Source organism: Silene latifolia, chromosome Y, assembly GCF_048544455.1.
Source record: "Silene latifolia isolate original U9 population chromosome Y, ASM4854445v1, whole genome shotgun sequence".
Lineage (NCBI taxonomy): Eukaryota > Viridiplantae > Streptophyta > Magnoliopsida > Caryophyllales > Caryophyllaceae > Silene > Silene latifolia.
In genome coordinates this window covers 205719328-205791416 of record NC_133538.1, presented here as the reverse complement: position 1 = coordinate 205791416, position 72089 = coordinate 205719328, and the positions used below count along the sequence as shown (strand labels likewise).

The 72089-nt window shown below is 37.6% G+C and overlaps 8 protein-coding genes across 8 annotated transcripts; 4 read left to right on the top strand and 4 right to left on the bottom strand.

The window, feature by feature from the left end:
* Positions 1-14704: 14704 nt before the first annotated feature.
* Positions 14705-16000, bottom strand: LOC141629940 (F-box/LRR-repeat protein At1g06630-like). Its single transcript, XM_074442851.1, has one exon. It carries the CDS (start codon positions 15998-16000, stop codon positions 14705-14707), a length of 1296 nt encoding a protein of 431 aa, XP_074298952.1.
* A 725-nt stretch (positions 16001-16725) lies between these two features.
* Positions 16726-18117, top strand: LOC141629939 (F-box/FBD/LRR-repeat protein At5g22700-like). The gene has a single exon (XM_074442850.1). It carries the CDS (start codon positions 16726-16728, stop codon positions 18115-18117), a length of 1392 nt encoding a protein of 463 aa, XP_074298951.1.
* Positions 18118-24122: 6005 nt separating this feature from the next.
* Positions 24123-25007, top strand: LOC141629938 (F-box/FBD/LRR-repeat protein At2g04230-like). Its single transcript, XM_074442849.1, has one exon. It carries the CDS (start codon positions 24123-24125, stop codon positions 25005-25007), a length of 885 nt encoding a protein of 294 aa, XP_074298950.1.
* A 7629-nt stretch (positions 25008-32636) lies between these two features.
* LOC141629936 (uncharacterized) lies at positions 32637-36631 on the bottom strand. Its single transcript, XM_074442848.1, has 3 exons — positions 34493-36631; positions 34223-34393; positions 32637-33809 (listed from the first exon to the last, which is right to left on the bottom strand). The coding sequence occupies exons 1-3, from the start codon at positions 36629-36631 to the stop codon at positions 32637-32639; spliced, it is 3483 nt and encodes a 1160-aa protein (XP_074298949.1).
* A 7536-nt stretch (positions 36632-44167) lies between these two features.
* LOC141629935 (putative F-box/FBD/LRR-repeat protein At1g78760) lies at positions 44168-45205 on the bottom strand. Its single transcript, XM_074442846.1, has one exon. The coding sequence runs from the start codon at positions 45203-45205 to the stop codon at positions 44168-44170; it is 1038 nt and encodes a 345-aa protein (XP_074298947.1).
* Positions 45206-50245: 5040 nt separating this feature from the next.
* Positions 50246-51672, top strand: LOC141629934 (F-box/FBD/LRR-repeat protein At5g22700-like). The gene is made up of 2 exons (XM_074442845.1): positions 50246-50573; positions 50660-51672. Exons 1-2 carry the CDS (start codon positions 50246-50248, stop codon positions 51670-51672), a joined length of 1341 nt encoding a protein of 446 aa, XP_074298946.1.
* Positions 51673-66805: 15133 nt separating this feature from the next.
* Positions 66806-67666, bottom strand: LOC141629932 (putative F-box/FBD/LRR-repeat protein At1g78760). The gene has a single exon (XM_074442844.1). The coding sequence runs from the start codon at positions 67664-67666 to the stop codon at positions 66806-66808; it is 861 nt and encodes a 286-aa protein (XP_074298945.1).
* A 547-nt stretch (positions 67667-68213) lies between these two features.
* On the top strand, positions 68214-68771 carry LOC141629931 (uncharacterized). The gene has a single exon (XM_074442843.1). It carries the CDS (start codon positions 68214-68216, stop codon positions 68769-68771), a length of 558 nt encoding a protein of 185 aa, XP_074298944.1.
* The last annotated feature ends 3318 nt before the right edge of the window (positions 68772-72089 follow it).

Here is a 72089-nt window from a genome sequence, read left to right as displayed (position 1 = left end):
CTAATATGGTACTATATCCAATTTCCGCAAGAGAAATGTCAAATGATGCGCATACAAGAGACAATCGGGTTGTAATGGGGCTTGGGTTAGGTGAAAAGGGATCGGTGCAAACACCGTTTTATGACATGTGAGGCTATCGGATTGAGTAGTCGACACATCTAACCGATTCACTAAACTCTACCCATACAAATGAATTCTTCAACAAAATATGGCAAGATTGCCACTTCCAAAAATCATCTTTAGCGCCTGACAGTACGACGACACATTAGGATAATTATCCATATGGATATTGGAAAATTGTTGTTCCAACATCACAGCACGAGTATTTTTATTGTCATTAAAAATATCCGTGAGACGGTCCCAAGCCCCTTGAGCCGTTGCACCCGGTTCCAAAATCGTGTGGAGAAGATCGATGGATATTGTGCTATAAATCCATTGTTTGACAATGGCATCGAGACGATTCCATTGTGCGTCCTTGTTGATCACGGCATCTTTGGATGGTGCGATGTGATCGATTACATCAAAAGCTCGGGCAGTATTTAGAAAGAGTTCGGCCCATGTCGCATAATGGACGTTTTCAGTTTCGAGTGTGATTTGCACATAGTTTTTTATATTTGAAACGGAGTAGGCAGGGTGGAATTGGGTCTTGCTTGGGGAAGGGGTGTCGTTTGTCATGGTGAATAAAAAAGACAGAGATAGAAACAGAGGAGAGGAAGAGAATAGCGGAAGTTTTAGCGTGGGATCGAATTAGTCTCAGATACCATGAAAGTAATCTATTTCCCTGATTATGTTAAGCATGTACATCATCCTTATATAGTGTAGCTAGGTTACAATTAGGTACAATAACAGAACAATATTCTAGCCTATAATTATGCCTAGTCAATGTAGAGAAGCAACTATACAGGAGAAATAATAGGTAACAAATTAGTTTAACAAATATGCAGAGAATCTCCTATATACTAAAAGAATAACACATCTCCAAATTCTCCCGCTTAAATTTCCCGTCTAAGTAATAATCTACTGGAGAATATTTATTTCCTAATTAATTAGTGTTTACTATCTATATTTACTATTAAACAATATTTATCTCCTAATTAATTTTATATTAATCATTGTTTAACTTTTACATAAATAAGGCTAATAAAGTATCTCATTAGAATTATAAATGCAAATTTTCTACCCTTTTCAAAATGGAGATAAACTGTATTAGTTTAATTAATTGTCAAATTCTCTAATATTGTATCTAAAATACCGTGCATTTGCACGGGAGCTACACTAGTATAGGAATATTCTAATAAGATCGAATCAAGGTTGATCGGAAAGTAATAGCCGTTAAGTTATCTTGGCGATCAAATTCCTTTAGATTTTATGGTATTGAGTACTTCCTCCGTTCCAATCATTGTTTACTTTCATTACCAAATGATTGGGTCGGAGGTTTTGTGTGTTATGTACTCGGTAACTCAATACAGTCATTAGTTCCTTATTTAGTTACTGATAACTGTTATATTGTGTTGTGCTAGTCGTTCAATTAAATTCTATTTAATGGATGTTTCTTACAATGGTTTAACATAAACTAATTTGATTTGATGGCCGACGAGCGATGACATTATTGGTTATACATTTTAGTTTCAGTTGGAAGCTTAATTTTGGCTTGACTATGCACTCTTTCATGCGTATAAGCTATATCTTTAAATACGGGTCGGTATGTATTGCTAAAGGAAGGCCATGTTCTTTCTTTCTGAAACATTTTTCTTCTTCGGTGTATATTATACATCAAATAGCCAACAATGTAACCGAGAGAGCAGTACAAAATCTTGTAATTTGTCTCAACTAAGAAGAATGACAAAAAGGCGGCGTACACGATTAACATTCTAAATTTGATAGGCTAACAACTGAAAATAAACAAACCTTTTTCAGGAACGAACGATGGAAACGGTTAACTTTGCCGTCTGTAGTTCAAGCATTGGGACCATCTTTTTGAGACATTTTAAGAAATCTCCCTTTAAATTTAATAGGAACATTACAACAAGTGGAGACCATTGGACACCCGTAGAGTAGCTTATGCATAACTTCAACTCGCGTTCTTGTCTATGCCTCAGCCTCACATTACTCCTCGGCAGCCAATTGATTACCCTAAGCTTAAAAGTGCTGCAAGTCAAGGGTGTTTCAATGGGCATTTTGTGAGAGGAAACGGTATCCGTCACAAGCTTGTGACGGATATCGTCCGTCTTCAATGGAATTTTGTGTTCTTAGCAAATGATTTACAGGGTCTAAGAAGGATTTCGCACGTACCTAACATTAGAAATTGCCCCCATCAAGTTTTTTTCTTGGCTTTTGATTGGCTACCGAGTTTCTACATGTGGGTCCCCCCATGTTTTCTATTCTATTTAATTACTCCTCTCCTCAACCCAATTCCCATCTTTTATTCCTATTTTAATTAGTTATGTTAAAACATAAGTTAAAATGTCATAATTTACATAAAATGTTGCAATTTACATACATTCAACAGGTCTAACATGTCAAATACTTTTAATATAATTCTAATACAATACGGTTGTATATTATCTAATATTCAAATCTAATATTTATCAAATATTCGATTCTCCAAATATGGACTATTTATATTGTCACGTTATTGAACACTTAATCACGCTCAATTATATATTCATGTGTCTAATAATAGCGTCTGCTATTACGACCCGTGCATGTTTTGCACGGTATAAAACTAGTATCACAAAAAGAGGAGTTGAAAAGATAGTTTCCTAATTTGAGGGAAGCGCTTCTTTCCTAATTGTGCCCATATTTCTCATCAGTTGAATTTTAAATTAAAAATTCTATTTTAAATCTCACCCTGGAAAACTATTCCCTATAAAAAAAAAGTCAGAAAATCCTTACCAAGAGAAAAGCTTAAAACTTGAACCCTACTAAAATCCTTGAATTATTCCCCCAAAAAAATCATGAACTTAATTCTTGAAGACATAGCCGTCAATGTGAAGCGGTAAAGATGAGAGTCGACAGGCTGAGTTCTCTCCCCGACGACATTCTTATCTTAATTATCTCCCTTCTTCCTCTCCAATTAGCCATCGCTACCAGGACTTTATCCCGTCGATGGCGTGGTCTCTGGTTCAACACAACCTCAATTGACATCACCTTCCGTGAGACTTATAAGTTGGTACGTAATCTCGATACCACATTGAATAATACCATGAGACAAATTACCTCACCTTTAATCCATAGCTTCAGTTTCGAATTTGTTGAACCCTACTTTAATCTAGACTTTTGGGCGCCTTGTATGGATATTATAATTCGCGACGTTTGTAACCGGAACGTCCATCAACTTAAGGTAACATGGTGTAATCCTTCATCTTGGGATAACATATATACATTACCAAGTGTTATTTTTCAAACGCAGTCGCTAGTATCGATTGAATTGGGCTCCAAAAGTGGCTCGTTTATGCGTAAAGATTGGCAATTCCCCGATGATTGTGATAACATCAATCTTCCAAATTTGAAGAACTTAACCATTCACTTTGGTCCGAATTATCAATGTATTTCAAAACTAGTTAAGGCTTGTCCGTCACTCGAACAATTGTCGTTAAATTGCTGGCCTGACCATATCTATGGGCCTTTGCGAAGCCACACATTTGTGATTAATGCCCCAAATTTAGAGTACTTGGCTATTTTCGCTTCAAAATCCATGACTTTTTCCTTTGAGGAGGAACCGATTGTGCTGCGTGAAACCAAAATTGAATTTACTGATCTTCACCAATATCAATCAGATAAAGATAAATTGTCTAGATTGTATAAGGCGGTTTCTAATGTAAGGATCCTTACCATTGATATTTCTGCAGTAGATGCCTTATCTACGGTGTTACACAATGTTACTCGGCTCACAATTAATATGAAATCGAGCCATAGTTTAAATACTTTGTTGTCACTGTTAAAGATGTGTCCTAAAGTAGATGTTTTGACCCTGAAAGTTTGGGGTGTCGATAATTATAACGAGCCATTGTACCGAAATCCTGGCAATGTAAGCACCTCACGACGAGCACTCAGAAGGATAAAGTCGATAAATGTGGAAATCGATAACTGGGTAACTTATTGCAAGCCTGGGAAATCATTATCACGCCTTATAGTGCATTTGTTAAGAAGCACTTGCAATTTGGAGCACTTCAATCTTAGTGTAAATGATTTTCATCAAGATTGGGACTGGCTGCCGTCGGCTAATTGTTCGAGTAATCAAGAACATGAGTTAAAGTTGTGCAAGAAACTCTATCGATGGCCAACGATCTCCAGTTGTTGTGATGTTGAATTTAATGGGAGATTTTTCAAGATGTCTCGAAAAAATGGTCCCAAAATTACGACTACAAATGGCGAAGCTATCTATTTCCATCCTTCCCGGAAAGGTTTGATTTATAAAGAAAAATGAGTTTTTTTTTTTTTTGGTATAATAGAAGTATGTATTGTTTTCGATGATGTTGCAAAGAAGTACCGAGTATTTAAGTTTCTGCTATACTAATTTGGTTTTGAATCTTTGTTTGTTAAGTACTACTCCGTCGTTTATTTAAGATTCTGCTTATATATTTCCATCAAAATGTTTCATGTTTCCTAATAAGATAAAAATAGTTGGGTCTCAATCATCAGCATTTCGAAAGTGCTCGTCAGTCATCATGATTTGATCTTTGCCATTGCATCAACAAAGCGTCCTGCGATGAACTCGTAGAAATGTAAAATACTCGGTTTTATACGAGTATAAAATACTCCGCTTTATGTAAAATACTCTGTTTTGTTCTGCTTCTCACTTTTCAGTCCTAAATTTTAACTTTACTACTATAGATGATGAAAACGACGAAAGCGGGATGGTTAATCCTTGAGTCATTGCAAAACTGAACCAAATAATTTCTCGAATTCTAACAATGTTGCGGAAGGTGGCTTCGGTATATCTACAAGGTGAAATTACTTATGACTCAGAGTCTCACACGTAGACTAAATCGCTCATCGGTAGTTTCCGATCAGTCCAGGGGCGAACCCAGAAATAAAATTTTGGGATAGCGAATTTTTCTGATGTTGTATAATAAGTATTGTTAAGTTGCATATTTAAAAAAAAAAAAGAAAAAATAGGGTAGCAAAAGTCGATAATCTTAATCATTTTCTTGAAATTTGGGGTAGCGAGTGCTACCCTTTGCTACTATGTAGGTTCCCCTCCGCCGATCACTATATTTCGTGTTGAGATGCACAATAATGTAATGTCTGTTACCTCAATCAGTAGACTATACCATCAATTATATGGTTTAGAATCTGAGCTCTGTACTAAAGTTTTCGACTTTTGTTTCAAGGAATCCGAGCTTTACTGTAAAGTTTCTGAATAACACACTTAAACATAAAAAAAAAAAGTTTTAAAAAAGCTCAGAAAAAGTATACATATGCTCGAATAGATGTATAGTGGTTGTACAATACTTATTATACAACTAGAGGTATAGTATTATTTGTGTTTGGCAATGAGAAAGCAATTGCGGTTTTTTTGGTTCATAATCATCCCAAAGTTGCTATTAATTTAAATGGAAGTGATTGTTTTTTTTTTCGGTACATAAAAAGTTTAGGTTCATGGGTATGTCTTTTACCCAGTCCAAGGCCTGGGCAGATCACCGACCTCTTTGATGACGGTTTACAAATCGCATACCAACAAGTCTATATTTTAACTCGATCGAAATCAAACCTCTGGCTTCAAAAGATCAGAAGGTGGACTATTTACCATCGGAGCCAACCATGTTGTGGGCATAAAATGGGTGCTAAAACAAAATGGATATGATTTCGATTGGGCCATATTCAAATTAATGGGGTATTTATATAAATGAATACATGTAGTATAACATAACACAAGTGAAAAACTAATAGGCTATAATATCGGAATAATATCGGATAATATCACAACGATATTATACGATATTATCAGGATCACATTATTATTGTATTCCCTAGCTAATTACTAGGATTACTAGTATAGATCCCGCGCAATGCATGCGCGGTATAAATAGAGTTTTTATTTTCAAGGGTATTATTAATACATTTAAAATATATAGGTACCTTATTAATTAATATTTATTTTTTCACTCCATTGTATTTTGATATGAAACAGAAAAAATTGCAATGGAAAACTAATCAAAGAGAATTGTAAAGTTATGAAATGTGTATTTTTATGAAAATATTTTTATTTTACCATAAAACTAAGAATCATTTTTATAAAGGTTCGCCAACTATTTTAATGATTTTTTTCCTCACAAAACTAATAGTAAGAATGTGTCAAATTCTCTAAAGTTAAAATTATTGCATTAACGAAAATTACCTAATTATATTTTATTGTTTAACACCAATTTTTTTTATTTTATGGAACAAAATTATAATTTTGAATTTAAGCAAAAGAATATAGTTAATTATAAGATTATATTTTAATTAAAAGATAATAGTTTAGTGAAAGAAAGTTTTACTTGTTTCCTTAGTTAGATAAATGCATTTTGGAGGGAAACTAAGAGAATTTTTATTCTCTTAGTAGTAGGGGGATGCTCACATTGTAAGCCTTATAAAAGGCCATCGATTGATTGAATGAAATACACACTTCACCTTCTCCTCTCCTCTACAATCTATACTCTTCTAATCTTATCAAAAACCCCGAAATGTTAATAGTAACTCCGAAGGCGGAGGCGGAGATAGAGGAGAAGATCGACTGAGTACCCTCTCAGACGACATTCTTATCGAAATTATTTCCTACCTTCCTCTCCGATTAGCTATTGTTACCGGTTCTTTATCTCGTCGATGGCGTGGTCTTTGGACAAATAGAACATCCATCGACATAAGCAACCGTACATTAGGAGTGTCTCCTTATAAATTCTCTTTCTATATTGTTTTTCGTAACATCACGAAGCAAATTAGGTCACCTTCCATCCATAGTTTCTTCCTCGAATTAGACGGGTATACTCCGTATTGGGAGACTACTCTCAATTCTTGGCTTCATCAAATTTGTTGCTCCAATGTCCAACAAGTCCAACAACTCAAGTTAACGTGGCCGGATTTTTATTCTCATCCCAAGCCTATATTGCCTTGCAACTTTTTTCAAGTACGCTCGTTGGTATCGGTCGAATTAGACCAAATGTTCGGTTGGGTATTTCCTGAAAATGGTGATCAAATCAATCTTCCCAATTTGAAGAAGCTGAGCCTTAAATTTCACGGTTCGCAACATAAATGCATAGAAAATTTGATCAAGATGTCTCCATCACTCGAAGATTTGTCTTTAAAGTTGGAGGATAAAGGTACGAGTTGCAATATAATTATGAACTATTCGCATCAAAATTTAAGGCGTTTGTCGTTGAAATTGGATATCAATTACAAAACCGAAGTTGTGATTAATGCCCCAAAATTAGATTATTTGGATGTTTGTGGTCGGTATGACACGGTATTTTGTTTTGAGGAGGAACCAGTTAAGTTAAGCGAAGCAAAAATCCAACTTGATGACGACATGCCTTATGATGAAGGAAAGAGGTCGATGATACCATTTTATGAAGCGATTTCTAATGTCGAAACTCTTACATTGGATTTTTTTTTTTTTTTTTTTTTTTTTTTGGAAAGAAGTGCATAAAATTAGAAAAATAGAGGTTCGATTACATCAAGGGGGTGGGTCGGGGGGGAGCGGCTCAATTGCCGTCACAAAGTCACTAATACAGAGTTGAATTACAAAAGAAGGAGCGAAGTCCCAATTAAAACAACCATTACAATGAGTAGTATCCGCTAGCGCAGCTTTTGCAAGGGCATCGGCTACTCCATTTGCAGATCTCTTCTCAAATTGAAGCTTCACCCGGGGGGAGGTCTCCAAAAGGTGCCTACACTCGAGGAAAAGGCTAGCAAATTGGCCACACGGGGGGCCGTGCTCAAAATAGAGGTGACCGCATGTAAACAATCAGAGGCAACAATAAAAAAATCCATGGACTCACTACACCTCAAAAGACAATCCCTTATAGCAATGACCTCACTAATAAAGGGATTAGGGGCGAGAAAGCGACGAGACCAACCCCGAACCCAAGAGCCAATGTCATTCCTAACCACACACCCAGAACTAGCGAGAGAAGAGGAGGGGGAGAAAGCCGCGTCAACGTTGGCTTTGAGCCAACCAGGCGGGGGTAAGGCCCAACTACCGGGGTAGTAAGAGGCAGAGGAAGAGAAGGCACCCGGGGGCAACGGGAAAGGTGGCAGGGGGTTAGGGGAGTTGGCAGAGACCCAGGAGGAGGCTTGGGAGGAATAGGAGTCGCAGAAAGAGGGGCAAGAACTGGGAGCAACGTTGGTGAAGATTGTATCACACCGATGTGTCCAAAGACGCCACAGAGTGAAGGTGTACAGGGTGGGCCAAGAAGGTGTGGAGGAGGAGCAGTTCTCATGAATCCAAGGTTGGAGGTCAAGGGTGAAAAAGGAAGTATCTACGCCTAAGAAAGTCCAGACGTCGGTGGCAAAACCACAGTCACGAAGGATGTGAAGGGCGGATTCAGGGAGAGAGGGGTTAGAGCAAAGGAGGCAGGAGGGGGAGGGGAGGATGGATCTTTTGAAGAGAGTAAGGTTATGGGGTAGCTTGTCCCACCAGGTGAGCCAGAGGAAGGTTTTGATTTTTGGGGGTGTAGAGAGGTCCCAGAGCCAGTCAAGGGAGGGGGTAAGGGACGGGGGCCGGTTAGAAGAGTCCAGGAGGGAGGAGTAGGCCGAGCCAATCGAGAATTTGTTTTTTAGGGGCAAGGGAGTTAGAAAGGATATCAGGAGGACAGGAGGAAGGGAGCGGAATGGTCAGGATAGAGGTCAGGACATCGTCAGGGAGAACAAAATCAAGGTTATCAAGATTCCAGCAGCCATTGGAAATAATAGAGTTGAGTTTGGCATTGTGAGAGGTCGCATTGAAAGGTCCACAAATAAGATCTCTGAGTGGACCAAGGGTGGACCAACTGTCGGTCCAGAGCCAGATGGAGGTACCGTCACCAATGGACCAGATCAAATGAGGTTGGAGCAAAGGAAGGCCAATTCCAACATTCTTCCAAATGTGGGAGCCCTTGCGGAAGGAGGAGGGATTGGGGGTTGGGTACTTGCTTAGGATTGCACGAGAGGCAGGAGTATTCTTGTTAAGGATAATATTCCAACTCAACTTGGTAGAGTAGGCATCGTTGAGTGGGCGGGCGCTTTAATGCCCGGCCACCAAGGGACAACGGTTTAGTGACCGATCCCGATTGGAGAGATGAAGTTTTTTTGAAGAGGTGCCCGACCACAAAAAGATCCGGTGATCTTGTCAATATCGTCAAGGATAGAAGAAGGAAGGAAGGATACATTGCATAGAATGGGGAGGGATGGCATTGAGAGTGGACTTAATGAGGCAGAGTCTTCCTGCCATCGACAAGAATTTGGATTTCCAGCTAGACAATTTGGAGTGGAGGGCATCGATGATGTGACGGAGGTCAGCTTTCTTGGGTTTAGTTCCTTTAAGGGGGAAACCAAGGTAAGTGCCAAGGTTGGGGGTAGCTTTAATGCTAAGAGCATTTTCAAACATGTGGGTATTCTCTGTAGAAGTGTGTTTGGAGAAAGAGATCTTGCTTTTTGAGAAGTTGATTTTTTGTCCCGAGGATGAACAAAAGTTAAAAAGAATGTCTTGGAGGGCGCAATGGTTTCGTTCGGTTGTGCGCCCAAAAAGAAGGATGTCGTCAGCAAAAAGGAGATGGGAAAAGGAAGCACCACCTTTACCCAACGGGAAAGGGGCCCAATCAAAGTCAAGGCAGGACTGATGGATGAGGGTAGAGAGGGCTTCCATACAGATGATAAAAAGGTAAGGGGAGAGCGGGTCGCCTTGTCGGATGCCTCTAGAGGGAGAGAAGCTTTGGAGGAGGGTTCCATTTAGAGCTACTCTAGTGGTGGGAGAAGAAATACACTCCATGATAAGAGAAATGGTATCCTTGTCAATATTTGCTCTGGAGAGACAAAGGTGAATGAAGTCCCATTCAAGACGATCAAAAGCATTTTCTAAGTCAAGCTTGAGAGCGAACCACCCGGTTTTACACTTGGAGGTATGCATGGAATGGAGAATCTCAGAAGCGATGATGTAATTATTTTCAGGGCCTCGCCCAGGGATCGAGCTGCCTTGGTTAGGGGAGATAATGCTGTGCATATGGGGTTTGAGACGGTTGACAATGATTTTAGTGATGATCTTGTAAGAGGTATTACAAAGGCTTATGGGTCGGAAGTTTTTAATGGTTTGGGGGGATGGAATCTTTGGGATGAGGGAAATGGCAGTTTGGTTAGTGCTTTTGGGGATTCGTTTGGTGCGATAAATGTTTTGGATGAAGGGGATGATGTCCTGTTTGATGACATGCCAGCATTTTTTGAAGAAACCGGCGTGGAAACCATCCGGCCCAGGGGCTTTTTTGGACCCAAGAGCGAACAGCGCAAGGCGAATTTCGTCCTCGGATGGAATCATGTAAGAGGTGATTGGAGGGCAAGGGTTGCGAGTGACCCAAGTATTCGAAAGCTTCTCAGTGGAATAGAGTTTGGCGAAGTAGTTGGTAATATGGCTAGAGAGGTTGTCATGACCAGAGATGGTTTGGCCCACGTCATCTTCGAGAGAAATAATGCGGTTGAAACTACGTCTCATAGCAACGGATTTCTGAAAGAAGGAGGTGTTTCGGTCACCATCCATGAGCCAGTTGATCCGGGCACGATCACGCCAGTAGTGATGTTCCTGGTCAAGGACTCTATTGAGGTCAAGGGTAAGAGAGGCATGGAGATTGTTAAGATACTCCGAGTCAGGAGAGAGGCAGAGGTCGCGTTGAGTACCTAGGAATCTAGCATTAAGAATTCTTTTGTTTTTACTAATGCTGCCAAAGACGGTTTCGGCCCAGGCAGAGAGAGTACGGCTGAGGGAGAGAAGTTTGGTGGGGACATCACCAGGGGAGGACAACCAGGCGGACTCGACAAAGGGGAGGAAGTTTGGGTCCGTAGTCCAGACAGTCTCAAATTTAAAGACTTTAGTGTGATTATGAGTGGGGAGGGACGTTTTAAGGATGATGGGGCAGTGGTCAGAGGACAGACGAGTAAGGTGATTATTGTGCGAGTTGGGGTAGGCGTCAAGCCAGGGTTGATTAATCCAGACACGGTCAAGGCGTTCAAGGATTGGGTTGAGTCGTCTCTTGTTGGTCCAAGTAAACTTAGGGCCTGAGAAGCCCAGGTCAATCAAGTGACAAGAGTCCATGGTCCAAGTAAACTTACATTGGATGTTTTGGTACTACATTATATCTCTACTATTTTCAGTAATACAACTCGTCTTAAGCTTAATATGCGAACGTGCTATAAAATTGAAATACTGTCGTCATTACTGGATATGTGTCCTGCGTTGGACGTTTTAACCATAAAATTTGGAGATGTTTCTAAACATTTCAGATGGAACTTGAATCCTCCGACGCATGACCATGTACGGCCCGTACCACGAGTTGTTAAGCGGATAGAGATCGAATACTTTTTGGGCGAACATTATTACAAGCCTGTACAGTCTTTCTTAGAACTAGTTGAGTACTTGTTATTTAGCAGCAGCATTGCTTCAGAGCACTTCAATTTTAGTTTAACCGGTGATAAATATCGCGAAATGGAATGTGTAGACCGTGAAAAAAGAATGGAATTAGACTTGTGTAAGGTTTTCAACAAGCTTCCATTGAATTGGATAGAAGGTGAGATCGAATTTGTAGGGGAGTATTTTAAGATGTCACGAAGAGCTGGTCCTAAAGTTCGAGGAGCAAGTCGTAAAGTTATCAATTTTAGTTGTTCGTCAGGAGACAATTTCAAATTTTAGAAAGAATAATTGATTTTATGTTTTTTTTAAACAATTGTACCTTGTTAATTTATCAATTTGCTACTACTTTTTATTTGCAGTTTACATTGTTATTGATTGTATTCTTGGCAGGAGTCTTTGAGACATTGCGATGAAAGCGTCGTTAGAGCTCCATATGGCTATAGTCATATTTATTACCATATATAACAAATCTCAAATGAGCATTAAACTATTAACTTTTCATTAAAATATAACTTTTCATTAAACTTAATTAATTTTTTAATTAAAATAAAATAAAAGTCTAAATACAAATTTTTAATCTTTGTTGGAGAATAATTTAAAGCATATTTGCTCTATATAAAACAAAAATATAAATTTATATTTTAGATTTGTGAAAAAAAAAATATAATTTGAGAAATTTATAAAATGAAATTATTAGCTTAGTGATAAAAAAAAATTCATTAATATACACATTTCATGACATTACTAAATTTTATTAAATAGTTTTGTAGTTCAATATTTTTTTTCACGGCAAAATATAATAATGTGAAATATGAAAACTTAATGAGGTGTTAATTTAGCAGCATAAGTAATAAAAAAAATAAAGACTCTATAAATACCACGCATTCATTGTGCGAGATCTAAATTAGTATTTAAATAAATGTATTAAATTTATTTGGGATATTCTACATGGTAGATTGGTAGCACTATATTTTTTTATATTTTAAGGGGTACCCCTCCTTTCCTACTAAAAAACTTTGACCGCGCATAATTCATGGTAATGAAATCGGAACGCGGCGTAACTGTTTTTTCAAATTGATCGTTTTTCCGAGATATTTGATTTAAAAAAAAATTGTCACTTTATGAACTTGTTGCAAGAGTGATGGTCGGTCAAATACTTTTAACCAAATAAACTTTGACTGACTATAGCTCATGGATACGAGTTCATAAAGTAACGATTTTTTTTTTCAAATTGATCATCTATACGAGATGTTTAGTCTGGAAAAAAGATTAGTCGTTTTTGGAGTTCGTAACCAAGAATTATAGACAGTCAAAAATTTCTAGCTCAAAACGAGGGTAGAATATACAAAAACAAAGGGATAGCCTATAGAATATCCCAATTTTTTTTTGGAGAGAATATCCCAATTTATTTTCATTTGCGGTAAAAGTCAAATTAGGTTATACACAGTCAAATCATAACTCAACCAAAACACTGGGAAGATCTTGTGAAAGAGTGAAAACCCTTAAACGCTAAAGTCCTGAACTCTCTTTAGCCACTTTAAACCACATCGATGGCCGTCGAAGAAAAGGCGAAGAAGAGACGGAGGAAAAATAACAACTTTCAAAGTGAAGAACAAACAAATGACCTGCTGAGTTCACTCCATGACGATTTACTTATCGTAATTATCTCCTGTCTTCCTCTTCGATCAGCCGTTGTCACCGGGTTACTATCCAGTCGATGGCGTGGTCTATGGAAGAACATATCCTCCATTATCATAAGCGATCGTAAGTCCGATTATAAGTTTATATTTTCTGATGTTTTTCTTAACGTCATGTTGCAAATTAATTCCCCTTTCATCCATCGTTTCCATCTCGATTTTGATGGCAATTTTTCGAGCAAGCATTGGCGGCCTCCTGACTATTCTTGGCTTCGCCGAATTTGTGACTGGAATGTCTGTGAACTCAATTTTACGCGCCCCTCTTATTTTTATGGTAAGTATAAGCTTATATTACCGAGTTATATTTTTCAAACGCGGTCACTGGTATCCATCGAGTTGGACTCGATGGTCGATTGGGAGTTACCTAACGATGCTGATTCCATCATTTTACCCAATTTGAAGAAGCTAAGCCTTAATTTTTCTTATATTCGTTGCGAGTTCCTGGGAAAACTAATCAAATCTTGTCTATCGCTTGAAGAGTTGTCTTTAGATCAGTGCCTAGAGTAAAAGCAAAATTGTGATTAACACCCCAAAATTAGAGTATCTGAATGTTTGTGCTCCGTTAGCTGCGATAGTTTGCCTCGAGGAAGAACCAATTGCGTTGCGTGAAGCTAAACTCCAAGTTACTGAAAAGCATCATCATCTAGACGATGAAGAAAAGAAGTCGATGTCAAAATTTTACGAAGCGATTTCTAGTGTTGGCTTGATTACATTGGATGTTGCAGTACTAGATTGCATATGTACCGTGTTTTGCAATGTAAATAGGGTTACGTTAAACATGAAACAATACGTCGATACCCTTGATAGTAATTTAGTGTTGTCATTACTAGACTTGTGCCCCGTGCTAGACGTTTTTGCTCTAAAACTTGAAGGCGTTTGTACTAATACTAAGAATATACCGTGGTTGAAACTCCCCTCACATTCTAGCCGTTTTTGCTTTAGTGTTTTTTTTTTCTTTTTTTTACAATAGTGAATGTTGCATCTTATGCAAAAGTATACTTTTCATTGTTTAAGTTGCCGTTTATATTATCTTACAAAGTTACAATAGGCAGGAGTCTTTAATTTGAAACATTGCGATACAATGAGTCAATGATTGTTTAAGTTGCCGTTTATATTATCTTACAATTATTGTTGGTTTCGTGATGTTTCCGCTGCAAGTTCATAACTCTTGACAATTTTCGTATCATAAATTAAATAGATGTTTCTCATAAAATCGATAAGTTAACAGATAGAGTTAAGCATAAATTACAGAGTACATATAAATACCATAGAAACATGCAGATGTCAGCTAGTTTAACGGGTATAGTCATGGGGGTGATACACTCATGACCACAGTTCAAACCCCGTCAGTAGCATATTCACGCATGTGACTCCCTTCACACACAAAAAAATACGATAAAATTGCTAGGAATTAAAAGGCAGAGGGATAACTTCATCTACTGCTTGTCAACCTTTTCAACCGACTATTCGAAACATATTTGTGAAACATCCCTACAAATTCAACCTCAAATTGCGTTGATGCCATATAATACTTGCATAGTAGCTTGCACAAATTCAACTCCTCTTTTCGTCTAAGATTTAAATTACTTTTCTGTGCGAAATGTTTAGGACAGCCCACCCTTAAACAAAAGTGATCTATGTCTATTTCGCCGCTTAACAAGTACCGTACTAGCTTTAGGAATGATTGTGCAACCTTATGATATGTCCAGCCACCTTCGATCTCTATCCTATTGAGTACTCGTCGTGAGATTCCTCCTATACGGCCAGGATTCACGAGGGTTGTCTGTGTATCCTCGTTACTTATATCCCACAAGTCTACGGTAAGAACGTCTAATAAAGGACACAACTCGATTAATGACAGCACGATCTCAATGTTGTGGCACAATTTCATATTTAGTGCAAGTCGATTTACGTTGCCAAAGACGGTAGACACATTATCTAGTACAAAAACGTCAAGCTTGAGGAACCTAACATTACTAATAGCCCCATAAAATTCCGACATTGCCTTGTTTTGATCCTCGGATAAATGTTCATTGCTGCCGCTGTTAATTTCTGCTTCATAGAACGAAAGAGGTTTCTGTTCAAAGCGAAATATGACGGATTTTAGAGTATGCGTAACCAACTGCTCCAACTTTGGGGTATTAAGCACAACTATGATATTCCATATAATACTTGTGTGGATATCCAACCGTCTTAAATTTCGATTGGAAATCATAATATCATGTTGAAATCCGTCGCAATATAAGAATTCTAAAAGCAAATCCTCGAGAGATGGACAAGCCTTCAATAGCGTTGCCAGCAACTCAAAATCGAAAGGAAATTGGTTAAGCAACAATCTTTTCAAATTTGGAAGATTGATTTGATCAGGCAACTGCAAACCAAATATCGACGTTAACTTGAGTTCACGGACATTGCGGTCACAAGCTTGCCGAAGCAAAGAATCCAAAAGAGGCGGCCAGATGCTGTTTTTACCTTGATCTATTGATTCGATAACAAAACGGTCTATTGACGGTGAGGTAATATGCGTCATGAACTCAGGAAAGTACTTTAATTCATGGCTGCCTATATTTATAGAGGTCACGTTAGTCCAAAGACCACGCCATTGACGGGATAAAGACCCCGTAACGATGGCTAATCGCAGAGGAAGCAAAGAGATAATTTCGATAAGAATTTCGACAGGAAGAATGCTGAGCCTGTCATAGCTTTGTTTCCTACGTTTGATAGTCATCTCTGTTTTCTACGAAAAAGGTTTAAGCGTGTGTGGCATGTGTATTTGACCTAATTTTTTTTAACTTACGACTTCCGAGTCTAATGACCCGACTAGGGGTGTTAACGAGACGAGTCGAGCCCGAGCTTGGCCTTGCTCGGCTTGTGCTCAAGAACCAAAACTCGAGCTCGAGCCGGTTTCGAGCTTACCCGAGCTTGAAAAAAAAGTTGCTCGTTATCAAGCTTGCGATTTTTAATGTGAGCTCAAGCCAAACTCAAGCCCAAACCGAGCCTATATATAATTTGCAAATTTTTTGAGTTTTTTCCCCGATATTTTCAATAAGAAGGCAAGAATGTTGTATGTAGAAATAATTGGCAAATCAGCGAGACATTTGATATGTGTGATACAAATATATAATCATGATAGAATATTTTTATAACATATGAGCAATATCTTAAAGCGGCATTCATGATAGAATATTTTTATAACATATGAGCAATATCTTAAAGCGGCGTTTATGTAAACTTCTTTTTCTATTGTTTTTGGCTCTTATAGCTTCTTTGTTTTCCTTTTCTTGGCAAAAATTTAAGGAAACTCTGTTTATGTAAACTTCTTATTATTTTTGGGGTAAAAGTAATTTATCTTATACTCCATTTATTCCGTATATAAGCAAAAGAAAGAGACAAAAATTAGGTCAAGAACACGCTTAAACCCTGAAGCTTGAAATTTGTTTAGGCCTTAAAAGAATGGAGATGGGCGTCAAACTTAGTAATCATAGCGTAGATAGGCTGAGTTCCCTCTCCGACGACGTTATTATCGAAATCATCTCTTTCCTTCCTCTCCAATTTGCCATCGTTACGGGGTCATTATCCCGTCGATGGTGTGGTCTTTGGACTAAAGTAACCTCTATAAATATAAAACTCCCTGATTTCAAGAATTTTCCTGACTTCATGTCACATATTACCTCACCGTCAATCTACCGTTTCTTCGTCAAATATGCGGTTGAAGTTGACGACTCAATCTCGCTCTCTCTTTTGGATTTTTGGTTTCGACAAGCTTGTGACCGCAACGTCCGTGAACTCAAGTTAGCATGTCCTCCTCGTTTTAAGGGTTGCAGCTACCGTAAGAATATATTGCCAAGTTTTGTTTTACAAACGCATTCGCTGACGTCAATTGAGTTATACTTCGTATATAATTTGCAGTTGCCTGATGATGGACAAATCAATCTTCCTAATTTGAAGAGATTACGATTTACACGCTATCGTGTTGATTTGAAGTTGTTGGGAACGTTAATCGAGGCTTGTCCATCTCTCGAAGATTTGTCTTTAATAGATTTCTTCTTTATGTGGACACCGGAACGTGACGACATTAAGGTTTTCAATCGAAATTTACGACGGCTAGTTATCGACACAGGTTGTATCGAAGATAGACGTTTTGCAGTTGTGATTAATGCCCCAAAGTTAGAGCAGTTGGTTTGCCATACTGTAAAATCCGCCATCTTTAGTTTCGAAGTTAAACCTTCAGCGTTGTGTGAAGTAAAAATCGAATTCATCAACCACAACGTTAGACTACAAAGCCGGGATGAAAAGAAAGTAATGTCAGAGTTTTATCAGGCAATTAGTAATGTAAGTTCCCTCACACTTGATGATTATGTACTTCATAAGGTGTCGTCGACCGTGTTTTGCAACGTAACTCGATGTACACTAATTATGAAAAAATGGTATAACATCAAGACCGTGGCGTCATTATTAGAGTTGTGCCCTTTGTTAGATGTTCTGACCCTAAAATTCGATTGGGATAGACGTATCACGAGAGAGAGGAACCTCGGGAAGCCTAACCGTAAAAGAACCTCACGACGAGTACTCAAGAGACTAGAGATTGAAGCGTACTGTACGACTTATCGCAAGCCTGGAAAATCATTCTTAAAACTAGTACAATACTTGTTAAGTGGTGCCATAGATTTGGAGCACTTCTACTTTAGGGCAGTTGGTCCCAAATTTTTCACAGAGGAAGTTCGAAAAAGGATGGAATCGAAATTGTGCAAGCTAATATGCGAGTGTCCTATGGCATCAAGTGGGTGTAAGGTTCAATTTGAAGGGATGTTTCATAAATATGTTTCAAGATCGAATCAAGGTTGATCGGAAAGTAATAGATGAAGTAATCTTGGCAGTCAAATTCCTTACGATTTTATGGTATTTAGTACTTCCTCCGTTCCAATCATTAGCTTCTTAATCCAACGAAAACCTCTTCCATACACAAGTCCGAATACAAATTCCTTAGAACATGTCAAAGCAAGTCGGACTCCCATGTCTGGGGTATGGTCATTGTGACTGCTGGTTGGGACGGAACTATTAGAATTTAGATCATTCCTGAATTACGGTTTACCCGTACCCCATAGAAAGTAACCCTTTAAAAGATCATGAGCCTTTAATATACCGTGAATCCAAGGTCAGTTGATTCTCAATGTTGTTTTCGGGATAATTCCGGCATCATCATGTGTTTATTTGGTTGATTCTTGGGAGGAATTTAATTAATTATGTTTTAGGAGTTTAATTGCTTGAATAGTGTTGGTTTGGTACTTAATCCCCCTTACTACTAAGAGAATAAAAACTCTTAGTAGTTTTCCCGCCCAAAACTATAAATGGAAACAATATTACATTTATATTTTACCTCTTTTACAAAAAAATTATCACTAATTTATTAGGCAATCATTTCCACAAATGTTATCCTTCATCAGTTACACTCGAAAATTACGCAAATCTGCTTCTTATACAATCTTTACCATAATTATTGTTCATCATTTACCCTCTAAAATTAAACGAATCTGTTTCAATCTGTTTCTTATATTATCTTTCAACAGTTAGACTCTAAATATGGTTTTCTAAAGGACGTAACAAATTTTTATGTATTTTTTTTATTAAAAATAAAAAATAAAAATATTAGTTTAATTATTTATAAATTGTCTTTTTAAATGCGTAGTATACTAATTTTACCTGTTTTCGTTATAAGGTTAATAGGCGTTTTAACTAAATCTTACATCACTTAATTTTATTTTAATATCATATCAAGTAATGATATACTAATATTATAGTGTTATTTTTTACCGTAAAGTAAAAATAGTTTAAGACAAAAATAACTTAACTTAAAATGTCTTTTGATGGTAGTAAATTTTCGTTTTCTACCTCTTGCTAAGATTATATTTAGTACGCAGTACATCATAACATTAAACTGCAAGTACAGTTAATTTATGCAATTAATTTGATAAGAAAGTCTCTTTATAAACAAATCTAAAAAATACCCTGTTGTGCTGTAGCACGGGAACTATACTAGTTACTTTATAAGTTTGTAGATGCTACCCAAAACTCTAGACAGGGGCGTCTAAGGACCTGTGCAAGTGTGCAGCCACGAACACGGAGCTAGGCGTCTGGTTTTGGTCACCAAATTTACAAGTTTTATAAATGAACTTCAATACAAATTTCGAACTATATTACACTTGTGCATTGATATTTGAGGCCTCATTTTTTCGTGGTGCACACCCACAGGGCCTCCATTTATTTTAAAACGCCCCCGACTCGAGACTAAATTAATAACCAGAACTTGACCCTTATGGCAAATTTTCTTTTATTTAGTAAAAACAAAAGTAAGTTTATACTATAATTAATATAGCGCAATTGAGCTGAACTGAACTGAACATATAGAAACCGAAATTAAGTTCAAAAGAATAGGGTGTTAAGGTAATATTCCTTTGGCATCTAATTATATCATTCAGCCTATATTAAGAGCTAATCCTCCATAATGCATACATAGTATAAATTATGAGTAACTTCACCTTGTAGATAGTACCAATGCAACCTTCCGCGAGCTTGTTTGAATTAAAGTCGAGTTGCAATGACTCAAGTCACTCAACCATCCCGCATTCCCGCCTTCATCATTTGCGTCATCTGGCTTAGTAGTGAAGTTAAAATCACGGAATGAGAAGCAATTCAAGCAAACCAACTGTATATCGACGTATAAATGCACTATGCCAATTAAGTACTCTAACAACGGTTAAATACTCGTACATTTTTGGAAAATCATCGAAAACAATAGATACTTTTAAGTTCTACTGATGAGACGATACTATATGAGGTCGCAAACCATTAGAAAAATCATTGTTCTTTAGGAATGAAACCTTTCCGAGAAATAAGGAAATAGATAACTTTGCCATTTGTAGTAGTAACTTTAGGACCATCGTTTCGAGACATGTTCAGAAATCTCCCTTTAAATTGAACATCACAAGTGGAGATGGTTTGATAGCGATAGAGTTCCTCGCATAAATTTAACTCTTGTTCCTGATCACGCATCACATTACTCAACGGCCACTCTCGACAATCATTTACACTAACATTCAAGTGCTCCAAATCACAAGTGCTTCTTAACAAACCCATTATAAGGCGTGTCAAAGATTTCGCGCTCCTGCAATAACTTCTCCTGTTATTGATTTCCACGTTTATCGACTTCATCCTTCTGATTGCTTCTCGTGAGGTGCTTACATTGCTAGGCTTTCCATATAACAGCTGCTCCTTAACATTATCGACACCGCAAAATTTGAGGGTCAAAAACTCTACTACGGGAAACATGTCCAACACGGACAACAAGGTTTTTAAATAGAGGCTCAGTCTCATATTAAATGTGAGCCGAGTAACATTGCGAAACACCATAGTAGATAAGGCATCTACTGCAGAAATATCAAGGGTAAAGATTCTTACATTAGAAACCGCCTTATAAAATCTAGACAGTTTATCGTTATCCAATCGAACTTGGGGGAGATCAGTAATTTCAATTTTAAGCTTGGAGCACAATTGGATCGTCTTCAAAGGAAAAAGGCATGTATTTCGGAGCGGAAATAGCCAAGTATTCTAAATTTGGGGAATTAATCACAAATGTGCGCCTTTGCAAGATATTCCTAGCCCAACAATTTAATGACAATTGTTCGAGTGACGGACAAGCCTTAATTAGTTTTTCAATAGATTCATAATTCGGACCAAAGTGAACGGTTAAGTTCTTCAAATTTGGAAGATTGATGGTATCACAATCATTGGGGAATTGCCAATCTTTACGCATAAACGAGCCAATTTTGGAGCCCAATTCAATCGATACTAGCGACTGCGTTTGAAAAATAACACTTGGTAATGCAAAATTAATATACCAAGATGAAGGATTACACCATGTTACCTTAAGTTGATGGACGTTCCGGTTACAAACGTCGCGAATTATAAAATCCATGCAAGGCGCCCAAAAGTCCAGATTAACGGAGGTATGGACAAAATCGAAACTGAAGGTATGGATGAAAGGTGAGGTAATTTGTCTCATGGTATTCTTCAATGTGGTATCGGGATTAAATATCTTATCAGCGTAACGGAGGGGGATGTCGATAGAGGTTGTGTTAGTCCAGAGACCACGCCATCGACGGGATAAAGTTCCGGTAGCGATCGCTAATTGGAGAGGAAGAAGGGAAATAATTAAGATAAGAATGTCGTCGGGAAGAGAACTAAGCCTGTCGATTCTCATCTTTACCGCTTCACGTTCGACTGCTAAGTCTTCAAGAATTAAGTTCATGATTTTTTTAAGGATTAGTTCAAGGATTTTATTAGGGTTCAAGTTTTAAGCTTTTTCTCTTGGCAAGGATTTTCGGACTTTTCCTTTTTTATATAGGGAATAGTTTTCCGTGTGAGATCAAAAATTGAGTTTTAAAATTCAACTAGGTTTAAACCCGTGAAAATTCACGGGTTTGCTATAAAAAAACTCACAATTAGTAATTATATGTAGTTATGTAAACCATACAAATAACTAAAAAACATTATTCATTGCTTTGTGATGAAGATAAGTCAGGTTTAAATATGTTTGTAACCGATATAAAATTTGATATTTTGTAAATGTATCAATGTATCATTATTTTAACTTATTTGATTAATTTTTAGTAATTATATTCTATTTGAACGTTAGGAGTAATCATTGCATATAATAGCACCGATTTTATTTTTGATCAAATACTTTATACTTTATCATCCATTAGATGATGAAAAAAAGAATTTTATTTTTGATCAAATACTTTATACTTTATCATCCATTATTAGATGATGAAAAAAAGAAGTTGATGTCAAAATTTTACGAAGCGATTTCTAGTGTTGGATGGATTACCCTGGATGCTGCAAGTCTAGGTTGCATATCTACCGTGTTTCACAACGTAACTAGGCTTACACTAAACATGAAAACGTACCTCGATACTAATTTATTGTTGTCATTACTGAAATTGTGCCATTTGCTAGACGTTTTTACTCTAAAACTCGGGGAACTTTATACTAGACAGAAACCGTGGTTGAAACTCCCCTCACTATCTCGCCGTTCAAGCACCTTACGACGAGTTCTCAAGACGGTGGAGGTAGAAATCAACGGGTGCGATTGCTACATCCCATCAAAATCTTTCCTAGAGTTAGTAGGATTCTTGTTATTGAGCGGCCATATCAATTCGGAGCACTTCCATTTTAGGTTTGCAGGTGTGAAAAATCGTCAAAAAGCGAGTGTAGAGAGTATAAAAAGAATGGAAATAGAGTTGTGCAGGATATTCGACCAAGCTCCAATGGTTTCAAAGCGGCATGAGGTCGAATTTGTTGGGGAGTATTTTAAGCTGTCTTGAAACGCTAGTAGAAAATTTTCTAGAGCAAATCGCGGAATCATCCATTTCAGTTGTTCACCATGAAACAGCTGAATATGGCTATATAAATTTGCCTCTGCTTTTAATTTTTAAGTTGGGAGTCGATCCAATAACGTGTATATTGTTCCTTATGTCATACTATTTGCAGGAGTCTTTGAGACATTATGATATATTGCTAATGATGTCGTAGTTAGAGCTCCATATCGTCTCTAGTTTTTCGCTTCTTGCATCGACTATATGCTATTATCAATAGATTAGTGCTTCAACAATGACTCTTCGTAACCATTCTAGAAGGCAATCGATTTGTAGATGTTGATCATGATATTTTTCGGACATTGCTCTTTCATACACGGATTATAATTAAATGCTCTTTAACAGTTATGCCATTAGAAATGTATTACTTGGTAACATGCGTGCTTTTCTTCTAAGAACGCCCGTCATAGGAGTAACGTAATTTGGCCTTCTTTTTGGGATTTAAAATCAAAGTATGTACATTACATAAAAACAAGGATTAATATGTTTTTCAAAATTAGCATCGTTGGCTAATGGATGTTGTTTTATGAAGGGCTATTGAGTCAATTCCAATACCATAAAGTAATTTGAGAAATTTATAAAATGTCTCAATTATTAGCTTAGTGAAAAAAAAATTTCATTAATACATACATTTCATGATATTACTAAATTTTGTTAAATAGTTTTGCATTCAATTTTTTTTTCTCACATCAGAATATAATAATGTATCAAAATTTAATGAGATGTTAATTTCGTATAATTCTCCGCAAATAACATAAAAAATAAAAACTCTATAAATACCGCGAATTCATTGCGCGAGATCTAAGTTATTATTTAAATAAATGGCTTAAATTATTTGGGATATTCTACATGATACTCCTAGATTTTTTTAATTATAATCTAAGGAGTACCCCCCTTTCCTGCTAAAAAGCTTTGACCACGCATAATTCATGGTAATGAAATCGGAAAGCGACATAACTTTTTTTTTTTCAAATTGATCGTCTTTCCGAGATCTTTGAATTTAAAAAAAAAAAAAAAAAATTGTCACTTTATGAACTTGTTGCAAGAGTGATGTCGGTCAAATGTTTTTAACCAAATAAACTTTGACTAACTATATCCTATGGATACAAGTTCATAAAGTAATGATTTTTTTTTTTTTCAAATTGATCGTCTTTACTATATGTTTAATTTGGAAAAAAAGATTTGTTGTTTTTGGGGTTCGTAAGCAAGAATTATAAACATCAAAGATTTTTAGCTAAAAAGGAGAAAATCACGTAGAATATACAAAAACAAAGGAATACCCTATAGAATATCCCAATTTTTTTTTTGGAGAGAATATCCCAATTTATTTTCATTTGCGGTAAAAGTCAAATTAGGTTATACTCAGTCAAATCATAACTCAACCAACACTCTCTTTAGCCACTTTAAACCTCATCGATGGCCGTCAAAGAAAAGGCGAAGAAGAGACGGAGGAAAAATAACAACTTTCAATTTGTAGAACAAACAAATGACCGGCTGAGTTCGCTCCATGACGATATACTTATCGTGATTATCTCCTGTCTTCCTCTTCGATCAGCCGTTGTCACCGGGTTACTATCCCGTCGATGGCGTGGTCTATGGAATAACATATCCTCCATTATCATAAGCGATCATAAGTCCGATTATAAGTTTGTATTCTCGATGTTTTTCTCGAACGTCATGAGGCAAATTAAGTCCCCTTTCATCCATCGTTTCCATCTCGAATTTGATGACAATGTTTCGATCAAGCATTGGCGGCGTCCTCACTATTCTTGGCTTCGCCGAATTTGTAATCGGAATGTCCGTGAACTCAATTTAACGTGGACCCCTTATTTTTATGGTAAGCATAAGCCTAGATTACCGAGTTATGTTTTTCAAACGCGGTCACTGGTATCCATCGAGTTGGACTCAACATACGATTGGGAGTTACTTGACTATGCTGATCCCATCATTTTACCCAATTTGAAGAAGCTAAGCCTTAGTTTTTGTTGTATTAGTTGCGAGTGCCTGGGAAAGCTTATCAAATCTTGTCTATCGCTTGAAGAATTGTCTTTAACGAGCGTAGAGTTTAGGACAGATGGTTATTTGAAATGTTCAAATCAAAATCTAAGACGACTATTTATGTACTTGAGGTTCGGGAATAGAAGCAAAGTGGTGATTAACGCCCCAAAATTAGAGTATTTGGATGTCTGTGCTTCGATAAAAGGGGTAATTTGCCTTGACGAGGAACCAATTGCGTTGCGTGAAGCAAAACACCAAATTAGTGAAAATCATCATCCTCTAGACGATGAAAAAAGAAGTTGATGTCAAAATTTTATGAAGCGATTTACGTGTTGCATGGATTACCCTGAATGTTGCGGTTCTAGGTTGCATATCAACCGTGTTTCGCAATGTAACTAGGCTTACACTAAACATGAAAACATACCCCGATATCCTGGATACTAATTTATTGTTGTCATTACTGAAATTGTGCCCTGTGCTAGACGTTTTTACTCTAAAACTTGAAGAAGGTTATATTAGACATAAACCATGGTTGAAGCTCTCGTCACATTCTAGCCGTTCAAGCACCTTACATCGAGTACTCAAGAGGGTGGAGGTAGAAATCGACTGGTGGAATTACAGAGTCCCATCAAAATCTTTCGTGGAGTTAGTAGGATTCTTGTTACTAAGCGGCACTATCGATGCAAAGCATTTCCATTTTAGGTTACGTGCTGTGAGATATTGTAGAAAGGAAACTGAAGAACGTATAAGAAGAATGGAAATGGACTTATGCAAGATATTTCACCAAGCTCCAATGGTTTCAAAGGGACATGAGGTTGAATTTGTAGGGGAGTTTTATAAGTTCTCTCGTAATGCTTGTCGGAAATTTTCAAGAGCAAATCGGGAAATCATCTATTTTAGTTGTTCGCAACCACGAATAGAAGTTTAGTGTTTTTTAGCAATTGTATAACTCATTATAATTGATAGGACGGAGAGAGTATATAAGAAACACACAGTTTATGATGCCTTAGCATTACAATTCAGAAGCAAAAGTTGAGAATTACATAAAGTGATCAGTCACAATACTTTCAGAAGCAAAAATTGTCTGTTAGATCGAGGCAAGCCTAAGTTAATTGATCGACAGGCACTACACGATATAAGAAATTAAGAATCATAAGTTAACAAATAGAGCTACGCATAAATTACGGAGTAAAATCATGCAGATGTCAGCTAGTTTAGCGGGTATAGTCATGGGAGGTGATACTCATTACCTGAGTCCAAACCCAGTCAGTAGCATATTCACTCGACCGTGGGGTTGATACTTCATCTACTGCTTGTCAACCTTTTCAACCGACCATTCGAAACATATTTGTGAAACATCCCTACAAATTCAACCTCAAATTGCCTTGATGCCATATAATACTTGCATAGTAGCTTGCACAAATTCAACTCCTCTTTTCGTCTAAGATTTAAATTACTTTTCTGTGCGAAATGTTTAGGATAGCCCACCCTTAAACAGAAGCGATCTATGTCTATTTCGCCGCTTAACAAGTACCGTACTAACTTTAGGAATGATTGTGCAACCTTATGATATGTCCAGCCACCTTCGATCTCTATCCTCTTGAGTACTCGTCGTGAGGTTCCTATATGTCCAGGATTCATTAGGGTTCTATCCTCGATACTTATATCCCACAAGTCTAGGATAAGAACGTCTAATAAAGGACACAACTCGATTAATGACAGCAAAATCTCAATGTTGTGGCACAATTTCATATTTAGTGCAAGTCGATTTACGTTGCCAAAGACGGTAGACACATTATCTAGTACAAAAACGTCAAGCTTAAGGAACCTAGCATTACTAATAGCCCCATAAAATTCTGACATTGCCTTGTTTTGATACTCGGATAAATGTTCATTGCTGCCGCTGTTAATTTCTGCTTCATAGAACGAAAGAGGTTTTACATTCAAAGCGAAATATGACGGATTTTAGAGTATGCATAACCAACTGCTCCAACTTTGGGGTATTAAGCACAACTATGATATTCCCTATAATACTTGTGTGGATATCCAACCGTCTTAAATTTCGATTGGAAATAATAATATCATGTTGAAATCCGTCGCAATACAAGAATTCTAAAAGCAAATCCTCGAGAGATGGACAAGCCTTCAATAGCGTTGCCAGCAACTCAAAATCAAAAGGAAATTGCTTAAGCAACAATCTTTTCAAATTCGGAAGATTGATTTGATCAGGCAACTGCAAACCAAATATCGACGCTAACTTGAGTTCACGGACATTGCGATCACAAGCTTGCCAAGCAAAGAATCCAAAGGAGGCGGCGTTGTGTTTTTACCTTGATCTATTAATTCGATAACAAAACGGTCTATTGACGGTGAGGTAATATGCGTCATGAACTCAGGAAAGTACTTTAATTCATGGCTGCCGATATTTATAAAGGTCACGTTAGTCCAAAGACCACGCCATTGACGGGATAAAGACCCCGTAACGATGGCTAATCGGAGAGGAAGCAAAGAGATAATTTCGATAAGAATCTCGACAGGAAGAATGCTGAGCCTGTCATAGCTTTGTTTTCTACGTTTGATAGTCATCTTTGTTCTCTACGAAAAAGGTTTAAGCATGTGTGGTGTGTGTATTTGACCTAATTTTTTTTAACTTACGACTTCCGAGTCTAATGACCCGACTAGGGGTGTCAACGAGACGAGTCGAGCCCGAGCTTGGCCTTGCTTGGCTTGTGCTCAAGAACAAAAACTCGAGTTCGAGCAGGTGTCGAGCTTACCCGAACTATAAAAAAAGTGGTCGTTTTCAAGCTTGCGAACTTAATGTGAGCTCAAGCCAAACTCGAGCCGAAACCGAGCCTATATATAATTGAAAATTTTTTGATTTTTTTTCCCGATATTTTCAATAAGAAGGCAAGAATGTTATATGTAGAAATATTTGGCAAATTAGCGAGACATTTGATATGTTTGATACAAATATATAATCATGATAGAATATTTTTATAACATATGAGCAATATCTTAAAGCGGCGTTTATGTAAACTTCTTTTTCTATTGTTTTTGGCTCTTATAGCTTCTTTGTTTTCCTTGTCAAAAATTTAAGGAAACTCTGTTTATGTAAACTTCTTATTATTTTTGGGTTAAAAGTAATTTATGTTATACTCCATGTTGGTGATTTAAGAGTAATTACTGGTACATTTAGCGTAATTAAGATTGGTTCGTAGATGGGTAATTTCTAAATAATATAATGTGAGTTCGGGAAGTACGGAGTGTACACTCACATAATTATTTACGGAATTACGGTATAGTTTTCGGTTCGAATAACTATGACGGAGGTTGGTAGTAATTAAATTACTTGGGTTTTAATTAATTGAAACCGGAATTTCTGAAGAGTTGTGACTCTTCAGAAATACATCTCCCTATACACTCCTTTGTCATTATAAATAGACAAAGGGATGAGAAGGAAAAGGGACAGTGAAACAAAATCTTCTACTTCATCAAGGAACATATAACATTCTACAACAAAATACTTCTTAATTATATCTCTGTATTCTGTGCCGAATACAGAGGGCAACCGTCTTATCTCAATAGAAAGTTCAATACAACCCAGACACTAAAGTAAGGGTCGAATTGTTCTATTAGGAAAGCATAGCGATTCGGTGCGGTTTTCATTATTGTCTTTTCAGTTCGTGTACAATTCCCAACACTCCATTTATTCCGTATATAAGCAAAAGAAAGAGACAAAAATTAGGTCAAGAACACACTTAAACCCTGAAGCTTGAAATTTGTTTAGGCCTTAAAAGAATGGAGATGGGCGTCAAACTTAGTAATCATAGCGTAGATAGGCTGAGTTCCCTCTCCGACGACGTTCTTATCGAAATCATCTCTTTCCTTCCTCTCCAATTTGCCATCGTTACGGGGTCATTATCCCGTCGATGGTGTGGTCTTTGGACTAAAGTAACCTCTATAAATATAAAACTCCCTGATTTCAATCATTTTCCTGACTTCATGTCACATATTACCTCACCGCCAATCTACCGTTTTTTTGTCAAATATGCGGTTAAAGTTGACGACTCAATCTCGCTATCTCTTTTGGATTTTTGGTTTCGACAAGCTTGTGACCGCAATGTCCGTGAACTCAAGTTAGCATGTCCTTGTTTTGGGGGTTCCAACTACAGTGAGAATATATTGCCAAGTTTTGTTTTACTCCATAAATAATTTGCAGTTGCCTGATGATGGACAAATCAATCTTCCTAATTTGAAGAGATTACGATTTACACGCTGTCGCTGTCGTGTTGGATTTAAGTTCCTGGTAACTTTAATCAAGGCTTGTCCATCTCTCGAAGATTTGTCTTTAATAGATTTCTTGTTTATGTGGACACCTGGACGTGACATTAAGGTTTTGAATCGAAATCTACGACGGCTAGTTATCGACACAGGTTGTATCGAAGATAAACATTTTGCTGTTGTGATTAATGCCCCAAAGTTAGAGCAGATGGTTTGCCATACTGTAAAATCCGTCATCTTTAGTTTCGAAGATAAACCTTCTGCGTTGCGTGAAGTAAAAATCGACTTCAACCACAATGATGGACTACAACGCCGGGATGAAAACAAAGTAATGTCAGAGTTTTATCAGGCAATTAGTAATGTAAGTTCCCTCACAATTGATGATTATGTACTCGATAACATGTCGTCGACCGTGTTTTGCAACGTAACTCGATGTACACTAATTATGAAAAACTGGCATGACATCAAGACCGTGGTGTCATTATTATTAAAGTTGTGCCCTTTGTTAGATGTTCTGACCCTAAAAGTCGATTGGGATATACGTATCACGAGAGAGATGAACCTCGGGAAGCCTAACCGTAAAAGAACCTCACGACGAGTACTCAAGAGACTAGAGATTGAAGCGTACTGTTCGACTTATCGCAAGCCTGGAAAATCATTCTTAAAACTAGTACAGTACTTGTTAAGTGGTGCCATAGATTTGGAGCACTTCTATTTTAGGGCAGTTGGTCCCAAATTTTTCACAGACGAAGTTCGAGAAAGAATGGAATCGAATTTGTGCAAGCTAATATGCGAGTGTCGTATGGCATCAACTGGGTATAAGGTTGAATTTGAAGGGATGTTTCACAAATATGTTATGTACTCGACTACTCGGTAACTCAATACAATCATTATTTCCTTATTTAGTAGTAATTGTTTAGCCTACAATCCTACATTAATGTTAGCTTTCTATAATTCTAGCCGATAGGCGATAATGTGGGAAAGCTAATGCTAAATTGGTAATAGCAAAGTATTTGTGGCTTCCTGTTTGCCATGATTTCCGAGCTTTCAATTACTCCGTATTACTTCTGCAAAATGATAGCATAAATTTTAAAGAAATACATCCGAGTTTGAATCTCTGTTTATCAATTCAAAGTCGACAAAAAAATTTCCTATTTTTATAAGGAAAATGATGGATGTTATTAACAGTACTATCAAATGCGGATAAGAAATCTAAAGACACAATGACGGTTTATGAAGGTAACAAAATCTTGTATGATTCGGTCTTACTGTCTGTCGGACTTATATGTACTCATAACTACGGAGTAACAGTAAGTAGACTATACAACCAGTTGTATTGGTTGTATTACTTGAGGTTAGACCTATAGATTACGAGTTTTGCTTAAAAGAATCCGAGCTTCATTATAAAAATATTGAACTTAACGACTGCGTTTGGAAAACAACATTGGCTGGATGGTTCAATCAGCATTGTCTTGATGCTCTATCAGTCAATGAATATTGCTTTTAAATCATCGATTGATACCAAACTAATTAACGCCAATAAAGGCCAAAAGGTAGTCTTTCTAGAGGTTGAAACTATACTTAGGTAAACAACTAAGATTGATACCAAACTCTAGACAGGGGGCGTCTAAGGACCTGTGCAACTGTGCAGCCACGAACACGGAAACCGGGCGTTCGATTTTGGTCACCAAATTTACAAGTTTTATAGATGAACTTCAATACAAAACTCAAAGTATAATATACTTGTGCAATGATATTTGAGGTCTCATTTTTTTGTGGTGCACACTGCACAGGGCCTCCCTTTATTTTAAAACGCCCTCGACTCGAGACTAAATTAATAACCGGAACTCAACTCTTATGGCAAATTTTATTTTATTTAGTAAAAACAAAAGTAAAGTAAGTTTATACTAGAATTAATATAGCGCACTTGAACTGAACTAAACTGAACTTATAAACACTGAAATTAAGTACTGAAGCAACTTAACTTAGCAGACACTGCGTCTACCTTGAGAATAATTTACCATCAACAAGATGGTATAAAACACCATAAATCAAAAACTGTGCTTCCCAACAAAAATCAATCGTTGTTCTTTATGAATGAAACCTTTCCGAGAGTCAAGGAAATAGATAACTTTGCCATTTGTAGTAGTAACTTTGGGACCATCGTTTCGAGACATGTTGAGAAATCTACCTTTAAATTCAACATCACAAGTGAAGATCGTTTGATAACGATAGAGTTTCTTGCATAAATTTAACTCTTGTTCCTGATTACGCATCAAATTACTCAACTCCCACTCTCGACAATCATTTACACTAAGATTGAAGCGCTCCAAATAGCAAGTGCTTCTTAATAAACCCATTATAAGGTTTGAGAAAGCTTTTGCGCGTTTTCGATAACTACTCCTGTTATTGATTTCCACGCTTATCGACTTCATCCTTCTGATTGCTTCTCGTGAGGTTCTTCTTACATTGCTAGGCTTTACGTATAACAGTTGCTCCTTATCATCATCAACACCGCAAAATTTAAGGTTCAAAACGTCTAATACTGGAAACATCTCTAACACGGACAACAGCGTATTTAAAGAGAGGCTCACTTTCATATTAAACGTGAGCCGAGTAACATTGCGAAACACCGTAGATAAGGCATCTACTGCAGAAATCTCAATGGTAAGGATCCTTACTTTAGAAATCGCTTCGTAAAATTTAGACAACTTTTCTTTATCTGCTTGAGCTTGGAGGAGATCAGTAATTTTGATTTTGGTTTCACGCAGCACAATTGGTTCCTCCTCAAAAAAAAAGGTTAACGATTTCGGAGCAGAAATATCCAAGTATTCTAAATTTGGGGCATTAATCACAAATGTGCGCTGATCTGAGTACGGAAGCGATTAAGAGCAACAAACGTTGCTTGTGGTGAGAATCGAACCCGCCTTGATTCACGAAGGTGATAGGTTAGTTTCTCGAAGGATATTTGACTGGAATTCGCCTAAATTCGAGTCAATGAAGGTTTAAATAACGACGCCGATCGATATTTAAATGGAATTTGTGATCAAAACTTGATCGTTTTCTGAGACTTTTATTTATCACTTGAATGAATAATAAGCTAATACATATGCCCTATTTATAGTTATTAAAATTACTCCTAGTCTAATTAAAAGACAACTACTTCGAGACTTCTAATCATGCCAACATACATGGCTTTATTTTCCTAATTGATATCAAATTCCTACTTCGATTCCTACTGGCAACCACATGCCATTATTCTTTCCTAAACTAATAAATAATAATACTAATATTACTGAATACTAATTGCTCGTCCTAGTATAATTAGTACTCCAACTCCACGGCTATTTTTCTGCCCAAACATCGCCATTATTCTCGACTCAGCTTCTTGTTCATTTCTTCCTTGGTTCGAATCCTGACTAGCACTCAAATCCAAGCTTATTTCATCATTGACGTCATCTAATATCGTATCATCCCCTCCTTCTTTAAAAGGAATTGACCTCAATTCTGCGATACCGTCATCGTCGATGTAAGGCGATAAATCACCTATGTTAAATGTTGCGTGGACACCATAATCACCTGGAAGCTCAATCTTATAAGCATTATCATTAATTCGGCTTATAACCTTATATGGGCCTTCAGCTCGTGGCATTAGCTTATTTTTCCGCTTTTTTGGGAATCGTTCTCCACGTAAGTGTAACCAAACGAGGTCTCCTGGTGCGAATATGCGCGGCTGACGATGCTTCCTCCCTCGTGTAGCTTCTGCATTGCTTTCAACTTTGCTTCAGCATTATCATGAACCAATTCTTCGCGAGGTAAAGGTAGTAAATCGACTGGCATATATGGATTAACTCCATAAACCACTTCGAAAGGGGATCGACGAGTAGCAAAAGTCGGGGATCGATTATAAGCGAACTCGGCATGAGCTAATTTTAAATCCCAATCCTTTTGAGTTTTATTCACTATGCCCCGTAATATGGTTCCTAAGATTCGATTCGTGACCTCCGTTTGTCCATCAGTCTGTGGATGATAAGCCGTACTAAATAGCAATTTGGTACCAACTTTTCTCCATAGCATGTTCCAGAAATAGCTTAGAAATTTGACATCTCGATCGGACACAATCGTCTTAGGAATGCCATGTAGCCGAACAACTTCTTGATAATATAAATGTGCTACATTACTTGCGTCATCAGTTTTATGACATGCCACAAAGTGTGCCATTTTAGAAAACCGATCCACAACCACCATAATTGCATCCTTTCCTCGTAGAGTGCGAGGTAGAGCGATGATGAAGTCCATAGATACATCTTCCCAGGGACGATCAGGCACCGGCAATGGTGTATATTCCCCTGCCTTGAACGTACTTTTAGCGAGATGACAAGTGACACATCGTTTAATCACCACCTGCACGTCCCGCTGCATTCTTGGCCAATGAAAATGTTCTTGCAACACATCCAACGTTTTTTGTACTCCAAAATGTCCTGCCAACCCACCTTCGTGCGCCTCTCGTACCAATAACTCTCGTATAGAATGTTTAGGTACACACAACCGATTTCCCTTGAATAAAAACTCGTCCTGGACAACATAGCCTTGAACCGTTCCTTGCTTGAAATCACGATAAATTTCCCCAAAATCATCATCATCTTGGTAATAATTTTTCAAAGTTTCGAAACCCAAGAGTCTGACCTCTAACGTAGTTAACAACGAATGCCGTCTCGATAAGGCATCAGCCACCACGTTACTTTTTCCTTCCTTGTACTTAGAGGAGAAGTGAAATGATTGCAAAAATTCGACCCACTTGGCATGACGAGGACTCAATTTCTGCTGCCCATTAATATTTTTGAGAGATTCATGGTCGGAATGCAAAATAAAATGATTTGGGCGTAAGTAAGGGCTCGAACAATAGCATAAAATTCCTTGTCGTATGTCGAGTAATTACAACGAGCGCCATTTAATTTCTCTGAAAAATAAGCAACTGGGCGTCTCCCTTACAATAACACAGCTCCAATTCCGACCCCACTCGCATCACACTCAACTTCAAAAGGTTGGGAAAAATCTGGTAAGGCCAGAACAGGCGCCTCACATAGCTTAGATTTAATCGTCTCAAACCCCTTTGTAGCTGCCTCGGTCCAAACGAAAGACCCCTTCTTTAAACACTCAGTCACTGGACTCATGATTGAACTAAAATCCTTTATAAAACGATGATAAAATGAAGCTAGGCCATGAAACGATCTTACCTGAGTTACGGTCGTGGTTACGGGCCAAGATCGAATGGCTTCAATTTTGGATTGATCTACTGCAACAACATCCTTGGACACCACATAACCTAGAAAAATTACTTCCTCCACCAAGAACGAACATTTTTCCAGTTTTCCAAATAGTTGCTGTTTCCTCAAGGTGTCAAAGACCTATCTAAGATGGACTAGGTGTGTTGAAACATCCTTACTGTAGATTAGAATATCATCCAAATATACGACGACAAAACGTCCCAAATATGGTTTAAGTACTTCATTCATTAACCGCATAAAAGTACTTGGAGCATTAGTGAGACCGAAAGGCATGACAAGCCATTCGTATAATCCATGTTTTGTTTTAAAAGCGGTCTTCCACTCATCCCCTTCCTTCATACGAATTTGGTGATAGCCACTACGCAAATCAATCTTAGAAAATACTTGTGAGCCGTGCAACTCATCTAGCATGTCATCGAGTCGCGGAATAGGAAACCGGTATTTAATAGTAATATTATTGACAGCCCGACTATCAATACACATCCGCCATGTACCGTCTTTCTTTGGTACCAATAACGCTGGTACTGCACAAGGGCTAAGACTTTCCCGAACATAACCTCGCTCCATAAGCTCTTCAATTTGCCGCTGCAATTCCTTAGTTTCTTCGGGGTTAGCACGATAAGCCGCCTTATTTGGTAACTGGGCTCCTGGAATTAAATCTATTTGATGTTCAATGCCTCGAATGGGCGGTAATCCAGGTGGTAAATCATCTGGAAATATATCGGAAAATTCCTCCAGTAGCCATGTCACTTCTCGATTTTTTTGACCAGTTCCCGTATTATTCACAAGTTCTTTAGACACCAACGCATATACTCTTTCTCCAGTAGTAATTTCCTGTTCCATCTCGTGTTCACTGATCATGGTGAGACTTGTCCGCTGACTTCGTTTGGAGTGCATACTCCGAATAGCTTCCGGAGCCATAGGACGTAGGACAATATTTTTACCTTTCGAGAGTAGTGTATATTCGTTGCTCCTTCCGTTATGCTGGACATTCCTATCAAACTGCCAAGGACGCCCCAACAATATATGACAAGCATCCATTGGTAATATATCGCATAAAATCTCGTCTTGATACGGTCCCATGGAAAAGCCTATTCGTGCCTGCTGGGTCACCTTTATTTTATTTCCGTCATCAAGCCAATGTAGTGCATATGGTCTAGGATGGGCCGTTGTAACCAGCGCGAGCTTCTCCACCATCTCCTTAGAAGCCACGTTCGTACAACTCCCTCCGTCAATAATCACGCTGCACCATTTATCTCCAACCCGACACTTGGTGTGAAAAATTTGATCGCGCTGCGCTTCTAACATTGGATCAATCTTGGCTTGCAAAGTGCGTCTCAACACCAGGTTAGTATCGTAAATAGGGGCATCGAAGATAACCTCATTCTCTTCCTCGATGTTGTCATGGTTCGCGAAAAACAGGCCGTCTTCATCAGGATCATCTTCACCCAATTCATCCCGATAAGATTTTGCTTCTCTTAATGTAACAATCCTCCTATTTGGGCAAGAGTGTTTGAAGTGACCGAATCCTTGACATTTAAAACATCTTACTTTTGATAAATTCTGCTCTTGAGACATGGCCGTTTGCTTGTCTTTCGTTTGAGGACTCAGAGTTGTTGCTGACGATTTCGAGTAAATGCTCGAATTATCATTCGAACTAGCCCCTGCCTCATTCACCTTGGGCTTGTTCCAATTTGAACTTGAAGTTCGTGGTTGACTCGATGGCTGGATACGGTTGGCTTTAGAATGAGCCTCAATCCTCAAACACAAATTACAAAGCATGTCAAAAGATGAGTAGGTTTGCAAATCGACAGCAATAGCAATAGGACGGTTTAAACCTCGACAAAATCGTGCCATCTTTTGCTCTTCAACCTCGTCAATGCCACACATTATGGCGAGCTTCTCGAATTCATCAATGTATTCTGCCATGCTCATAGTACCTTGGCTTAACTCGGCTGACCTCCGATACAAATCGATCTTGTAATTCTGGGGAACAAATCTTTTATGCAGTTTACGTTTCAACGATTCCCATGAACTTATCTTCGCCTTTCCTGCTCGAGCACGTTCTGTCTTGAGATTTTCGTACCACAAGGAGGTTGTTCTACTCAGCTTCAAAATAGCATACTTACACCTCTTCTCATCGTCTAAATCTTTAAAATCGAACATCCGTTCAATCTTTCTTTCCCACTCGAGGTAGTCTTCTGGATCCGTGCTTCCTCCGAATTCAGGTAGTTGTGAAATCTTGAATTCGTCTTGCTGCAACACACGGCGAGGCTGCATTCGACCAGCACCCTCGGGCAGAGTTCGCAACACTTCTCGAATTCTATTGACTAGATTATCTTCGTCGTAACCGTCCATAATGACAGAGGATCAGGAGCCGAAGCTCTGATACCACTGATGACCTGAGTACGGAAGCGATTAAGAGCAACAAACGTTGCTTGTGGTGAGAATCGAACCCGCCTTGATTCACGAAGGTGATAGGTTAGTTTCTCGAAGGATATTTGACTGGAATTCGCCTAAATTCGAGTCAATGAAGGTTTAAATAACGACCCCGATCGATATTTAAACGGAATTTGTGATCAAAACTTGATCATTTTCTGAGACTTTTATTTATCACTTGAATGAATAATAAGCTAATACATATGCCCTATTTATAGTTATTAAAATTACTCCTAGTCTAATTAAAAGACAACTACTTCGAGACTTCTAATCATGCCAACATACATGGCTTTATTTTCCTAATTGATATCAAATTCCTACTTCGATTCCTACTGGCAACCACATGCCATTATTCTTTCCTAAACTAATAAATAATAATACTAATATTACTGAATACTAATTGCTCGTCCTAGTATAATTAGTACTCCAACTCCACGGCTATTTTTCTGCCCAAACATCGCCATTATTCTCGACTCAGCTTCTTGTTCATTTCTTCCTTGGTTCGAATCCTGACTAGCACTCAAATCCAAGCTTATTTCATCATTGACGTCATCTAATATCGTATCATGCGCTTTTGCAAAGACTCGTCGATATTCCTAGCCCAACAATTTAAAGATAATTCTTCGAGTGACGGACAAGCCTTAATTAGTTTTTCAATCCATCGATAATTGGGACCAAAGTGAATGGTTAAGGTTTTCAAATTTGGAAGATTGATGGTATCACAATCCTCAGGGAATTGCCAATCTTTACGAAAATACGACACACGTTTGGAGCCTAATTCAATCGACACTAGCGACTGCGTTTGAAAAATCACACTTGGTAATGCATAGTCATTAATATACCGACATACAGGATTACACCATGTTACCTTAAGTTGATGGACGTTCCGGTTACAAATGTCGCGAATTATAAAATCCATGCAAGGCGCCCAAAAGTCCAGATTAAAGGAGGAATGGACAAAATCGAAACTGAAGCTATGGATGAAAGGTGAGGTAATTTGTGTCATGGTATTCTTCAATGTGGCATCGGGATTAAATAACTTATTAGCGTAACGGAGGGGGATGCCGATAGAGGTTGTGTTAGTCCAGAGACTACGCCATCGACGGGATAAAGTCCCGGTAGCAATGGCTAATTGGAGAGGAAGAAAGGAGATGATTAAGATAAGAATGTCGTCGGGGAGAGAACTAAGCCTGTCGACTCTTCCATTTTTACTTCTTCTATTGTTCTTGTTCGTCCTGCCCATCTTGCTAAGGTTTTTTTTTTTGTTAGGGAATAGTTCAAGGGATTTTCTGTTTTTTTTTTTTTATTTAGGGTAATAGTTTTCAAGGGTGAGTTCTCAATTAGGAGATCTAAATGAGACTTTTTAAAATTAACTTTTCCAAATCTCTAATTTGTGAGCATAACTTTGTCTTTGTTTTAAAGAGCTTTTAATTGCAAGATTTATTTTCTTTTTGAAAAGTCGTGTTACTCAAGTCAACAATTGTTAAGTATCGTTCTGGAGAATAGTGGTTATTGATTTATGTATTACTCGTTCAATTGTGTGAGCAATCTTTGAGATACTCTTATTACTTTCTTTTATAACGAGAGGAAGTCGAGTGTTTAGCGATACTCATTATTACAACTATAGTTAGTTGTAAAAGGGGTTGATTATTTTGTAATCCGTGGAAAGGTACTAAAATAATTAATCGAGAATATTGGACATAGGCTTCGGGTGTGAAGCTGAACCACTACAAAAATCCGCTGTGCAAGTTTATTTATCGCTTATTTTATTGTTTTTAATATTGTGTGATATTTGTATTACTTGAATTTAATCGATAAATTCAAAGTATAAATATCACACAAATACATATTCAATCAAAGTCAAAAAGTGGTAGATACTCAATTCACCCCCTCTTGAGTATTTCATAGGGATCCATAGACTCTTCAAGAGGCATCAGTTATACAAAGTAAATGATAAGAGGCAGGCGTTATATGGAAAGCCTGACAATGTAAGCACCTCACAATAAGCAATCAAAAGGATAAAGTCGATAAACGTGGAAATGGATAACAGAAGAAGTCATTGCAAGCGCGCAAAATCTTTCTTACGCTTTATAATGGATTTGTTAAGTAGCACTTGCGATTTGGAGCACTTCAATTTTAGTGTAAATGATTTTGGTAAAGATTGGTCGGCTAAATTACTGTTTAATGAAGAACAAGAGGTGGAACTGTGCAAGAAACTCTATTGGTGTCCGACGATCTCCAATTGTGATGTTGAGTTTAAAGGGAGATTTGTTAATGTGACACCCTCATTCATTGCGGAAAAGTAAACACGTAATTCTAGAATAAAACTGCATGGATATGTTTGTAATAGGTTCATTTGGGTAAAAATCTGTAATTTTTAAAACCTGAACCTGTTATAAAAATATCCAAATGGGAAGGTGTCAAACATGCAAGGTCTAAAATAAATCTCATAAATAAAACATCGCTAAAGTCGCGAAACAAAGTTATACAACCCGAATATGAAAAAGGGAGACATATGTCCCTAAAAAGTATATGACATAAAAAGTGTCTAAGGGTCACAATAAAATAAAGCCAATCTAGGTCCCAAGGTTACTTTGCTCGCTAGCTCGTCCATGTACCCCATATATGCATCGCCTACCTGTCAATCGCATTTTATACAAATACGAAAGCCACAGTCAGTGGGGAGTAACTCCGAGTCCTCCCAGCCACGAAATGTCATAATTAATATAACATGTAAACATAAGAATATGAATATGAATAACACATAGCCTTAGCATATAGATGCTAGACAATCGTGCTTATCATGTGAACAACAATATAACAACACATAGTCCTAGCATGTGAATACTAGACCGACTCATACTACACTATCATGTGAATCACATAACATCCAGGAATCCAAACTCTATCAACCATAGCCGGCTTGCATCTCACCTTCTATGATTCATAGAATCATCAAACAAGAAAGGACAATATATCTAGAGACAGGCATAAGTTCTTAGGACGGTCAATAGTCACTCTGTAACTCGAGTCTATACCACGAGGTAAGGTAAACACCCTAGTCCTAAACCTACGCAGACCTAGCGACATGCGGAAAACTACCGCATCCAAGACCCATGATAACACCACATGAGTACCCCTAAGGAGTCCACCAAAGGGTTGGCTAGTACTTAAGCTGACCACATACTTCTAAGAGTACGTCAGGAGGTCATGCCCTAACTTTGATATAAACCCACCAAGCTAAGACACAAAGGTTATTAAGCCGCAAACATATACTCGTCAAAGACTATAATGGCCTATCTATGACGAAGGCCAAAATACTCACCTAGGACCTAGTCCCAGATGAATACTTTAGCTCACGCCACACAAGACAAGTAGGACACCCAATTAACCATAAGAGGGGCAAAGAGTCCAAACTTGCACACACACAAACGATCATACACACCCTAGCATATGAAAGGCTACGCAAGAGCATATTCAGCTGACAATCCAACAATATCTCCAATATCATTAATAATCCAAATTCCAGCTAATCAACAGTACCATACTCCATGAGAACAAGCTAAAATGGCAAAGAGGCAACAAGCATAAGGCATCCAAAGCATCCAAGAACCAACATGTGAAATGATAATTACAAATATCAAGGCATAACATATAACATCCAATAATAACCAATCTCACCTCAAAGACAAACCCTCGACCCTAGTCCCGCGACGGGTCATCGGTCAAATAGAGGCTGACCGGTTTAAACCTAGTTTGACCAAACTCGTTCGGTCAATCTGGCCCAGCTCAGAGTCTTGGCCTACTTTGGCCCAAATCACAAAATTCATTACAATATCATTCTCATGCAATATTCCAATTTCTATCATGTGAACACTATCAACATAAAGAAAATATTCCAACTTACAAAATAACTAATTCCACAAAATTCTCGCATAATAAAATAGCATAAATAACCGTCTCACAGAAGGGTAAACTTTTCTATAAATTTTTAATCGATAAAACGACGCAATTTACTCATACGGACTCCGAATTGGGTGATTCAAGTGGCTAAACCACCTAATTTTTCGATGCCGTTCAATCTGTCATATTTTTGGAAACATTGGAAACCGTCTCGGTCCGGTACTGACGCGTTTCAGCCAAAACACGGACTTGTCACAACACATAATTCTTCATCCAAATTTGTTCCAAACAATAATATACAAATGGGTAACATAAATTAAACATAAGCATACTCATCTTACTTCATTCATTCATTTATCAACAAGATCGTCTCAACCAACAACAAACAACAACAAACAACAACAAACGACAACAAACAACAACAAACAACAAATACAACTACTAATGTGACATTAATTCGTCGAGTGACTCGGAATAGTTACCTTAAGCTAGCAAAGAGACAAGTAATAACTTGAGAAAACTTCTAAAACCCAAAATTATGCATCATCTTCCACAATATATGAGTCTCCTAACTCATCTTCATATTCTTCACCTATAAAAACAACAAAAACACAATCATTAAGCTTAAATTCGAAAACCCTAAAAGATGAGTCTTAAAACAAAATTGGGGGAAATGAAAATAAAGCTTACTAGGAGATGAGGAATGAAAAGAGGATTCCAAATATATAAGTTTTATGCAAATTGGTGGAGAAATGAAGGATTTATGAAGGATTTGGGGTTTGTAAGGAGGTTATTTTGATGGGTTTTTGGTGTTTGAGAGAAGGAGGAGATAGATTGAGAATGGTGGAAATGAAAATTGGAAGAGGAGGCATAAGGAGGGAGGTTGGTCGATCCAAATGGAGGGGAGGTGGGTCAATTGTTTACGTTTTGGGGTTTGCTTCGACGGTAATTAGAAATATTCGTCGAACGCGATTTCCGAGAATATTAAAGTTCTTAAACACGATTTTACTAAAAGATTAAGTACTCATATGCCCAATATCCAAACTCGTTTACCCAACGACCGTAAGAAATGGGAAAATCCCAATTTTACGACTTTTATCCGAAATCTATTTTATCGAAGGAAAAGGTTTAAATATATTTTAAATCACTTTTAAACATTTCTAAACTATCAAAAATAATTACATTTCTTCAAAATAAAATAATATTATATTTTATCAAATAAATTTTATTTCAAATAAATTAATATTAAATTAAAATAGATTAAAATATTACTTTTAAAATATAATAAAGGTGTTCAAATTTACGGGGTGTTACAGTTAACATGTCTCGAAAAGATTGTCCCAAAGTTACGACAACACGTACTGGATTAGTTATCTCAATTGATTGAACTCTCTATTGTTTTTTAATGTTGTTGCAAAAATCTTTGATTTTTAATTTAGCGGCCAAATGAATTAGCGACTGGGCCTTTTACGTCTAACCTGCATTGGTTGCTAAATTTGTCGCTAATCCTATTTAGTGACCAATTTTCACTTATTAGCAACTAATTCAGTTGGTTGCAAACTGGACTTTTCCCTATAGTGTCGGTAATTGCTTTATATTTTCGTTGTATTAACCGTAAAACAGTCTCATAATATGTTCCACTCATCGATGAAAACGCGCACTCCTATATTGGAGCCCTCTATGCACCATCATAAGTAGTCTATCTTCGAGCACATATGTTGCAAATAAATTGAACGTAGTTCCAGTGTGTTAGTTCTGAAAATCATATAATGTAAGACCGTCTCAATCTGGATGTGAGTATGTGACACGCATAATTTTCCCTTATTAAGTTTGTTAATATAAAATACTTGATATGTATGGTGCTCTCCCAAAGGAATAAGTTTGTTACTATAAAAGACTTGATATTCTCCCCTTAGGAAAATATATAGGTTGTTTGGTAAACGACATATTGACCGATTTTTAGCATATTCAAGGATTTTAGCATGTTTGACCAGTCAATATGCTAATTCCCAATTGTTTCCTATGTTAAATCCCTTGCTAAACTTGTGGCTAATATTCTAGGTTGCATATCAACCGTGTTTTGTAACGTAACTAGGCTTACACTAAAAATGAAAACGTACCCTGATATCCTGGATACTAATTTATTGTTGTCATTACTGAAATTGTGCCCTGTGCTTGACGTTTTTACTCTAAAACTTGAAGAAGGTTATATTAGACATAAACCGTGGTTGAAACTCTCGTCACATTCTAGCCGTTCAAGCACCTTACATCGAGTACTCAAGAGGGTGGAGGTAGAAATCGACTGGTGGAATTACAGAGTCCCATCAAAATCTTTCATTGAGTTAGTAGGATTCTTGTTACTAAGCGGCAATATCGATGCAAAGCATTTCCATTTTAGGTTACGTGCTGTGAGATATTGTAGAAAGGAAACTGAAGAACGTATAAGAAGAATGGAAATAGACTTATGCAAGATATTTCATCAAGCTCCAATGGTTTCAAAGGGATATGAGGTTGAATTTGTAGGGGAGTTTTATAAGTTCTCTCGTAATGCCTGTCGGAAATTTTCAAGAGCAAATCGGGAAATCATCTATTTTAGTTGTTCGCAACCACGAATAGAAGTTTAGTGTTTTTTTTATTACAATAGTGAATGTTGCATCTTATGCAAAATTATACTTTTCATTATTTAAGTTACAGTTTGTATCTTACATTTGGCGGGAGTCTTTGAAACATTGCGATATGGCTCTATTTCATGCAACAGTGACTGGATTATACTTCGTATTTTAAGTAGATTATTGCTTTAATTAACAGTGACATTTAATTTCCTGATCATTATAAGAGGCAGCGACTGGATTCTACTTGGTAATACTTTCTTTGTTTCAATGAATTATTTGATATCGGAGTAACTTATACTCGGTAGTCCATACCATGCCTATTCTCAAAGAACTTCGGTCAATCGATGGTAACTTGGCCTACTTATTGGGATGGTCCTTTCGTCACATTGCAAGGTTTATTTTTCAAACACAATTAGTTACCTCAGTAACGATCTCACATTGCCATACAATTAGTTTTACTGGCAATTGGGCGTTGTTTCTTGTTGCGTATGAAGGGGCTATCGAATAATCTTGAGCTCCGGAGGCATTTTAATCAAAGGTAAACATATTATTGGGATGGAAGAGTATATAGGATGGTAGCCACGAAAATATTTTCAAGATTCGAGCATGTATTGACAGAATTATACAATCAGTTGATTATAACTCCAAAATATAACTGTTAGATTCGCACATGGTAAACCTAAGTTAATTGATCGACGGGCACTACACGATATAAGAATCATAAGTTAACAGAGAGCTAAGCATAATTTACAGAGTACATACTAAATGCCATAAAATCATGCAGATGTCGCCCGCGCTTGATCATAAAAGTTTGAAACTGGATAATACGAGTACATAATGATATGATTGCCAATAAAAGTAATTGTTCTTTCTAATTGAAATACATCAATGGTGAACGACGAAAATTAAATGGATAACTTAGCTGTTTGGAGTCCGAGCTTTAGGATGGACAATCTTTTCGAGACATCTTGACATATCTCCCTTTAAACTCGACATTGCAACTTGTGGACGCCATTGGACACTGGAATAGTAGATTGCTTAACATCAACTCGCGTGCTTTATTATTCTCGTCATTGCCTACCAGCGAATATACACGAGAATTTACACTAAGATTCAATTTCTCCAAATTAGGGGCGTTTCTTAACAAGTACGCGATTAAGTCTAAGAAAGATTCTGTAGGTTTGTCATAACTGTAATCCCATCTCCTGATATCTATGTGAATCCTTTTGAGTGCTCGAAGTGACGACAGCTCGTTATCTTTACCTGTATCCAAAACATCCACGGTCCAAACGTCTAGTACAGGACACATCTCTAATAATGATGACATAGTTTTTAAAATTTGGGATACATTCATATCAAATGTGAGTCGAGTTGCATAGCGAAATACCAGAGACAATTTACCTACTTTGGAAATATTAAGAGTAAGGAACCGAACATTAGAAACCGCCCCCATAGAATTCTGACATAAACCCGTTTTCTTTATCAGAAAGAGCACCAACATCTTTAGTAAATTTGATTTTTGCCTCACGAAGCGCGCAATTGGTTCCTCCTCAAAAGAAAATATCCCGGGTTTTGGAGCTAAAATATCCAAGTATTCCAATTTCGGAGCTTTAATCACAATTGAATTGCTTTCCGCGAAATTAGTCCTTATAAGCAACCATCGTAAACTTTGATTACAACATTTCAAGCTTTGCAATTGATGCAAAGACCCCGGGTTCTTTATCAAGCGAGTTAAATACAATACTTCGAGTGATGGACAAGCCTTAATTAGTTTTTCAATCCATTGTAACCGGAAAGAAACAAATTGAAGGCTTAACCTCTTCAAATTTGGAAGATTGATGATTTCACAATCATCAGGCAACTCCAAGCTATTACCAGAAGACGAGCTTAATTCGATTGACACTAACGACTGCGTTTGGAAAATTACAATTGGTACGACTAACATATCCCACCAATATAACGCCCGCCTATGGCCCATGTTACCCTAAGTTGATGGATGTTCCGGTCACAAATTTTGCGAATTAAAATAGGTATGTTAGGTACGAGAATTTCAATTACGAGACAGAAACTATTGATGAAAGGTGAGGAAATTTGCATCAAGATTTCATTCAATGTAGTATCAAATTCGCGTAACTTAGAATCACGGTACGTGAAGATGTCGATAGAGGTTGTGTTAGTCCAGAGACCACGCCATCGACGGGATAAAGTACCGGTAGCAATGGCTAATCGAAGAGGAAGGCGGGAGATGATTCCGATAAGAATGTCGTTAGGGAGAAAGCTCAGCCTATCAAACTCCCATTTATTTCTTCACTATTTTTCGTCGTTGAAATTCCGCTGTTGGTAAGGCTTGAGAGAGAATACGTTAGGGTTTTTGAATGATTTTGTGATTTTGCTTTTTCAATTGCTTTTTCATAGGGCACGCGTTAGAAAAATCGTTAATATAGTCATTAGGAATGTAAATAACGACTAAACAATATTTTCTAAATTCTAATATACCTGGCAAACAGATCGGGTCGTGTCGTGTTCGTGTCCGTGTCAACATTAAATGGGTCACAACTACCCCAACCCTAACCCGACCCAATTACATAAACGGGTCATTTGTCTCAACCCTAACCCAACCCATTTAATTTTTCTATAACCCAACCCGACTTGTTTAACCCATTTATCATTTAGCAGGTCATTTTTAACACACTTAATCCGTTTAACCCAATAAGCTAATAACATAAACTAAGCTTTATAGCCCTACTAGTTTGGATGCCCGTGCGTTGCAACGGGGTAATTAACTTAGCAAAAAAAATTGGTTATTAGGTCTTAATATTTACATTTTATGTCTAATTATTTATTTAGATATGATCAAAAGTCAAAACATCTTATTTAAGAGACACAAAAGATGTTAGGTTGATAACTAAGGTCCAAGGATGCCTCATATTTATAATCATAAGACCGCTACATCTTATGTTAATCTTTCGATGTGGGACAATTCTATTATTTTTATATAATCCTACATTATTTTTCAATGTAGGACATATAACTTACTAAGAAATACACAATTTTATATATGTACAAATTATATGAAATCTATACGCTAGTGATATCATTTTTACCACGAATCAAATTATGTTATTTTCATAATTTTCTTAACGATATTTTTTTGCCAAATGAAATGTAAAATTTTTTATTTAAAAATTAGAAACATCACTTGAATATAATATAGAAAATAAATATTATAATAATTAAAAGATTCTCCGCTTTAGTTTTTACATCAAAAAATATTATTTATGATACTTTCCTAAATTAATTTTTAAGATCACCCACCTTATGATAATTTTCTGATGTGGGACAATTCAACTACTTATATGTAGTATATTTACCACACCTCCATTATTTTTCAATGTGGGACAAATAACACACGAAAAAGTACACCATCTTTTTTGCACCTATTTCGATATCCAACCCTATTTAATAATGAGAAATATTATACTATCTATTTATATTCGTATGTTTTTTTCCATTTTTTGTCATAATTAAAATATGTACAAATGATATGATTTAAATTACATTTTTTTTCTAACACGACTTTTAAGATGTAATTGAGGGAGCAATCAAATGTATAAACAAATGCAAAATATTTTCTTTTTTTGGTGCGATTTTGATTAATAGTTAAAAATTATGATGTGTTTAGTTACTCAAATGTAATGAGGCATAATAATTACCTATTTTGAAAGTTAAAAAGATTTAATTCTACTATTTATCAAAGTAAAAAAGCTTATTATTGATTTGTTTCTGGATTCAAGATCTTTTTATGCAACACTTGATTGTATTATAATTCATAAATTTTCTATTTTATTGCCGAGATTATCATTATATGACACATTAATAATCAATTTATGTATATTTAGCACCATTTTATTTTTTAATTATGATTTTGTCTTAAATAAAGTTATTATACTATCGATTGTCTTAAAATAAACATTATAATATCACTAATATAGTAATATATAATCGCTTTTATAAATATCTACGTGGTTAATATTTGTATAGTATTGTTGTAACTAAGGTTTAATTTGCCGCTAATACAAACTCTTATAAGAACTCTCTAAGATAATTTTTAAGCGATTCAAAAGATTTTGGGTTGATACCCCTAAGTTTCAAATATAACTCATATTTATAATCATGTGATACCTCACCTCATGATAATTTTCAAATGTGGGATAATTCAACTATTTATATATAATATATTTACCACACCTACATTATTTTTCAATGTGGGATAAACAATATACTTTGAAATACACCATCTTTTTCGTACCTAATTCGACATCTAACCCAGTTTAATAATAATAAGCAAATACTATACTATTTATTAATATTCGTATAGTACATTTTTTTAACTTCTTATCATAATTAAAATATGTGCAAATAATATGATACTATATTCTAATCGTAGCATTTATTTACCACGAATCTAATTATATAATTTTTCAAAAAAAAATATGTTACTTTAATTTGCTAAATGAGATGTATAAGTTTTTATATAAAAATTATAAACATCACTTGGACATAATATAAAAAAATATATATATCATATCGTGGAGATAATGATATAAACTCTTAAGAGTTCTCCAAGACAATGCTTAAAATACTCAGAAGGTTATGGGTTTGATTTTAGGTTCTAAGGATATCTTCTATTTATAATCATATGATCACCCATCTTATGCTAAACTTTCGATGTGGGACAATTCTATTATTTATATGTAATATATTCACCACACTAACATATTTTTCAATGTGGGACAAATAACATACTTAGAAATACACCATCTTTTTCGCACATAATTCGACATCTAACCCGAGTTAATAATAATGAGCAAATACTATACTCTCTCGATTCAAGACCTAATACAACATTCCTTTTTTTACACTATTTATGAACGAATAGAATCTTTACGATTCCTTGCAATACGTAGGACAAAAATATGGTCATGTGGGATCTTATTTGATTCATCTATAAAGTACAATGAAAATATCAAATTTTTAAATTTTTTATAATGTAAACTTAAAGATATTTACGTTGTAATTTGTGTCTTGGCAAGTGTATAAATGACAATGTTGTATTTGGTCTTGAATGGAGGGAGTACTATTTTTTAATATTCGTACGTTTTTTTTTTCTAATACTTTTTTGGCAAATGAGATGTATAAGTTTTTATATAAAGATTATAAACATCACTTGAATATAATACATAATATAGAAAAAATATGTATATATCATGCTTTGAAGATAATGATATAAACTCTTATAAGAGCTCTCCAAAACAATACTTAAGAGACTCAATAGGTTTTTTGTTGGTATATAGATTCAAATAATGACTCCTATTTATAATTATAGGATCACCCACCTTATGTTAATCTTTCGATGTGGGACAATTCTATAATTTATACGTATTATAATCACCACACTAACATTATTTTTCAATGTGGGACATATAACATATTAAAAAAAGTACACCATCTTTAATACTCGTATGTGCAAATCATATGAAATCTATACTCTAATGAAAGCATTTTTTACCACGAATCTAATTATGTTATCTTCATAATTTTTAATAACAACATTTTTTGCCAAATGAAATGTCAAAGTTTTTATATAAAAATTAGAAACTTCTCATGAATATAAAATAGGAAATATAGATATTATAATAATTAAAAGATTCTCCACTTTATTTTTTATGTGGAAAATATTATTTATAAAACTTTCCTAAATAAATTTTTGATGATGTGGACGCTCTAGAATCGCTCGAAAAAACTCTCTTTTATATATATATATATATATATATATATATATATATATATATATATATATATATATATATATATATATATATATATATATATATATATATATATATATATATATATATATATATCCTAAAAATAACGAATGAAAATGCTTATTTTTAAGTTGTTTGATTGGGTTATTGATTCAACCCAAATATATTATGACACTTTTAAGTAAATGGGTTATTCGTGTCGGGTTCGTGTCAAAAGTGCACAACCCTAACCCGACCCATTTAAGTTTCGTGTCGTATCCGTGTCAACTCAATTACTTAAATGGGTCACAACGTCTTAACCCTAACCCGCTAATTTCGTGCCGGGTTCGTGTCGTGTTTTTGGGTCGTGTCAATAATTGCCACCTCTAATTTCTAATGACTATATACGAAAAATATATCACAATATAGTATAGTGATAAATAAAAAATAAAATAATAATATCCCTTCCGCCTCGTTTTTTTGTTTGCCTATTTTACACGAGAGTGGTAATTAAACTTCAAGCCCCTTAAGTTTCACCAAAAGTGAAATTCAATCCCAATTGATAAATTTTCACCAAATTCTTATAATAAAACCGTTTTATAATCCAATTTATCAAATATAAAATAAGTTTTTTTTATGATTTTAGAATTTTATATATTTATATTAAAATTTGAGATTTTTTTTTTTTAGTTTTATAGTATTTAGACTATTTTTATACATACATGGAAATTAAATAAATAATGATTTAACCTAGCTCGAGTTGAGCTCGAGCCTAAACCAAGCTGATTCCGAGCTTTGATTTTTTAAGCTCGTAAAATTCTGAATTGATTCTGAGCTCAAGCTCAAGTTTCCGAGCCGATTCCAAGCCCACTCGAGCTCGAGCTAAAATCAGCTCGGTTACACCCCTAGTCCCAAGTATTTTTCATGTTTTTGAGTAAAAAAGTATTTTTCATGTAATTAAAGTGGTGTTTGCCTAAACTTCTTATATTGTTTTTGCCTCTTATAGCTTCTTTGTTTTCCTTTTATTGTAAAAAATTTAAGGAAACTGTGTTTAATTGTTTATGTAAACTTCTTATTATTTTTGGGGTCAACGTAATTTTTCTTTATGTTATACTCCATTTATTCCGTATATAAACAAAAGAAAGAGGCAAAAATTAGGTCAAGAACACACTCAATAACCCTGAAGCTTGAAATTTGTTTAGGCCTACAGAATGGAGATTGGCGTTGAACTTGGTAATCATAGCGTCGATAGGTTGAGTTCCCTCCCCGACGACGTTCTTATCGAAATCATCTCCTTCCTTCCTCTTCGATTAGCCATCGTTACGGGGTCATTATCCCGTCGATGGTGTGGTCTTTGGACTAAAGTAACCTCTATAAATATAAAACTCCCTGATTTCAAGAATTTTCCTGACTTCATGTCACATATTACCTCACCGTCAATCTACCGTTTCTTCGTCAAATGTGCGGTTGAAGTTGACGACTCAATCTCGTGCTCTCTTTTGAATTTTTGGTTTCGACAAGCTTGTGACCGCAACGTCCGTGAACTCGAGTTAGCATGTCCTCCTCGTTTTAAGGGTTCCAGCTACCGTGAGAATATATTGCCAAGTTTTGTTTTACAAACGCAGTCGGCGCGTCAATTGAGTTATACTTCGTATATAATTTGCGATTGCACGATGATGGACAAATCAATCTTCCTAATTTGAAGAGATTACGATTTACACGCTATCGTGTTGATTTGAAGTTGTTGGGAACGTTAATCGAGGCTTGTCCATCTCTCGAAGATTTGTCTTTAATAGATTTCTTGTTTATGTCGACACCGGAACGTGACATTAAGGTTTTCAATCGAAATTTACGACGGCTAGTTATCGACACAGGTTGTATCGAAGATAGACGTTTTGCAGTTGTGATTAATGCCCCAAAGTTAGAGCAGTTGGTTTGCCATACTGTAAAATCCGCCATCTTTAGTTTCGAAGTTAAACCTTCAGCGTTGTGTGAAGTAAAAATCGACTTCATCAACCACAACGTTAGACTACAAAGCCGGGATGAAAAGAAAGTAATGTCAGAGTTTTATCAGGCAATTAGTAATGTAAGTTCCCTCACACTTGATGATTATGTACTTCATAAGGTGTCATCGACCGTGTTTTGCAACGTAACTCGATGTACACTAATTATGAAAAAATGGTATAAGATCAAGACCGTGCCTTCATTATTAAAGTTGTGCCCTTTGTTAGATGTTCTGACCCTAAAAGTCGATTGGGATAGACATATCACGGAAGAGAGGAAAACCGGGAAGCCTAACCGTAAAAGAACCTCACGACGAGTAATCAAGAGACTGGAGATAGCCTACTGTACGACTTATTGCAAGCCTGCGAAATCATTCTTAAAACTAGTAGAGTACTTGTTAAGTGATTTAAGTGGTGCCATAGATTTGGAGCACTTGTATTTTAGGGCAGTTAGTCCGAAATTTTTCACAGACGAAGTTCGAGAAAGGATGGAATCGAATTTGTGCAAGCTAATATGCGAGATGGAATCGAATTTGTGCAAGCTAATATGCGAGTGTCCTATGGCATCAAGTGGGTGTAAGGTTGAATTTGAAGGGATGTTTCACAAATATGTTTCAAGATCGAATCAAGGTTGATCGGAAAGTAATAGCCGTGAAGTTATCTTGGCCATCAAATTCCTTTATATTTTATGGTATATATTGAGTACTTCCTCCGTTCCAATCATTGTTTACTTTCATTAGCAAATGATTGGGTCGGAGGTTTTATGTGTTATGTACTCGGTAACTCAATACAATCATTCATTAGTTCCTTATTTAGTTACTGATAACTGTTATATTGTGTTGTGCTAGTCGTTCAATTAAATTCTATTTAATGGATGTTTCTTACAATGGTTTAACATAAAGTAATTTGATTTGATGACCGATGAGCGATGACATTATTGGTTATACATTTTAGTTTCAGTTGGAAGCTTAATTTTGGCTTGACTATGCACTCTTTGATGCGTATAAGCTATATCTTTAAATACGGGTCAGTATGTATTGCTAAAGGAAGGCCATGTTCTTTCTTTCTGAAACATTTTTCTTCTTCGGTGTATATTATACATCAAATAGCCAACAATGTAACCGAGAGAGCAGTACCAAATCTTGTAATTTGTCTCAACTAAGAAGAATGACAAAAAGGCGTACACGAGTAACATTCTAAATTTGATAGGCTAACAACTGAAAATAAACAAACCTTTTTCAGGAACGAACAATGGAAACGGATAACTTTGCCATCTGTAGTCCAAGCATTGGGACCATCTTTTTGAGACATTTTAAGAAATCTCCCTTTAAATTTAATAGGAACATTACAACAAGTGGAGACCAGTAGAGTAGCTTATGCATAACTTCAACTCGCGTTCTTGTCTACGCCTCAGCCTCACATTACTCCTCGGCAGCCAATTGATTACCCTAAGATTAAAGGTGCTGCAAGTCAAGGGTGTCTCATTTGTCAATTTCTATGTTTATCCTTTTGAGTGATCTGATATGAACTGAACTCTAATAAGTTTAGTCGTGTACAACTATTGACAATCCGGTTATGGAGTTGTCATGGGTTGTAGGATTAATGATAGTCGATCTTTGGCATAGACCAAAGATGATCTACCTTGTAGAAGGTGGTCCTGTCATCGTGTTCTTCTATGAAGGACATGGAGAGGTCATATGATCCTTGGTATTAGGATCAAGGGTGAGAGTATGATTTTATTCTCCGGTTAATACTCTCAAGGGTCAAGTATGACGGTTTTATCCAATTGTGAAAGTGGAGTCATAACTCGGGTTTTTCACAAGGGCTTAATTATCGCGGTTTGACAAATTGAGTAAGTATACTAGCATAGCTAGTACTCATCTTTGGCAAGCGATTAAGCAAGTGTGAAAATGTATAAAGTAAACCATGTATTATGGTTTGTCCTATGTCGGTTTTCCTTCGGTTTTAGAAGGATAATGTTGTGCAAATTGAACTACCAATGTAGATGGTCTTTTCTACAAATGGTAGAGTATTGTTGCTTAAGGGAGGTACCATTAGCTTATGGGTTTCCAAGAAGAGAATTTGCATAATGAGTTTGACATTGGAGTTGATATGCGTAGTGTTAGCATAGCCGGTTAAGGCTAAGTAGCTAAGGAAATTAATCTACGGTATTACTTAAAAGTATTAGACCAATTTCATCCATGATTTTTTGATAGTGAATAACGGTGCACCGGAGTGTTTGTTATAACACGGTATATGGACTATCATAAAAGGGGATTGATCTTGGTTGTGTTTTGTGAGATCTCAATGTATCTAGTGGATCACTTTGCATAAAGGATCAACTAGGGACTTGGTTAACAAGTTGGATATCGGGATGGTAAAGCCTAAATTGATCTTTTGTGGTAGGACACCCAACTCCCCTCTAATATATGTTAAAGGCTGAGTTCAATGTGGAAAGCCTATTATGAAAGATTGAAGCACATAATTTATAAATGTCCCGAAAGGATGTGCTCAACCTGCAAGATTGGTAGGATCTTTGAAAAAATGCTATTGCAGGGCATGATTAAAAGAATCCACCTATATGAGTGTGAAGTGTAGCCGCTTCTTAAAGCTCGGGCTTGGCTTTGTATGCGCTCATGAATGGATATGGACACATGGCTGTTAAAAGTGTCAAGAATAAACTTTTTGGAGTTATTTGAATTTATGTGTATGTTATCTTCATGTATTCAAAATGGGTTGAAGGGTTCAATCCGTGGGACACCCTGATTCTCGAATATTTGGAATGTTTAATGTACTAATGTGGAAGTTCAATCCTTGGGACACTTTCATTTATGCATAGATTTGTTTGCTTTGTTGCTTTATTGGAAACAAGAGATACACTTAAATGGGGGAGGAATGTTGGTGATTTTGATCACAAAGTTATTTAAGTGTATTCGGGTTTTCAAGCCGAAATCGGTATGAGCTTGTGATTGATATAATGTGAGTTAGGGGGTGCGGAGTGCACACTCATATAATCGAAATTATCGAGTTCATGGTTAAATGGATATAATTATGATAAATGATATTTATCTTGATTGGCGGTTATATGGTTGGATTTGGTAAGAAAACCAACATGCTTATCCTATTAACAATCTTGTATTACATACATACTATGTATATATAAGGAAGAGTTAGAATAATTCATTCTAACAGAAAAATTTCAGATTTCGTAATGCAAAGCGAATTAATAAAACTTCATTAAGTAATCTCTTTATCTTTGCCTAGATGAAGAGGGCCTCAACCGTCTTATCCTACAAGGGATTTCGTGTAACCCAAGGCATGAAATAGGGTCGAAATACTCTTAAGGAAAGCGTGCTTTTCGTGATTCGGTTGATATCCAAGTTTACGATCATTATCACTGTTACCCTATACCAAATTTTACCAACATTAGAAACCGCCTTATACAATCGAGACAATTTATCTTTATCCAATCGAACTTGGGGGAGATCAGTAAATTCGATTTTCGCTTCACGGAGCACAATTGGATCGTCTTCAAAGGAAAAAGTCATGTATGTCGGAGCGGAAATAGCCAAGTATTTTAAATTTGGGGCATTAATCACAAATGTGCGGTTTCGCAAAGGCCCGTAGATATGGTCAGCCCAACAATTTAAAGTCAATTGTTCAAGTGACGGACAAGCCTTAACTAGTTTTTCAATACATTGATAATTCAGAAAAAAGTGAATGGTTAAGTACTTCAAATTTGGAAGATTAATGGTATCACAATCCTCCTGGATTTGCCAATCTTTATTAAAAATCGTGCCATGTTTGGAGCCTAATTCAATCGACACTAGCGACTGCGTTTGAAAAATAACACTTGGTAATGCATAGGAATTAGAAAACCTACATAAAGGATTACACCATGTTACCTTAAGTTGATGGACGTTCCGGTTACAAATGTCGTCAATTATAATATCCATGCAAGGCGCCCATAAGTCCAGATTAAAGGAGGTATGCACAAAATCGAAACTGAAGGTATGGATGAAAGGTGAGGTAATTTAATAGGAACATTACAACAAGTGGAGACCAGTAGAGTAGCTTATGCATAACTTCAACTCGCGTTCTTGTCTACGCCTCAGCCTCACATTACTCCTCGGCAGCCAATTGATTACCCTAAGATTAAAAGTGCTGCAAGTCAAGGGTGTTTCTTAGCAAATGATTTCGCAGGTACCTAACATTAGAAATTGCCCCCATCAAATTTTGACAAGCTATGTTAATCTTTATATTTAAAGATGTATGGTGGTGCTCTCCCGAAGGAATTAGTATGTTACTATAAAAGACTTGATGTTCTCTCCTTAGAAAAATACATAGGGGTGTTTGGTAAATGACATATCCGTCAATTTTTAGCATATTTAAGAATTTTAGCATGTTCGACAAATCAATATGCTAATTCCAAGTTGTTTCGTATGTTAATTCAGAGTTCTATGACGGCTGGGCAGAAGAGGAGAGAGAGGATGGAGAAGAAGAAGGGGCGGTGGTGAGGACGGGAACAAGGAGGGAACACCAGGCAGAGGAGGAAAGAGAGGCAGGGGGTGAGTTAAGGCGCATAAGACGTTGGTAAAGAAATTGATCATCCAAAAAACGAACATGACGGGATGTGTAAACCCGAGATGTTAATGGATCAAGGCAGAGATAGGCACTTTGGGTAAGAGAATACCCAACGAAAATATATTGGATGGAGCGGGGTTCGAGTTTGTGAGTATTATACTGACGGAGCCACGGAAAACATAAACAACCGAAACTGTGAAGTTTGTTGATGTTGGGCTCGGTATTGAAGAGGGTAAGATATGGAGATTTATTGTGGAGGGTGGGAGTGGGAAGTCTATTAATGAGATTGACAGCTGTAGTAAAGGCATAAGGCCAAAGGGAGGACGAGAGTTGTGCGTGAGTAAGTAGGGCAAGTCCCGTTTCGACGATGTGACGGTGACGCCTTTCAGCGAAACCATTATGCTCGGGAGTATGGGGAAGAGAGGTGAGGTGAGTGATGCCGTTAATATGGAGATTATTCGTCATTTTGAATTCTCCTCCGTTATCTGAGTAAAATTGCTTAATTGGTTTATTGAAAAAAAATTCAACAATAGCCTGAAATTTTATGAAGGTGGAAGCAGTGTCGGATTTTTGTTTTAGTGGATATAGCCAAATATAGTGAGTATAATGATCGAAAAAAAAAACGTACTAAACGTAGTACTTGTAGGAGTCAGATGAGAGAACCGGGACTGCCATAAATCCGAGTAAACGAGGTCAAGTGGGGCATTAGACACGAGTGATGAAATGGAAAACGGAAGACGATGACTTTTATTAAGGTGACAAGCAATACAACTATCAGAAATAGGAATGCGTAAATTAAACTTGAAATTTAAAGCTTGAAGAATTTTGCTGGAAGGGTGACCAAGACGATGATGCCACGACGATTGACCTGGAGCGATGGCTAAATTGGCGTGAGGTGAGGAAGGAGACGAGGCCGGGATCCAGACATACATCCCATCAATGAGTGGCCCGTGAAGAAGAAGAGCCCCGTCTTGGTGTCCTTAATAGAAAAAGAAGAGTGTGAGAAAACGGCATAAGCATTATTATCATAGCAAAATTGAGTGACGGAGAGAAGTTTGCGCGATATTTTTGGGACAACGAGAACATTAGTAAAACGAATAAATTGAGAGGATGATAAAGGAAAAGTGAATGAACTAGTATGAGTGATGTGGAGAGGGGAACCATCACCAATGTAAAGATCATCGGGGCCTTCATATGGTGTATGAAGAGACAAGGTGTTCAAGTCGTCAGTAATGTGATGAGAGGCACCACTGTCAACGACCCATGACCGTGGGGGCGCATAGGTCGAGGCAGCAGCCGTGTTGGCTTGAGGGCGTGGGCCACGGGGTTGGCGGGTTGGAAAGACAATATCCGGGTAGAGGCGTTTAAGTTCACCACAATCAGAGGCGACATGTCCTACAACATCACAAAAGTGGCAGCGACCTTTGTACGAATTTTTGTAGGTAGTTTAATTGTTATTGGAGTTGTGGGTGTTGGAATATTCCGGTGGGTAATGTTGAAGGGGTTGACTGGTTTGAGAGCGAGTTTGATAGTTGGGTCGATTTTGGTTATTAGGGCGATATGTGGCAGCATTGGCGGAAGGTGTATGAGAGACGGGTGAAGGAGTATTTTTGAGGCGAAGTTCCTGTTGAATAAGTTTTTCGTGGAGAGCCTCAAAAGATATCGAGGTATCTCTTAAATGGACCACATCAATGACGGAACTGTAATTGACTTGATCAAGACCATTGAAGATCTTATTGGTGATGTCATCGACATCCATAGGATGTTCAAGTTGAGCGAGATCATCCGTACAAGCCTTGATCGAAGTCATATACTCGGTGATGGTCATGTCATCAGTGTGGGTAATATTGTCAAGACGGTCTTTGATTTGAAGACGATGGCCACGCGAGGAGTTGGCAAAGGTACAAAGAAGCGTGGTCCATGCTTGGTGGGAGGTAGTATCGTTGACAATAAGGCCAGCGATAGGAGAGGAGAGTGTGCCGGTAAGAGCGCCAAGAACGAGTTGATCTTGACGATACCAGGTAGAGTAGGCTGGGTTGGGAATAGTCGTGGGATTAGTGGCAGGAGGGACGGGGTCTTGGGTTATGGTTTCAGCGGGTGGTGGGGTAGTACCATCCACAAACGAGAATAGTTGCAGACCGTTCATGATGGCACGGATTTGAAAACGCCATTGACGGAAGGTCATGGTGTCTTTGAGTTGAATACAGTTGGAAAAATTGACAAGTGTGAGAGGTGAGGTGAGTTTGGTTCGGCTGAGTTTGCGAGTTGGAGTTGATGAGCCATGGGGGTCGAGAGAAAAACCGAGAGGGCGTGTATAAGGTTCGGAGCTCACAGCGGAAGCGATTATCGAGTTGATCGTGAGGATCAAAGGACTCGTGATACCATGTAAAATATGAATGATTAATATATAGAATAATCTGAAGTTACAGAATACAAAGAGTATATATAATACAAAGATTAAACTAAGCTCCTAGTATAAAGCTAACTAATAACAAATAAGAGAATAAAATCTACACTAAACAAACGTGAGCTATTAACAAGGAGGTAGACTAGGATTGTTGACTTGAGTTTGTTGAAGCAGTTTGTGTGCTTGTGGAAGTCTTATTCTCAATAATAGAAACGGATAATTTTGCCATCTGTAGTCCAAGCATTGGGACCATCTTTTTGAGACATTTTAAGAAATCTCCCTTTAAATTTAACATTACAACAAGTGGAGACCATTGGACACCAGTAGAGTAGCTTATGCATAACTTCAACTCGCGTTCTTGTCTACGCCTCAGCCTCACATTACTCCTCGGCAGCCAATTAATTACCCTAAGATTAAAAGTGCTGCAAGTCAAGGGTGTTTCTTAGCAAATGATTTCGCAGGTACCTAACATTAGAAATTGCCCCCATCAAATTTTGACAAGTTATGTTAATCTTTATATTTAAAGATGTATGGTGGTGCTTGTTAAACTAATCAACTCCTACTACTCTATCTTAGTTCCACCGTCCTTAGCAAGTAAGAAAACAAAGTAGCAGCAATGCATGGTAACTAAGTCAAAGAAGTGAATAGCATTCACCTACCTTACTTATTTTACACATGTGTGTAAGACTTTGTGTGTAGAAGCCAATCAAGCCATTATTTCAATAGTGTATTTGCTAGTATAAATAGCAAGCTCTTTGTTTGAGCAATGTACTCAGAACACACAAAAACAAAACAAACAATAAGAGAGTTTGTGAGAGTTTGTGAGTCGTAGAAATATTAGTGAGTTAAGAGTGTGAGTGTTTATTTGTAATTGGTATAGTTCCAATTTATTTGAGTGATAATAAAATTATTGTAAGAGTGCAATTTATTATTATCGTCTTACTCTTTTCACATAATATTTTTCATTACGCTTCCGTATAAAATACACTCTGATTCGCTACATTTGGCATCGAGCCGATGAAGGCGGAGTGTTATTTATCTTGTCCAAATATTGATCCGGGATCAATATTATCTTAGTGTGCACAGTCCGGGACTGTGAAGCAAATTGGTCGGGGATCAAGCTTACTTGATTGAGCCGGGCGTCATCAAGTCACCATGGGAGATATCAACTTTTCAACTAGTGGTATTGAGAAGTTAAACAGTGGAAATTACAGTACGTGGAGCACACGTATGCAATTCTATCTGTTGGGACAAGATCTTTGGAGCATTGTTGGCGGTGGTGAAACCGCCAAACCAGCTAGAGGAGAAGAGCTGAAGAAGTGGAAGGTCAAAGCCGGAAAGGCTATGTACGTGTTAACGGCAACCGTCGGGGACGATATGCTGTATCGCATCAAAGATGTAGAAACACCGAAAGAGGCATGGGACACTTTAAAAGAATTGTTCTCAAAGAAGAATGACTCTCAACTCCAGTTGCTCGAGAATGAGCTAATGTCGGTTCGACAAAATACCATGTCGGTAAACGAATGGTTTACCAAAGTCAAAACTTTGTGTGATCAAATCACAAAGTTGGATCCTGAAAATCCAATCACGGATACCAGGATGCGAAGAATTATTATCTTCGGTTTAAGGCCAGGTTTCAGTACTCTTGTTGCGGCAATTCGAGGTTGGGCTACACAACCAACTCTTATTGAGTTTGAAAATATGTTAGCCAACCAAGAAGCTCTAGATAAGCAAATGTCTGGAGCATCCATCAAGGAAGAAGAAAAGGCTCTCTTTGGTAATAAAAAATCATACCAAGGAGGTGACAAGAGAAATTCTGAGTCAAGTTCTCAAGGCGGTTCAAATAGAAAGCCAGGAGGATTCAGAAAAGGCCAAGGAAGAAGAGGCTTCCAACGAGGGGGAGCTCGTCATCAAGATCGACAACCAGACCAGCAAAGTGGTCAGGTGCGCCCAGATGTTGTTTGCTACAAGTGTAGTAAAAAGGGACATTATGCTCGAGATTGTTGGTCAAAATCGGCAGAAGGAAATGTTGCAACATCAAACGAGCACAAAAATAATGAAGTTGAATGGGATGTTCAAGCTTCATATTCAGTTGAACAAGAAGGTTCAAGCAAGAAGTCGATAGTGCACGAATCAATGGCATTAGTCGCGGAAAGTGACAACTTAATCAATTATAAAGATGATTGGATAATTGATTCAGGTTGTTCGAATCACATGACGGGAGACAAAGAGAAGTTTCTAAGCATGTCAGAGTACAAGCGTGGACGAGTTGTTGTGACTGCAAATAACTCGGAGTTGCCAATCACTCATATTGGCAAGGCCATGGTTATCCCAAGATATAGTAACAAGCAAGTTCATCTTGATAATGTCTATCATGTATCAAGTATGACGAAAAATCTAATATCGGTGTCACAACTAGCAGCTTCGGGAAACCATGTGGTTTTTGGGCCTAATGATGTGAAAGTGTATCCAAGTTTGGAGGGAAATTCATCTCCTATCATGGAAGGGCGACGTTTGGAATCTGTCTACGTAATGTCCGCTCAAACGGCATATGTAGACAAAGCTAGAAAAAATGAGACGGCTGATTTGTGGCATGCACGCCTGGGGCATGTAAGCTACACAAAGCTGAAAATCATGATGAGTAAATCAATGCTCAATGGCCTTCCTCAACTTGATGTGAAAGAAGATGTAGTTTGTGCTGGGTGTCAATTTGGCAAAGCACATCAGCTACCATATGAGGAGTCAAAGTTCAAGGCGGAGACACCTCTGGAGTTAATTCACTCTGACCTATTTGGTCCGGTGAAGCAACCATCAGTTAGTGGTTATCGTTACATGATCACTTTCATTGATGATTTCTCAAGATATGTGTGGGTTGGTTTTTTAAAGGAAAAATCAGAAGCCTTTGACAAGTTCAAAACTTTCAAAGAAAAAGTGGAAAAAGAAGTTGGCAGCAAGATTCAATGTCTACGTACAGACAATGGGGGAGAGTTCACATCCACAGAATTCACACGATATCTACAAGATTGTAAGATCAAACGTCAGTTGACGTGTCCAAACACTCCACAACAGAATGGAGTGGCAGAGAGGAAGAATCGGCATCTCGCTGAGACATGCCGAAGTATGGTACATGCCAAAAATGTACCCCCACGTTACTGGGCTGAATGCATGAAGACAGCTGCACATGTGATAAATAGGCTACCACAAGCGAGACTAGAATATGTCTCTCCATTTCAGAAGCTGTGGAAGCTAAAACCTGCTGTGAGTCATTTCCGAGTTTTCGGGTGTGTATGTTATGTCTTCGTTCCAGATCATCTTCGTACCAAGTTTGACAAGAAGGCAATTCGTTGTATCTTTCTTGGGTACGATGATCAAAGGAAAGGTTGGAAATGTTGTGATCCAACTACTGACAAGTATCATGTGTCAAGAAATGTGGTGTTTGATGAAGCATCATCTTGGTGGTCACCACAAGCCGTGTTACTGCCAGACTCAAAGGAGATTGAGGAAAAACTCAAGGATAAGATATATGAGGAAAGTGATCAGTTAAGCGAGAGTGATGGTGAATCAGAAAGTGAAGAGTCTCAACTTTCACCAGCAAAAGAGAAAAGTCCTTGGAGAACAGGAGTACACCATAGAACTCCTGAGGAAGTAAGACCGAGTCAGGTTGAAGATGACATTATCCAAGATAAGGATAGTCAACAACAAGTGAGGAGAACTAGCCGGCCACACAAGCCAAATCCTAAATATGCAAATGCAGCAATGGTGGAGAACACCGTGAAAGAGCCAAGTAGTTACGATGAGGCCGCTCGTAGCAAGGAATGGATGAAGGCTATGGAAGAGGAAATCCAAGCACTTCATCAAAATGAAACTTGGGAGTTAGTGCCAAAGCCAAGTGATGTTAAACCCATTTCATGCAAGTGGGTGTATAAAGTGAAGACCAAGCCAGATGGTTCTATTGAAAGGTACAAAGCACGACTAGTAGCTCGAGGATTCTCTCAGCAATATGGGCTAGATTATGATGAAACATTTAGTCCGGTTGCAAAAATTACAACTGTACGTGTTTTACTAGCACTTGCAGCTAGTAACTCATGGAAATTGTGGCAGATGAACGTGAAGAACGCATTTCTTCATGGCGAGCTAGATAGAGACATATACATGGATCAACCAAAAGGGTTTGAGAGTTCTGATCAACATTATGTATGTAAGTTGAAGAAAGCTCTTTATGGATTGAAGCAGGCGCCACGAGCATGGTATGGTAAGATAGCTGAATTCTTATTGCAAAGTGGTTATTCAGTTGCTCCTGCAGATTCGAGCTTGTTTGTGAAAGCTCGAGATGGAAAGTTATCAGTGGTCCTTGTTTATGTGGATGATCTTATCATCACTGGAGATGATGATAGACAGATTCATCAAATAAGATCAAATCTCTCAATAAGGTTTCATATGAAAGAGCTTGGAGAGCTAAAGCATTTTCTTGGTCTAGAGGTAGACAGAACCAAAGGTGGGATATTTCTTTGTCAACAGAAATACGCCCAGGATATTTTGGAGAAGTACGGGATGCTCGATTGCAAACCAGTGTCGACTCCAACCGAGATTAATGTTAGACTGTGTTCTACAGAGGGAAAAGATTTAGAGGATGTGACGATGTATAGACAACTCGTGGGAAGTCTTATATATCTCACATTGACTAGACCTGATGTCGCTTACGCGGTAAGTGTGGTTAGTCGTTTCATGCAAAATCCAAAGAAGTCTCATTTGGAAGCAATACGACGTATACTTAGGTATATTAAAGGAACAGTTGACTATGGAATATTGTACCCAAGTGGTGAATTGTCTGAAATTCACGGGTATTGTGATGCTGATTATGCCGGTGATCACGACACACGTCGATCAACTACCGGGTATGCGTTTAGTCTTGGTTCCGGTGCTGTTTCGTGGTGTAGTAAGAGGCAACCTACTGTATCATTGTCGAGTACAGAGGCAGAGTATAGAGCAGCAGCGATGGCAGCACAAGAGTGTGTGTGGCTGACACAACTCTTGAAGGATCTATATCAATCAGTTGATTCTGGAGTGAAGGTTTATTGTGACAACATGTCAGCAATGAGATTAGCAGAAAATCCAGTTTTTCATGCTAGAACAAAACATGTTGAAGTACATTACCATTTTGTACGAGAGAAGGTTCTAAAAGGTGAGATTTATCTGGACTATGTCAAGACCGATGATCAAGTGGCAGATATCTTTACCAAGGGTCTATGTGGACCAAAGTTTGAGAAGTTCCGAATGCAACTTGGTATGATTTCTCGACTAACTCTAATATGAGAGTAGTCGTTGAGGGGGAGTGTTAAACTAATCAACTCCTACTACTCTATCTTAGTTCCACCGTCCTTAGCAAGTAAGAAAACAAAGTAGCAGCAATGCATGGTAACTAAGTCAAAGAAGTGAATAGCATTCACCTACCTTACTTATTTTACACATGTGTGTAAGACTTTGTGTGTAGAAGCCAATCAAGCCATTATTTCAATAGTGTATTTGCTAGTATAAATAGCAAGCTCTTTGTTTGAGCAATGTACTCAGAACACACAAAAACAAAACAAACAATAAGAGAGTTTGTGAGAGTTTGTGAGTCGTAGAAATATTAGTGAGTTAAGAGTGTGAGTGTTTATTTGTAATTGGTATAGTTCCAATTTATTTGAGTGATAATAAAATTATTGTAAGAGTGCAATTTATTATTATCGTCTTACTCTTTTCACATAATATTTTTCATTACGCTTCCGTATAAAATACACTCTGATTCGCTACAGTGCTCTCCCGAAGGAATTAGTTAGTACTCCGTATGTTACTATAAAAGATTTGATGCTCTCTCCTTAGAAAAATACATAGGGGTGTTTGGTAAATGACATATCGGTCAATTTTTAGCATATCTAAGAATTTTAGCATGTTCGACAAATCAATATGCTAATTCCAAGTTGTTTCGTATGTTAATTCAGAGTTCTATGATGAGTTAAAAAAATACTTTCTCCGTTCCGGTCATTTGTTTAGCTTGTATTTTAGCACAGAGATCACAAAAAGAGGAGTTGAAAAGATAGTTTCCTAATTTGAGGGAAGCGCTTCTTTCCTAATTGTGCCCATATTTCTCATCAGTTGAATTTTAAATTAAAAATTCTATTTTTGATCTCACCCTGGAAAACTATTCCCTATAAAAAAAAAGTCAGAAAATCCTTGCCAAGAGAAAAGCTTAAAACTTGAACCCTACTAAAATCCTTGAATTATTCCCCAAAAAAATCATGAACTTAATTCTTGAAGACTTAGCAGTCGAACGTGAAGCGGTAAAGATGAGAGTCGACAGGCTTAGTTCTCTTCCCGACGACATTTTAATCGGAATTATTTCGTTTCTTCCTTTCCAATTAGCCATCACTACCGGGAATTTATCCCGTCGATGGCGTGGTCTTTGGTCCAACACAACCTGTATCGACATCACCCTCCGTGACACTTATAAGTTAGTACGTAATCTCGATACCACATTGAATAATACCATGAGACAAATTACCACCCCTTTAATCCATAGCTTCAGTTTCGAATTTGTTGAACCCTACTTTAATCTAGACTTTTGGGCGCCTTGTATGGATATTATAATTCGCGACATTTGTAACCGGAACGTCCATCAACTTAAGGTAACATGGTGTAATCCTTCATCTTGGTATATTAATTATGCATTACCAAATGTTATTTTTCAAACGCAGTCGCTAGTGTCGATTGAATTGGGCTCCAAAAGTGGCTCGTATTTTCGTAAAGATTGGCGATTCCCTGAGGATTGTGATACCGTTAATCTTCCGAATTTGAAGAACTTAACCGTTCACTTTGGCCCGAATTATCAATGTATTGAAAAACTAGTTAAGGCTTGTCCGTCACTCGAACAATTGACTTTAAATTGTTGGCCTCACCATATCTACGGGCCTTTCCAAATTTAGAATACTTGGCTATTTCCGCTCCAAAATACATGACTTTTTCCTTTGAAGATGATCCAATTGTGCTCCGCGAAGCGAAAATTGAAATTACTGATCTCCCCCACGTTCGATTGGATAAAGATAAATTGTCTCGATTGTATAAGGCGGTTTCTAATGTAAGAATCTTTACCCTTGATATTTCTGCAGTAGATGCCTTATCTACTACGGTGTTTCGCAATGTTACTCGGCTCACTTTTAATATGAAACTGAGCTTCTGTTTAAAAACCATGTTGTCCGTGTTGGACATGTTTCCCATAGTAGAGTTTTTTACCCTCAAATTTTGCGGTGTCGATGATGATAAGGAGCAGCTGTTATATGGAAAGCATGTCAATGTAAGCGCCTCTCGAGAAGCAGTCAGAAGGATGAAGTCGATAAACGTGGAAATAAATAACAGGAGTAGTTATTGCAAGCGCGCAAAATCTTTCTCAAACCTTATAATGGGTTTGTTAAGAAGCACTTGCGATTTGGAGCGCTTCAATGTTAGTGTAAATGATTGTCGAGAGTGGCCGTTGAGTAATGTGATGCGTAATCAGGAACAAGAGTTAAATTTATGCGAGGAACTCTATTGCTATCAAACGATCTCCACTTGTGATGTTGAATTTAAAGGGAGATTTCTCAACATGTCTCGAAACGATGGTCCCAAAGTTACAACTACGAATGGCAAAGTTATCTATTTCCTTCTTTCTCGGAAAGGTTTCATTCCTAATGAACAATGATTTTTCTAATGGTTTGCGAGTTGCGACCTCATATAGTATCGTCTCCAAAAATGTACGAGTATTTAACCGTTGTTAGAGTACTTAATTGGCGTAGTTCATTTATACGTCAAGGTTGCATTGGTACTATCTACAAGGTGAAGTTACTCATAATTTATACTATGTATGCATTATGGAGGATTAGCTCTTAATATAGGCTGAATGATATAATTTGATGCCAAAGGAATATTACCTTAAGACCCTGTTCTTTTGAACTTAATTTCGGTTTCTATATGTTCAGTTCAGTTCAATTGCGCTATATTAATTCTAGTATAAACTTACTTTTGTTTTTACTAAATAAAAGAAAATTTGCCATAAGAGTCGAGTTCCGGTTATTAATTTAGTCTCGAGTCGGGGGCGTTTTAAAATAAATGGAGGCCCTATGGAGTGTGAACCCGCACCACGAAAACATGAGGGTTCAAATATCAATGCACAAGTGTAATATACTTCGAAATTTGTGTTGAAGTTCATCAATAACTTGTAAATTTGGTGACCAAAACCAGACACCCGGCTCCCGTGTTCGTGGCTGCACACTTGCACAGGTCCTTAGACGCCCCTGTCTAGAGTTTTGGGTAGCATCTACAAACTTATAAAGTAATTAAGTACCAAACCAACACTAATCAAGCAATTAAACACCTAAAACATAATTAATTAAATTCCTCCCAAGAATCAACCAAATAAAACACATGATGATGCCGGAATTATCCCGAAAACAACATTGAGAATGAACTGACCTTGGATTCACTGTATATTAAAAGCTCATGATCTTTCGAAGGGTTACTTTCAATGGGGCACGGTTAAACCGTAATTCTAATCCTTCCGTCCCAACCAGCCGGCACAATGACCATACCCCAGGCATGGGAGTCTGATTTGCTTTGACATGTTCTAAGGAATTTGTATTCGGACTTGTGTATGGAAGAGGTTTTCTTTGGATTAAGAAGCTAATGATTGGAACGGAGGAAGTACTAAATACCATAAAATCGTAAGGAATTTGACGACCAAGATTACTTCATCTATTACTTTCCGATCAACCTTGATTCGATCTTGAAACATATTTGTGAAACATCCCATCAAATTCAACCTTACACCCAGTTGATACCATAGGACACTCGCATATTAACTTGCACAAATTCGATTCCATCTTTTCTCGAACTTCCTCTGTGAAAAATTTGGGACCAACTGCCCTAAAATAGAAGTGCTCCAAATCTATGGCACCACTTAACAAGTACTGTACTAGTTGTAAGAATGATTTTCCAGGCTTGCGATAAGTCGTACAGTACGCTTCAATCTCTAGTCTCTTGAGTACTCGTCGTGAGGTTCTTTTACGGTTAGGCTTCCCGAGGTTCCTCTCTCTCATGATACGTATATCACAATCGAATTTTAGGGTCAGAACATCTAACAAAGGACACAACTCTAATAATGACGCCACGGTCTTGATGTTATACCATTTTTTCATAATTAGTGTACATCGAGTTACGTTGCAAAACACGGTCGACAACACCTTATCTAGTACATAATCATCAAGTGTGAGGGAACTTACATTACTAATTGCCTGATAAAACTCTGACATTACTTTTTTTTCATCCCGGCTTTGTAGTCCACGGTTATGGTTGAAGTCGATTTTTACTTTACGCAACGCTGAAGGTTTATCTTCGAAACTAAAGATGACAGAATTTACAGTATGGCAAACCAACTGCTCTAACTTTGGGGCATTAATCACAACTGCAACATGATTATATTCAATACAACCTGCGTCAATAACTAGCCGTCGTAATTTTTGATTGAAAACCTTAATGTCGTCACGTTCTGGTGTCCACATAAACAAGAAGTCTATTAAAGACAAATCTTCGAGAGATGGACAAGCCTTGATTAACGTTTCCAACAACATCAAATCAACACGAAAGCGTGTAAACCGTAATCTCTTCAAATTAGGAAGATTGATTTGTCCATCATCAGGCAATTGCAAATTAAATACGGAGTATAACTCAATTGACGTCAGCGACTGCGTTCGTAAAACAAAACTTGGCAATATATTCTCACCGTAGCTGGAACCCTCAAAACTAAGAAGACATGCTAACTTGAGTTCACGGACGTTGCGGTCACAAGCTTGTCGAAACCAAAAATCCAAAAGAGATAGCGAGATTGAGTCGTCAACTTCAACAGCATATTTGACGAAGAAACGGTAGTGTTGGAAGCAATATTCGGTTATTCGTAGCACAAAATATGCACATATCTTTTGTTAGCATACAATTAGGAATGTGGATCCTGTAAATTAGGAATAGCATATCAAATATGTAACCTAGTACTTATCTCATAGGTTGTATATATATTTGGGGACATCAGTTGAGCAACGACACATAAAAAATTATTCTCACAAAAACGTTTGTCAAATTCTTTATGGTATCAGTTAGGTTTCGACATTACGAACCCTAATAATGTTAGGCGCTATTGTACCGAATCCCACGCCGCATATCACCAAACCCGTCTACGCTCTTTCCAATTCCGATGGAGTTTCAGCCAAAATTACTCATGTAATGTTGAAAGGTTCCAATTACGCGGAATGGTCCAAGGGTTTTCGCAATGGGTTGGGGGAGAAACGGAAACTCGGTTTTGTTGATGGTTCACTCAAGCGACCAGCGGCTGGTTCCGAGGACCTCGAAGATTGGTCTACAGCCAATTACACGGTAATAGCGTGGATTTTTAACACGATTGATTCCACGGTTCGGTCATCGATCTCATACCGAGATACGGCTGTCAAACTTTGGGATGACATTCGTAATCGCTTTTCCCGCAGTAATGGCATCAAGATTTATCACTTGGAGTCGGAGATCTCCGATTGCAAACAACAGATTGACGAGACTGTAATGGATTTTTACGGTCGATTGAAGAAATTGTGGGACGACGTTAATGACTACGATGCTCTCCCCACATGTGATTGCTCTGGTTGCAAGTGCAACATCTCCGTCAAATTGCGTGACCGTCGCGAGACATGACAGACTCGTCAGTTTCTTATGGGTCTTCTCCCGGTGTATGCCACGACGCGTTCAAATGTTTTGGGTATTACCCCTTTACCATCTCTGGATTCGGTTTATTCCCGAATTATGCAAGAGGAGGAAGTACAGAATGTGAATCAAGATCGTACTGCCTCCATGGCATGTGCAGTCCAGGGTGGTGGTCAGAATACCGGTTCGAAGCAGGGGCGGCCACGTCCAAAGTGCACTCACTGTAAGAAACCGGGCCATAGCGAGCCCAATTGTTGGGAGAAATATGGATATCCTGAAGGGCGGGAGCCACGCTCTGCTGCCGTCTCGGGTGGAGCCACGGGTGGGTCGACCTCTGCTCACACCAACACGGTGTTTGGAGAACCTGCCATTGATGCAAACCACATCCGTCTTCATGGTAAGCACGCTGTCTCTTGGATCGTTGATACCGGCACTTCCACCCACGTTTGTGGAAACTTTTTTCTGTTAGAAGATTGTGTCTCTATTACTCCGCTTGCAATAGGTCTTCCCAACGGTGCTCGATTGAAAGCTACACATCGAGGGAATGCAAAAATCAATGATAATCTCGTTTTGTTCGACGTGCTTTTTGTTCCGAATTTTACTTGCAACTTATTATCTGTTTCCCAATTGCTTGTTTCCCAAAAGTTGTGTATTTGGTTCACTAATTCGATTTGTGTTATTCAGGACCCTATCTTGAAGACGAGGATTGGTGAGGGTGCACTCACGGATGGACTCTACCATTTGCCAATGGATATACCAAGGCGTGTTAATGCAATAGAAGACGCAGGGAATGTCGCTCTTTGGCATAAACGGTTAGGTCATCCGTTCTAAAGGCAATGGAGTGTCTTTCGTCTTTTAGGAATTTTAAGCATTATTTGGATAATAATAAGCATTGTGACATTTGTTTCCGGGCTAAACAAACTAGGTCCGTTTTTCCGTTAAGTACCAATTAAAGCAGCACAATTATTTGATCTTTTACATTGTGATGTTTGGGGTCCTTATGATGCTAATCAATCGTGTGGTTCGCGTTATTTTCTTTCGCTTGTTGACGATTATTCCCGTAGCGTTTGGGTGTTTTTAATGAAAACCAAAGATGAGGTGACTCGACTTATGAAGGAATTCTTTGCTTTAATTCTTCGCCAATTTAATGCTACTGTTAAACGAGTCAGGAACGATAATGGGACGGAATTTAAACCTTTAATTCCTTACTTTCGTGAACATGGTATGATTTTCGAAACATCAATGGTTAGAACCCCTCAACAAAATGCTCGGGTTGAGCGCAAGCACCGTCATATTCTTAATGTAGCACGGGCCTTGCGTTTTCAAAGTTCCTTACCCACTGACTTTTGGGGAGAATGTGTTTTGACCGCCGCACACTTGATAAATAGGACACCAACTCGTATTTTACAAGGGAAAACACCTTTTGAACTTTTATTTGGTACTCCGGCTAATTTGAATTTACTCCGTGTCTTCGGATGCTTAGCTTATGCTAAAAATTTACATCCAATTGATAAATTCGATAGTCGTAAACGGAAATGTGTTTTTCTTGGATATCCGTTTGGCAAAAAGAGTTGGCTTCTATTTGATCTTGAGACGGGCTCTTATTTTCAGTCAAGAGATGTTAGTTTTGTTGAAAATATTTTTCCATTTTTGCAAACTCCTGTGACGGGTACAGACCGTGTTCTTAACACGATAGCCACTGACTTGGACAACTCTGTAATGGACGATAACCCTGACCCTTGTGTGGCGAGTAGGCCTGATGCGAACAGTGGGGGTCGAGTTGACATCGCTGCTGTCGAGGAGGGGGTCGATAACACTGGTTCTGTTTCGAGTACTGAGAGCCGTGGTTCTGTTTCGGGTACTGAGAGCAACGGGCCTGCAGACTCGGGTATTGGTTCTGATTCGAATAACGAGACAGTTGGGGCAAATCCGAATGCAGAGGTAGAGGTTCTTGGGCGTGGGAAGCGAGATAAAATTCCCAATAAAAATCATAGAGATTATGTTAGTTGGGATTGCATTAACACGTCCTTGGAAGAGTCACCCTCCGTCAATTCCGTCTCAGGTAGTGCTTTTCCTTTAACTCATTTTGTGAATTACGATAATTTTTCGCGTCCACACCGTCATTTTCTTGCAGCCTTAACTCGAGATGTCTAGCCCAAATCTTTTAAAGACGCCATGGGTAACGCTCGATGGAGGCAGGCCATGACCGAGGATATCACCGCTCTTGAGAAAAATAACACCTGGACCGTGACTGATCTACCAGCCGGGAAAGCGGCCATAGGTTGTATGTGGGTGTTTAAAATTAAACACAATTCAGACGACACTGTGGAGCGATATAAGGCACGGCTTGTGGTTGATATACGATTAATTTACTTCTAATTCCCCTCTTTCTTTTATGCATACCGACTCGTATCGAGTCGGTTTCGGGTGTTTTTCCTTGCATTTTGTGCCCAATGACCATACTTGTTACCTTGTGTATCCTTTTGTAGGAAACGACCCAAGTATAGAGAAATTGGGGCAAGAAAGGCACCCCATTGCCTTTACATAAAGAAGAGGTGAAGAAAGGGTGAAGAGTGTGTTTTGCCGGCAGACCGGCAGCCGGTCTAGCCACCGGCAAAACACACCCCAGAGAATCACTCAAGTTTTTGAAGAAAAGCTGAAGACTGTGTTTTGCCGGCAGGCCGGCAACCGGCCCACCGGTAAAGCACAGCAAGTGGGATTAATTGAAGAATTTGGTGAAAAACAAGCTTGACCTCGCTGCCGGTAGGAGCACCGGCAGCCAGTCAACCGGTATTACGCACCCTTAAGAAGAAGAAGAAGTCCTGAAGAAGGTGTTTTGCCGGCAGGCCGGCAGCCGGCCCACCGGCAAAACACAAATGTCAGATATTTTAATTCCTTGCGCGGTTTTGCCGGTAGGAGCACCGGCAGCCGGTGCACCGGCAAAACACAGCAGCACGAGAATTTGGGCTTTTCTTTCTTTTCTTCCTCTTTTCTTCCTAATCTTGTACAAGCCTATAAATACCCCCTCTTAAACCCTTTTGTACACACAACCCTAGATCCAGAATATTTACCCTTTCAAGTTTAAAACTTTGTTAATCTCTTTGTTAATATTTCCTTAATTAGAGAAGTTCTTCAATTAATTAGTAATTGAATTTGGTTTTGTAAGAAGATTGAAGGATTTCCTTCTTTATTATTTCTATCCAAATTCCTCTTTTGCTATTGTGTTGGTATTAATTCTCTCCCTATTTTCATTTGTTTACATTTTGTTCCTCTTTCATGTTTGTTGATTGTTTATGTTAAAATTGTTGT

Excerpts from the sequence above, each read along its gene's own strand:
- LOC141629940 (XM_074442851.1), bottom strand. The coding sequence starts at position 16,000 with ATGACTATCAAACGTAGGAAACAAAGCTATGACAGGCTCAGCATTCTT.
- LOC141629934 (XM_074442845.1), top strand. The coding sequence starts at position 50,246 with ATGGAGATTGGCGTTGAACTTGGTAATCATAGCGTCGATAGGTTGAGT. Across the intron at positions 50,574-50,659 it reads AGCTTGTGACCGCAACGTCC|TCGGCGCGTCAATTGAGTTA; the intron begins GTGAACTCGAGT and ends TTACAAACGCAG.
- LOC141629935 (XM_074442846.1), bottom strand. The coding sequence starts at position 45,205 with ATGGGCCATAGGCGGGCGTTATATTGGTGGGATATGTTAGTCGTACCA.
- LOC141629931 (XM_074442843.1), top strand. The coding sequence starts at position 68,214 with ATGTTAGGCGCTATTGTACCGAATCCCACGCCGCATATCACCAAACCC.
- LOC141629938 (XM_074442849.1), top strand. The coding sequence starts at position 24,123 with ATGGCCGTCAAAGAAAAGGCGAAGAAGAGACGGAGGAAAAATAACAAC.
- LOC141629932 (XM_074442844.1), bottom strand. The coding sequence starts at position 67,666 with ATGTTGTTGGAAACGTTAATCAAGGCTTGTCCATCTCTCGAAGATTTG.
- LOC141629939 (XM_074442850.1), top strand. The coding sequence starts at position 16,726 with ATGGAGATGGGCGTCAAACTTAGTAATCATAGCGTAGATAGGCTGAGT.
- LOC141629936 (XM_074442848.1), bottom strand. The coding sequence starts at position 36,631 with ATGGACGGTTACGACGAAGATAATCTAGTCAATAGAATTCGAGAAGTG. Across the intron at positions 34,394-34,492 it reads TTATGCGGTTAATGAATGAA|GTCTTTGACACCTTGAGGAA; the intron begins GTACTTAAACCA and ends CATCTTAGATAG. Across the intron at positions 33,810-34,222 it reads TAACCACGACCGTAACTCAG|CAGAAATTGAGTCCTCGTCA; the intron begins GTAAGATCGTTT and ends ATTAATGGGCAG.